Here is a 71,487-nt window from a genome sequence, read left to right on the forward strand (position 1 = left end):
GTACTGAAAATTTGTGAAAAAGTGCAGTACAGTCAGTCAAGACTGCATAACTGAATGATTGTTTTCATTTTCTCAGGAAAAAATTGAAGCTATAAACCAAGCATTAGTAAACGAGTATGAAGTGAGACGGAAAATGTTGTTGAAGCGTCTCGATGTGACAGTTCAGTCATTCGGTTGGTCTGACAGAGCAAAGGTAAGCAAGAACTTAGAATTTTGATCAAATCTGACAGTACACAAAAATAAAGCATTTTAAACAGGAAGATTTGCTGTTTACATAACTCTGTTTTTGCCCCTCAGAACAGAGAAGTTTGTTTAAAATGAAATGTGTTTCAATAGAACAGTGAAAACGACCAACCACTCATGAGGACAGTTTTTTCAGGGTTGAGGTTGAATTCAGCTTAGAGCGACTTCATGTCCAGGTGGTTATTTGCTGGTTCCAGTATAATCTCTAACTTTTTTTGCTAATTTATATTTCTGTTTAAAGTTAAGATTTTATTTTCTCCGTTTAACACTGTTTTGCTGCCTCAATGTTACAGAAACGGCACTTTTTAATATCTGGAAGCCCTATTGATAAAAATGCAAATTGTAAAATATTTCCTCAACTTACTGAAACACAGTGGACAATTTTTGATACGTTGATAGCACAGTTTTTAAATGATGACAACTAATGTTTGCCAGGAATGACTTGGTCACATTAGAAATCTGAAGAATACACGAAGAAAACAGTGGGCTAGTTTAATATTTTAAATAATTATAATAAAATAGCAATGTATTCTGATAAATTTGTTCACAAATCAAGTTACAGTCTACAATAGTACTGTTACCTTTTTAATCTCTGCACAGCAGTTTGATATCATAATAATCCTCATAGCTGATCTACATAATGGAGTGACTTGTTCACTGTGTTTATTGTCAGTCCAGCTGCCGGAAACACTAACTCAGCTGAAACAGATGTTCACAAATACCATCGCTGCAAAACTTTTATCTGTCCAAGCAATCTGTCAGGATTTACTGACACCTCTAAAATGTATTTGTACTCAGAGCAGTGTCACCAATTGTATTTGAATTTTATTGGCAGCATGTAACCAAACTTCTAATGCAAATTAAAGTTACTAGCAACTACAGCTGCTCTGTGCCAAGACACTTCACCTGGGGGTGTAATCAGGTACTACAGTTAATATAGCTACAGTAAATTTTCTGACATGTCTGTCATCACTAACGGTGAAAAATGATTACCACAGTCTAGAGCACAAAGTGTCTTAAAGAGATAGTCAAACCAGGGGGTATTTGGTTTGCCTATAAAGTCATGAAATGCATGAAAATCAAGATAGTTACAGATTGTTTTCTGTCAATTGACCAATCAACTTGGTATGAACTTGATCAAATTCTGATCTGAGTACAGCCTCACCAACACTTCCGTAGAGACACCGTGACTTAACCTTTATCAGACACTGCAACAAAACTTGAATCGCCTTTAAGCATCTGAGAACACTCATTCTTGTTCACATTAGCATATTAATCTTAATGTGAGATGAGATTAACTTTATTATCCCCGAGGGGAAATGAAGACGTTCCAGCAGCACAGTGCCATAGTGTAAATGGCAATAAAACATAAAAACTGAGCTAAAATCAACAAGGACACAAGAAACACAGTGGACATCACACAGAAGACCAGGGCCAAAACAAGGACAACATTGCACTTCAGGAGAGAGTTCTTAAGAGTTGTACAGTTTTATGGCGGTGGGTAAAAAGGAAAGTCTATAGTGCTCTGTTTTAATGTTTGGAAGGGTGAACCTCTGGCTGAAGGTGCTCACTCTATCCTGCAGGTCATCATAGAGTGGATGAGAGGGGTTGGCTAGAATAGAGTCAATCTTAACCCTCATCCTCCTATTCACCACCGACTGCAGCTCTTCCATTTTTAAGCCCACCACCGAGCTGGCCTTATTGATGGTCTTATTGAGCCTGCTGCACTCCCTGGCTTTAATGCCCCCACCCCTGCAAACCACTGCGTAGAACAGGATGCTGGCTACCACAGACTGATAAAACATCTGTAACAGCCCAGTGCAGACATTAAATGACCTAAGTCTCCGCAGAAGGTACAGTCTACTTTGAGCCCGCTTATAGACTGCCGCCGTGTTGTCTTTCCAGTCCAGGTCCTTGTTTAAGTGGACACCTAGAAATTTGTAGCTGTCTACCATCTCCACTGCTTCCCCACGGATATCGATGGGTACTGGGGTCCTCTTTCTGCCCTGCCTGGGATCAATCACAAGTTTTTTGACTTTTTGGGGTTCAGGAGCATATAGTTCTGCTCAGCCCAGCCGACGAATCTCTCCACTGCGCCCCTGTATTCCTCATCCCTGTCCCCGGTGATGCACCCCACAATGGAGTCATCCGAGAACTTCTGGAGATGACATGATCCAGATCTGAGGCTAAAGTCAGAGGTGTAAATAGGAACGGAGACAGCACGGTTCCCTGGGGTACTCCAGTGCTTCCCAACAGTACATCAGACTTACAGCCCTGCAGCCGCACATACTGAGGCCTCAGGGTGAGGTAGTCGATAATCCAGTCAACTGTGTTGTGGTCCACATGCATTGCTGAGAGCTTCTCAGCAAGCCGAGAGGGGCAGATGGTGTTAAATGCACTGGAGAAGTCAAAGAACATGATTCTCACTGTACTCCCCTTCTTCTCCAAGTGTGAGTAGGCCCTCTCCAACATGTAGATCAGTAATTGGCAATTGGCGGCCCGCGGGCCAAAAGATAGATAGATACTTTATTAATCTCCAAAGAGAAATTCACATTAACAGAAATTCACAAAAAAAACTGGTCCGTCAGGAATAATATCTGGCCCGCCAGATGATTTTGAATATTTGATTTATTTTTTCAACGTTTGAGATTATTAAAAATGAAGAATCGATCGCACCCATATACCGTGTTTCCGCCGGCCCCAGGAGCTAAAAACCAGTTTGCGTTTCCACTGGCTCGGAGCCAAGCCAGTCCGTCACTGCAACACGAAACTCTCGTGGTTGGCTACTGCCGGGCATTTCCGCGTTCACGCTACTGGTCGGACACGGTTGTACGGTACCAGCCAGATTTCACTGAGCAACAGTTTGTGCAAAAATGTGTGTTTCGGGAGTCATTTTTAATACATCTGTGATCAGAATTGAGACGTGTGTCCCAAGCAGCAGGGATTAGCTGTAGAAGCTCCGCTGCTCGCGGAAACGCCTGTTCTTATGATTAAGAAGACCTTTTAGTTGACTGGTGACCCAGGGCCTATTGTTCGAGAAGCAGCATATAGTCTTAGTGGGTACCACAGTATCTACACATAATTGTATGTAGTCTGTGATACAGTCTGTAAGTTCATCAATATCATCGCCATAGGAGTCGTAAAACACCTCCCAGTCAGTAGTCTCAAAACATCCCTTTAGAGCCTCATTGGCCTCTGACGTCCACTTTCTCACCTGCTTAGTGGTCACAGGCAGTTGCTTCACAAGGGGCTTATACAGGGATGTGAGGTGGACAAGGTTGTGATCAGACACCCCCCCCCCCCCCCCCCATCTGGGGCAGAGCAGTGCATTTATATGCATCCTTTACATTGACATACAGAAGGTCAAGTGTCTTGTTCTCTCTGGTACAGCAGCTCACACACTGCTGGAAAGTGGGCAGGGTCCTAGCGAGTGACCCGTGATTGAAGTCCCCAGACGCTGCCATGAACGCGTTGGGACTCTTTGTCTGGAGTCTCACAATCACGCAGTGGATGACATCACACGCAACTTCCGCATTCGCTGACGGTGGAATGTAAACAACAAACACTATTGCATGTGAGTATTCACGGGGAATATAATAGACCCTTTTCACTGACGTCACACTTCCGAGTCAGTAAGTAGCTCAGCGCCATTTTGAGTGGTGAGCTTTGTTGAGTCCGTGACTGGAGTTTATCTTTTAGCCTAATATTTGTTGGCTATGGCTGCCACTCAGCTGAAAAAGTATATCGACACACTTGATAGCACTTTGAAAGACCGATATCAGAGGAAGTCGGAGTTAATTGATGGAATCGATCCTTATGAAGTTACACAGACGGATTGGACTGGACAAGCACCCACAGCGGCCTGCCTGAAGTGACCTACCTCGTTTATACACAGAGTGCATACAGTATGGATCAGATGAAGGTATACAAATCCCTCGAGGCTTAGAACCAGTTAATTTGTGGTTGGGTGAGCGATGTTGTTCATCTCAAGGCTGGTGACCTGGTTGTTATCAGTGCTAAGGTAAGCCCCAGTTTCACCTACCACCCCACCTCCACAGTCCTCACTCTGCCCCCTCATTGATGTTTATGTTACTGACCTGGCTACTTCGATGTGAATGGAGACATTACTTTAAACTGAACGGGAGCTAAAAAAAAAAAAAACACGTACCCGTCATGAAGTGATCAGAGCAAATCCTTGTGTGAGGAGAAGGTATGAAGTCTTTCCTATTGATCCTGGCAAGCCAAGTGCGGTGCCTCTGCCGGCTGAGTTTCCTTGTCTGTTCACCCTCGGTAACCCTTATTTTGGGAATTCTAAAGAAGCTCCGTTTAACTGGGCCTTTTGCCTTGTTGTGGCAGCCGTGGACACAACAGAAGTGAACCATTGTTGTCCCCAGTCACACTGCAAACTATATTTATCTTGCTCAATACTTATCTTGCTCGCTGACTCCTGACCGCAACAATTTCCACACTGACCACACAATATGTTGGCCCCGGAAGTGTGACATCATGTGAAAATTATCTATAGGGACGCATACTAATAGCCATTAATTAAGATAAGATAACCCTTTATTGATCCCAGAGGGGAAATTCAGGTATTATCAGTTCTACGTCAGGGGACCAGAACCGTTCCTTCAGAGTGATGTGTCCGGTATTACACCACTTGTTGTTTATCATCACGGCGAGACCGCCGCTGGACTTCTTGCCGCATAACTTTGTGTTGCGGTCTGATCGAACCGTCAGGAAACCACTAAGAGACACAACAGAGTCTGGGACATGTTCATTCACGATACTCCCACTGAGATTTCGTGAGCTCCGCCAGCTCCTCCATTCTCTTCGGTGCTTTCAGCGACCTCACGTTGCCCATGATAATGGAAGGTAGACATGGTCTGTACCTCTGCCTGTTTGTGCGTCGCCTCACACCCGCTCTGCACCCCCGGAATCTCCGCCTGAGTTCGACCGGTAAGTCAAACTTCACTCGTTGGTGATGTGGGTGTCGATGAGCTTTCCTCAGGGCAACCAGGTGATCCTTTGTGTACGTAGTCCTTGACTTGGTCATTATGTGTGAAAAAGGTGTCCTCACTCACAAAAAACAACATAAAACACATGACTAAGACTGTGCTGTTGACATAGAAGCTAAAAACTAGACATAAAAACCAGTGAACAGGCTAAAAACTGCTAAGAACACTAAAACACTACAGAGCTCCTGCAACTAGCAGCTACTTCACGCAGCACCAACTTCCTCCTCGTGTTAAAAAAATCTGGCTTTTTTTCTTACCTCTAATAAAAACATGTATCTTTTATCATTGTTACTCAAAGCATTGTGTGCTGGCCATATTATATCTTAATAAATGAACAATGTACTCAATTTATTTTTTTCCTAAAGTGGATGACATTGTTTTTTTGTATCTTTTTTCAGACACATTCTGATAAGCTTAGCAAAGTTTACCAGCCACTGCGTTCTGCTCTCAGCACCAAAAGTAAAATCTCTGTTGCCCACCTTTTGGCTGCTCGGCAAGACTTTTCGAAGATTCTCCGCACAAGCAGTGGCAAGATAAGAGAGAAGACCGCTTGTGCCATTAATAAGGTGGGTTACTTGCAATTAGGGATGCACCAAACGACGCGTCGACGAGTCGTCTGAGCACGATACGTCATCAAAAGCGGAAGTGAGCGCGCAATGCAACAGAAATTCCCTTCCGACCGGAGCGCGGAGCATGGCGCGGCATCGTGCATGTATTATGTATGCACGCTGCAGCGCGAATGTCCGCGTTCTATCGTAAACATGGATGTCAGCGTTTACTATACAGCTGTATCTAAACGCGGACGTCCGCGCTGCAGCGTGTTTTTCTTCTGTGCAAAAGCCCATGTTCTCATCGCTGCATGGTCGGATGTTTGCAATATTTGATCTGTGCTGAAACAGATGGGCTAATAGTTTCGGTTTCTAGTGACCTGCATATTTTTTAGCAACAGAAGTAGTAATTGTGTCAGTTTTATTTAGAATTTCTTCACATTAAGAAAAAGCTGTAGATTTTGCATTTAAGCAGCAGTTCTTGTCAGAACACCAAAACCAGCAGTGTGTTATTGTGCCACTAAATGCATAACTTTTTTGTTCTATTTGCAGCCCTTTGCCCCAAATGCATGACATTGATTAATTAGGACAAATATTTGGTTTTATGTCAAACATATAATGGGTTCAGGACATACTGGCTTGTCATGTCATTTTTCTACGCATTTCTTCAGGAGTCTGAAGACAAGCCTGCTTCACTGAAGTCCTAAATATTTAAGGTTTCATAATTCATTTGAAGAAATATGTACCTTTATGACCCTTCCAGTAGCATTTGTTTATTTACACTGACAGCTGAATTTGACCTCAGTTTTGATGTAGCATGTCTGAGGAACATTCTCTAACAGGCTTCACTTGGAATGGTTTTATGTCAGTACTTTTCCCTTCCTCAGGTTCTAATGGGTCGGGTTCCAGACAGGGGAGGCCGGCCATGTGAGATCGAGCCTCCACCCCCAGAGATGCCCTCGTGGCAGAAGCGTCAGGATGCTCCTCAAGCTGGAGGACACTATGGTGGGGGTGGGTATGGAGGTGGCAGGGGGGGCTACGATCATTACTCCCAAGGTGGCCGTGGAGGATATGAGAGAGGAGGTGGTGGAGGACATGGAGACAGGGGAGGTAGAGGAGGTGGCAGAGGGGGGAAGGTACAGGGTGGCTGGGGCGATGGAGGAGGGAGAGGTAGTTACAACCAGGGCCATTATCAGGATGCAGGAGGTCATCAGGGAGGAGGAGGGAGAGGAGGTTATGGAGGAGGAGGAGGAAACCACCAAGGAGGTTTCCAGGACTCCAGCTACCACGGAGGAGGAGGTGGTTACCCTGAGAATTATCACCAAGATGGAGGTTGGCACCATGAGAGAGGCGGGGGCAGAGGGCGAGGAGGTAGGGGAAGAGGAGGCAGAGGAGGACAAGGAGGAGGCTGGGGAGGGAGAGGGGGTCAGAGTTTTAACCAAGGAGGACAGTTTGAACAGTTCTTCCAACATGGTGGGCAGCACTACAACCAAGCTGGCTTTAATCAAGGTAGACACTACACAAGTTGAAGACACTGTTTGGGGCATCGCAGCAGAGTCCAGATCGACGACTTCTCATTCACAAACTAATCTAATTGCCTTATCTAACTTTTAATTTTCAGCATGCTTGAAGTTAATGAGAATGTTTAATAAAGAAATCTGACATACACATATACAGATCCTGTATACATATACTGTAGACTGTTATGGAGTTCTAACATCCTTTGGCACTTTCTTTTAGTGTCTCATCAATTTTCTTTGTCCCGTCAATATAGGTTTTCAGCTCTGCTACAAACGGTTAGTTGATTACTTGGACTCTGCTGTTTTGACCTCATCTTGATGCATAATTTGCCTTATATTGGAAATTTGGGACAATTTTGGAAAATGAAACAGTTCCTAAAGTTTCAGTGTTACTGCACCGACTGTATTGGACATCAAAAATGCACATTATCATTACATGTGGGATTCTTGAAATTCTTATAGTTTCGTTGAATTTGATGACTACTTGAAAACAATTGAATTTTACCAGTCTTATTTTGTTTCACTTGATCTGACTGGAATCTCCTTTGTTACTTATTTACATGATACCATCTTGTACTGCTCGTAAAAGATTGTGTGGATGTTGAAAAGTTTGCCTGGATGTGTGACTGAGCAATAAAAGCCTAAATGAGAATAGTATCTCTTTTTCTTTCAGTGGTCTGATTATCCAATTCAGGGAGCTATTATGTCATAGGAGGCTAAGATGACTCTGAAGGTTCTCAGTCAGTGAATTTTTATAGACCGCTTAATTAGAATTTTAACCGCAGAAGAAAATGCATAGATCTGCATACTCGCACGAGGAAATCTAAATAGCAGTTGAGTGGCAATATACATTGTCACTCTCAACTCACATCGCTAATGGCTTATTAGTAACCCAACACTCACATGCCTTGAATTTTATATGGTTGTGAAACTGCCATGTCAGGGATGTTAATGGATCTGAAACTTTAGGATCTCAAGTCAGATTTATAAACTGTTTTATAAGTACCCGGCCATGGGGGACAGAGGCCACCTCCTCCTCTTTTTAGAGATGTCTGTTTTAGTTTCACATGAATGGCTTTCTTCACTTCTCTCCCAAACCATCTGTCTGTGGACATTGAGGTTCTCAAAGGAGCTACTTTTATAACTTGGATGCAGGTGTCCGGAGTAGCTAGCGCCAGTGCATGGCTCAGCACCTGCATCTAAAGAATAAATGATACTCCTTTGTGCACATTCTGGACAAAGACATCGCTGACTTCGCAGTTTCACAGCCAATCACACACCTCAAGACGTGAACCTTTGGTCCAAAAACAATGGGTTTGGGGGATGACATATCTGAGACTCCCCATCAGTCACTTAGAACTGAGAAAGCGTCTTGAATGATGTGAAAAGAGAAGTCCAAGTGCTTCTAACTAAAGCTCTTAGATACACAATTGGTAATTTATAATATGGGTATATGGACAGCAAATCGTACATAGTCAAGAAGGAGGAGCCGCAGCAGTCAATGTACCTACTAAATGAACTGGTGTGAAGCAGTCCACCACCGCCGAGAAAGGTGTGAAGTGAGCAATCGCTCGTATTTAGGGGAGCCTGTGTATACTTGACATTACGGTAATATAGAACTGCGGGAAAACTGCTAGGCTGAATCCCAAACCGCCCCCTACACACTTCCCCTCCACTACCGAGTGTCACTCCAAAAGAAGTCACACTCGCAGCTGTGGAGGGCACCTATTACTGAAGGGGGAGGGTATAAATACGATCGTCAGGAATGGGATGCCCTGTCGCCTCACCGGAGAACGGAAGACGTCATCGCCATGGTAACACAAAGATGCCTACTGTGCATGGCTGTAGCGCTGTGGCACAGGTTGCAACTAACAAGGATCGCTGCTGCTTCCAGAAGACGAAAGCATCCCACTTGTTTTTCACTCACATTTTTTCCAATCCTATTATCTGGCATTTCAAATCCAACAAATGAATGAATAAATGAATTCTGTCAGTTGTGTTCAAATTTTAAGGTGTCAGGGGGTGCACAATTAAATCAAACGTCAGCAGAGAAGAAGATTTGTTTCTTTTGATTTATGTTTTTACACCACTCTTTTTGTGATGTTCTGTCAGTGTGAAAAAAGGCGTGGGAGAAATAATGGACGCATGTGACCAGGTTAAGGTTGGGGCATAGTGCACTAAATAAAACACTGAAACTGATTGGGAAGCACCAGACTGGTTTATGTGAGGGTTGTCAGGAGGAGGAAGAGTCGGTGGAACATGTAGTTCTGAGGTGTAGAAGATATGAGGTGCAGAGAGGGGAGCTGATGGATAGGATAAAGGAGTTAGGGGTGCAGGAATTTACAGTGAAAGAGTTGCTAAGTATGGAAGAGAGGGCACAGGTTAGGGCACTGATGGATTTTTTAAAGGGGACCGGGGTTTATAATAGAATATGATGGTTAGGTAGGGATAATGATAGGAATAAGGGGTGGTAGTTGGCTTGGGTGTGGAGAGTGCAAGTTAGAGGGTTTTTTTTGTTTATTTGTTTGTTTGGGTTTTTGTTTGGTCTTTGTAGTGTGTGTTTGTAGATTTGATAGTTTGAACTTGGTCGGGTAAAGTCTGTAAGTCTACTGTCTGGTCCACACTCCGGAACAGAAGGTGGCGGTAATTCACCAAGAAGCTGGATGCCAACCGCCGTAAAACAAGAAGAAGAAGAAGAAGAAGAATGGACGCATGTGGAACTTACATCAATATGTTGTTTCCTCCTCCATTTCGACGTTGCACTTCCTGAAAAAGTTGTCCAGAGTGAGCATCGATGCAGACTCGCTATTTAAGGGCTGAACAGTCCACTCTCCCTCCGCACTACGCGGTTTGGGACGGCCCTTAATATGGAGGACCCTCCGCGGGAACGCACAAACGTAGGGGTAGTGTGTAGGGATAGTGTGTAGGGGGCGGTTTGGGATTCAGCCCTAGTTTCCACCAATGACGTACATATAGAGCTCTATCAATTTGGGGTCAATCTGATGTGGCATTTCAAAATAAAATGACTTTAAAATCTGCATATCTAGGAGTATATTATTGTCTAAAACGACACAGTGGAACTGATTCATATGCATTCATTATATATTCATAGCAAAACAGTTAATACATAATACACTTTTGTTTTGTGTTAGGGCCAAGGGTTGGTTCGAATACTACTGCCCAACTTTATCTGCGTTAACATCTAATATTGTGCATTATATTCAGAAAAAAAGCTCTTGCGTAAAGTCGTTTAAAATATTTTCACTAGAAGTAAACCTTTATTTTGAAGTTGTGACTCAGGATGTTTTCCATTATGGCTTATGTTTCCGGGTTCAGTTGTAGCTGATCAGACGTGCAGGCGATCAGAGCCGTGGAATTTAATATACAGTGTAATTTTTCCTTCCACTTGTTTCCTTCTTGGTATAGCTGGAGTTAGCGTTGACGTCTAAACACAAACATGTTCCACTCTGATAAACCGGCGCGCCGCCCGCCGCCATTCGGACCTCCAGCACCTCAGGGCCCTCCTTTCGCTTTCAGGGGACCTTGCTCTGTTCCTCCACCCGGACAGCTACCCCCCGGATCCCGCGGACCTTTTTCTACCTCAGCATCGGACAGCCGTTATCTCCACAACACGCCGCCAAGAGGGCATTTCATCAGAGTACGTACCCAAGGCTAGTGGAACTAGCTTAGCTGAGTTACCTGGTTCTGATGAGGTCGTCAGCTAGTCAGTTAGCATAGCACGTTCATAGACGGCATGTGAAGTGATGCAGAGCGGGACTCAAGCTAAACACAATATAGTCTTGACTAAATAAAAGTTAGGTGAATCATGTTTTTATACAAGCATCATACACACCTCTGCTCCACGTGAACACTGAGACCTTGTGTCTAGACCTAATATTGTTGTACATCGAGATTCAGCGTGGAAGAAATGAAATGTTACAACTTAACAAAGTACTACAGGTGAATGCTGTTTGTGGATATATATATATATATATATATATATATACACATATATATATATGAATTTAAATGAGTAGTAGTAGTAAATAAAAACTGGTAGTAATAAATGCAATATATTACATTGACAAGTTGTTTTTTGTCCGTCAGATAGACAACACACATGGAAATCATGTATTAAAAACAAATTTATGCTTCTGAAAAAATAACTTCAGTCTCTCTGTTGGTCTTCATGTCAGGTTTGTATTGTCTCCTTTTCCTCATCCCATAAGGTGAGATGGTAACAGAACTATTGGCACTATTGGTAATAGATGCCCTTTATGGGTATGCTGCTGGCCCACTTGGGTGCATAAACATGCTCTTCAATCCTGCTCGTCTTCGTCATTATGCAACTCAGCCTACTCAGTCTATTATAATTAGAGTAGCTGGAGGAAGCACTTCATAGGATTATTCTCCAGTGGCACAAAGCGAGACAGTGGTGTTCTCAGCCACAACACATCTTTGACTTATTTCATATACATGTGACTTCATCTGAGCATCCTGGCTACGATGGCGACGACGGACAGCGTGGATCGAACACTTGTATAGAATTTTCATACCAATTCTGTATCATCAATCGTAAGTTTGCAGAAGCAATTTTGTTTCTTTTATAGAAATGTAGCCTTGATTGTTCATAATTTGTGCTTTCCATGCTACATATTACGCAAGTTTTAATTGCAAAAATCAGTAGTTATTATTTGAAGTCTAAGCCGCATGTTCACTAGATGCGTTTTTTCCTCATGTAAAAGCGCCACACGTGAAAATTGTCTATATGATGGGTGGTCACTAGCAGGCCACTACTGGTCATATGACAGCGCTCTCAGCTTGGGTGTCCAGCAGATGCGCCAACTTTCTCTTTTATTTCAGAAACAGTTCAGCGAAAAGTATTTTACTATGCAGCATGTGGAGGTCCAATACATTGCACAACTTTCGTCAAATGTCTAAACTAGCCGTCATTGAAGTACAACAAGGACAGATTCAGCTACTGCACAGGTTATGTGTAGCCTCATATGCTTTTAGCTTAAGTGTTTTCGAAATAAAAGAGGAAGTTTGCGGCCGAGCCACCATGTTGGTCCGATGTATCTGGCGGACTCTCTAGCTCAGGGGTCGGCAACCTTTAACACTCAAAGAGCCATTTCGACCCGTTTCCCACAGAAAACACCGGGAGCCGCAAAATCCTTTTGGCATTTAAAATGAAGACAACACTGCATATATTGCTTTTTTACCTCTATGCCCTTGTTAATCAGATGTGATTAATTAATTACAAAGCCTCTAATTAGATAGATTCATTTTTTAAATTGTGTCCTACCGCTAATATTTGTCTTACTTGGTTAATGTCATTTTTGCTCCTAGACCTCATATGTTGCGTAATGTTAGCTGGAAATCAATAATTTGCGAATGTCTATTTAACTTGTAAAATCTATTTATCTTAGGCTAATAACTTTTCTCCAGTAAGTTGCTGCCCTGTTTTCCAAGACAACAATCCTCTGACTCGCTGACCTGCTGCCTGGATGCTGGACGTGACATCGAGCCGTTCTCTCGCGAGTAACGTCGTATTAACCTAACATATCAAAGAGTAGATACTGAGCAAGACAATTATCCGTAGTTTATCATATTACTGATGAGTACCCGACAATGCAGGACACCGCTGTGAAGGCGGAGACATGCGGCGGTGCTGTATTTGCGACAATAAAAAAGGAAAGAAATTTGAAGGAGCGACGGCTAGGATTTAGGAATGGTGGCCCGCCGCTGCTGAATGAATGTAGCGCAAACACTGGGATCCAAAGATCAACAGGACTCCAAATGAATACACGCAGGCCAGTGAGTGTCGGAAATTGACGGCTGGGACGCTTATTTTGACAGACAAAAATTAAGACTTTTTATTTTGATGTTACAAGATCACCATAATCTTCAAATTTAGAATTAAATTTTAAAAACTAACAAACTAAAATCAAAGAAATTTTAATTAGATAGCCTGCTGATTATTTTCCAAAGTTACAGGGAGCCGCAACAGAGGTATAAAAGAGCCACATGCTGCTCCGGAGCCGCGGGTTGCCGACCCCTGCTCTAGCTGAAAGCTGTCATTTGACCACGTTAGTGGCCCACTAGTGACCGCCCACCATGTGGACGATTTTCATATGCAGCGTATTTACATGTGGGAGAAACACATCTAGTGGACATGCGCTTCAGTTAAAAGACTAGTTTATGTCTCTGTTTTGTGTATCATTTTTTAAATCATACACTTTTTTATTGTAGATATTGTATTATATTGTATTATATTATTAAAATATGACCTCCACATTATTTCCCTTTATTTTGCAGGGTAAACTGTAAATGAACCAAGGATTGGCAGAACACTGGACAATGCTGAAGTGGTTTGAAAAATAATGGAAAAGGGGGAAGAATTTCACAGATGCACAAAAGAAAGCACATTGCTGATTTATTATGATTTGAATTTCACTTTATTTTTATGTGACTGAATAAAAATATCTGGCAACAGAATGCATAAAAATGTAAAGTCTACAAGTATTTATCCCTAAAATTACAGCTGTAAAGTAAGAATACTTAAATTACTGTGCATCATTTTGTTGCACATTCTGCAAACAGAATGCTAAATTAATCTTTTTTTATTTTAAGTGGTTTAATATGTTGCATATATCGTCCTTTCACATTTTACTAATACAAACTTTTTGTGCTTTTGGGTCTCAAGATGTGCATAATCAGAGTTTCATTTAATATGCATTGTTTTGTACATGGGCTGCATAGTGGAGTAGGGGTTAGCACTTTTGCCTTGCAGCAAGAAGATCCCTGGTTCGAGTCCCGGCCTGAGCCCGGGATCTTTCTGCATGGAGTTTGCAGGTTCTCCCTGTGCATGCGTGGGTTTTCTCTGGGCGCTCCGGCTTCCTCCCACAGTCCAAAAATACGCTGAGGTTAATTGATTACTCTAAATTGCCCGTAGGTGTGAATGTGAGTGTGCTTGTTTGTCTGTATATGTAGCCCTGTGACAGACTGGCGACCTGTCCAGGGTGTTCCCTGCCTTCGCCCGAGTCAGCTGGGATAGGCTCCAGCACCCCCTGCGACCCTAGTGAGGATAAAGCGGTGTGTAGAGAATGGATGGATGTTTTGTACATAGTGACCACCTCTAAACTTTTCTTGGAAACGATGCCATTCACAATTTTACATGTTCATCCTTTTAGACTTAATTTGTGTTAATGAGGACCCTTTACAATATTCAAGTCAAATGTTTTTAGAAGTAATTGTTGTTTTTTTGCCATAGCATCAGCATGACTCTGAAGGTGCACAGCCACACCAAAAAGTTGCACATTGAAATTTCCTTACCTCATCCACAAATGGTTCTGGAAATTTGATCACATCATGTCTCCTTACGGTGCTATTTAGTAAACTCCTGTAGCTAGCAAGCTAAAGCTAACATATTAGCCAGTTGATACCAGGTTACCACCGTCATACTACCCCTCCAAGCTTCTCTTTACTGAACTGTTTATTCCCCTTAGTTTTTTTTTATGCTCAGGAGTGTACATGTTACACTACAAATGGGGGGAAAGCTGTCTCATTGATCCCTCTTTTTTACCATCAGTATCTCACTTGATTCATAGTGAATATGTAGCTCTTGCAGTGCGTTCTGTGTTTCTGTAACTTCATTTTATTTCTTATGTGTTACGTCTGTTTAAAACAGACTGGACTTCTTTCTGTACTTAACAACAAAGATGCCCTCGTTACAATAAATGTTAAATTCCAGCAACTATACACTTGGAAAAAACAAGATGCATTTAAGCATCTGATGAATGTTTGATCAAATTGCCAAAGTAACTAAAGATGAAGTACGGGTTTTACTTTTCACATCCCTGTTACAGTTTCCAGTGTTTAATGCACATGGCCCACATCACACGTATTTTATTTTTACTATATCTTTTAATTTATGGCCATGTCTACTTTTGCAGTAATTTGCTTTATGTTATCAACGAAACACCCTCATGCATAAAATGTTTTAGAAAACAAACCTGTGTAGTGTCGTTTTTTTTAAGCGAGTCCATTTGCTTTTCCTCTGGACCCTTGTTTCAGCTAAAAATGCTTTTGCATGAGTAACATGAGTAGTCATAGAGTGCTAGCCTAGCTTAGCTAGACTGTATTCCCGTTATATTTGTAATACACAATATAAAGGCTGTCTGGTTCCCAGGCAAATAGAGTGCACACATAGACATATTAAAACATGAAATTGTCGGCACATTTGACATAGAACAAGTTAACATTGAATTCTCTTTGAAACAGTGCTTATTGAGTAAATAGGTAATTCAGGTAATGTACTCAATGTACACGCAATTGGTATTGTGAAGTAATTTCAGTCTCTTGGAAAATGTCATTGGTAAAATAAACACACACCTTCAGATCCAATAATTGGAATCAGCGGCTTCAGGTTAAGTAGCAGTGATTGGAACCTCCTTATGTGCTGACAGCTGGAACCTGTCTTATTTAAACCTTTAACATCTAGTATCAGCTGCTCCCTTTGTAATAGATGTGTGGTTTCATCTTGTCAGAGCAAAAGATGGCCCTTACAAAATAAAAACATGCCAATGAGTCTGGCAAGGAAGTTTTTGAAATAAATCATTCTACCATGAAGGAAGATCATCATACTGGTGGTGCAGATTCCAGACAACCACCAATTTGAATTGGTTGCCCCAGCAAGTCTCAAAGAACCCCCAGATTTCACCAGAAGGTCTACTCTGCTAACCATTGCCACGTTCTCTGGCACTGTGCAGGACTTGTGGCATGGGACTGAGGCAGTTTTGAAAATAGGTCACTATGTTTATGGAAATATTTATTTTTAAAATTTTATTGAGAATCATGTCCCTTAGCAAGAATAGTGTTGTATATGTATGTATACATTAGGGTTATAACTTTTTGAACTTTTTTCCAAAATCAAAGTCCTGCATCATGATTGGATGAACTTTTTGGTATAATTGAAGAAACCAAACTCCATTTTCAACACTCTTTTAAAAAAGTCCCCCCGAAACAAAAAAGTATTAAATACATATTACAGCCAATGATATAAAATGCGAAACCGTGCTAAGTTATCACAAGGGCCATTACAAGTCAATATGACTGATAATGGAGCGATGATAAGTTGTACTGTCATCATAATATACTGGAGTATCAGTTTCTGTTCTTGCTTTCACTTTATAAGCCATGTAAATTTGGGGAAATCTCTCTCTCTACTTTTTTGTTTGGGGGGGACTTTTTTAAAAGAGTGTTGAAAATGGAATTTGGTTTCTTCAGTTATAACAAAAAGTTCATCCAATCATGATGATGCAGGACTTTGATTTTGGGAAAAAAGTTCAAAAAATTATAACCCTATAGGTTGTACCTGTTTTATTCCATAGTAGCTGATGTGCTCCCCATCAGCAATGTAGCTACACATCAGGACAATGTTGTCTCTGCAGATACTGTGAGGAGACAACAGGAATTGTAGTTGTCACCTTGAGTTCCTTGTGTTCTCTCTTAAAATAGTGAAGATCAAATTAAGCAATTGTAGAAAGGCTTGGGTGACAGACTGGCGACCTGTCCAGGGTGTCCCTTGCCTTCGCCCGAGTCAGCTGGGATAGGCTCCAGCACCCCCCGAGACCATAGTGAGGATAAAGCGGTGTATAGAGAATGGATGGATGGATGGATAGAAAGGCTTGGACACAAGCCATCATAGTGTGACTGTACCTGAAGTGTGCTGAACACAGTGGGTGGACAAGCACAGGATTTTTGGAGAATTTATCATTTCCTGCTGTGTAGGTACCGTCAATTCAAAGAATACACTGATCAAAGTATGGCCAGCAGTAACTATTTTATAACAGCAGGTTTAATGATGAATTATTTAGGTATGGATAATGGGGGATGTTCTTCTGCAGGTTCTCCCCATATGTTTTTCTCATGCATGTGCAGTGTTGACAGTATAGTCCTAAATTTTGTCGAAGAGGCTCATGGACTTGGGTTTATGACAAAATTTACATCCTGCTTACCCTTGAAGATATGCAGACACAGAAAGCATGAATTGGCCTTACCTGTAGATTTAGCTTATTTATAAATTTATGTGATGTAATCTTTAAATATTAAGCAGTAATTTCTGGCAAGACATGGTAGGTCAGTCAAAGAATGCCACATGACATCTTGACAATTTGTGACATACTTTCCATTATGTTGCAGCCAGACCATTTAATCAGTTGCTATTTTGAACACTTTGGAAGTATCACATATTTTGTATGTGATCACTACTCAAAGATTTGAAAACAAAATCCCATCATTTTATACAACTGTCCTGTTGATCTTTGTTATTCATTATTTATAAATTAGTATTAGCATTGTGAAAATGTCTGTTTAATTTCCATAGAAATCTAATGACCTGTGAAGTGCAATAAATATACTGTTGCTGTACTGTCTTCTAAAGCACTATAACATAAATTCTAAACACTCTCAGCCCCACTGTAGCAGCTTCGCCATAGACCATAGTACAGTGATTGGTTTGGGCAGCAGCCAGCAGATCATCCTTCCTGCAGAACCACCACACCATCAGGTGCCACAATGGAATCCCTCTCCTGTGAAACATCACCATTCAGACAGCAGGTAGGTGTGTGTGTGTATGTGATAATTAAATGTTTTGTTTAAGATACAGCTGGAGCACTGAAGTATTTTTTATTTGTGCTGGTGTTTGAAACACGTTTGTTAATCTCCAGTGACCGAGCTGGTGAGGAATTCCTGAGGTGCATTGCAGATAACAAACCTCTTCCAGACTATCTCAAAGGGAACATGGCATACAACCTGGCTGATGCATTTAAGTCAGCTAATGTCCTGAAAGAAGCAGTCAGATCAGACCTTCAGTACCAGAAGCATGTGACCAAGAGGAAGAGCCGTAGTCGAAGTCGTGGCAGAAGCCGTGGCAAATCTCGAGGCAAAAGCCAAGTGCGCAGCCGAAGCAAAGGAAGGAGCAAAAGCCGTGTTCGTGGGACGAGTCGAGCTAGAAGCAAAAGCAGGGCTCGAAGTTGGAGTCACGGCAGAGGCAAGAAAACAAGCCATGTGCGGAGCAAGAGCCGAGCCCGAAGGTCCAAGTCACGCAGTGGCAGTAGTGAGAACGACGACCGTGGCAAAGGCAAAAAGAGAAAGAGGAGCCCTGTCCACAGCAGCAGTAATGTCCTCACAAGGAACAGTCTGTTGGAAGGACTGAAGATAGTCATGAACAGCAAGGAGATGGATGCTCGTTTGCCCACTCTTAAAGATGCCATCCTCACTATTAAGGTAGACCTCATCATTCATTTCATTCTTGTTTGTCTGTGTATGTTTTCACAAAAATCTTTGATACATTTCATGTAACTTGACCTTAAAGATGACAACTTTAGCTTTCAGTGGGTATATGATCATAACCAGCTACATTGTGGGGGATTCTACTTACTTGGGTGATGGAATGCAGCTATAATAACTGTTAGTTACAAGATTTAGGTTTCTTGAGTAAATGTCAGTAAGAAGAAGTAGTGTTGATTAAAATGCCTTTCAAATTCTCTACTTATCCCAGTTATGTGGTGCATTTCACCAGTGGAGGCTGCTAGAGTTGGATGTTGTCATACTCTACACATAGTGAACCCAAAGCAGTTTCAGAGCTGTACTTTTCCTTCTGTCACATTTTTTCTGACAAAAATTATAATGCAATGAATTAAAATTAATTTCGAAAAATATTCTTTCAGTATTGTATGAAAATTGAAGAAAACTGGAAACAACCTTTACATTTTTTTCCCAAATGCCAACAGGTGTTTGCACAACTGAAGAAAATGGTGACTACATACTATAAATAGTTTACTACTTTTAGTATGTTTCCATACTCTCCTTGCTGCTCTGCGGAAACACAGCCTGCAGTTCAGCTGAAAAACCCTGGAATTTTTGTCACGTGATTGTTGATCACAGTTCTTAAATGGTGTGTAGAATAAAGCAGTTTTCATGAAATATCACAATTTTAAGCCTAGATTTGGTTCAGCTTTTTAACACAATAGCGTGGCACAGATGACTAGTTTTTCAACTGTAAATCAGAAATAGGATAATTTGGGCTTTTTTTTCTTTTTCTTTCTTTTTTTTTAAATTACAGGCCTCTCAAGCCTGCCAGTGGGTTTTGAGGTTCAGAGGGGTTAAATGCAGCAATTACCACAATGCTCAGTGCAAACTTTTCACAGTTTATTTTCTGAAATATTAACAGGAAAGCAATGAATATCTGTACTAATAGAACATTTCTATAAACCAGTGCTCTTCCACCATCCATACTGGAAATCCCATGTATCGAAGTGACTACACACGTGGACAAAATTGTTGGTACCCCTCAGTTAAAGAAGGAAAAACCCACAATTCTCACTGAAATCACTTGAAACTCACAAAAGTAACAATAAATAAAAATTTATTGAAAATTAAATAATCAAAAACAGCCATTACTTTTGAATTGTTGATTAACATAATTATTTCAAAAAACAAACTAATGAAACAGGCCTGGACAAAAATGATGGTACCTCTATAAAAGATTGAAAACTATTTGACCAGAGTGACATGATTAACTCAGGTGTGTCATTTAATTGACATCACAGGTGTTTCCAAACTCATAATCAGTCAGTCTGCCTATTTAAAGGGAGACAAGTAGTCACCCTGCTGTTTGGTGAAAAGGTGTGTACCACACTGAACATGGACAACAGAAAGCGAAGGAGAGAATTGTCCCAGGACATCCGAAAAAAAATTATAGACAAACATCTTAAAGGTAAAGGCTATAAGACCATCTCTAAACAGCTTGAAGTTCCTGTGACAACAGTGGCTCATATTATTCAGAAGTTCAAGACCCACGGGACAGTAGCCAACCTCCCTGGACGTGGCCGCAAGAGGAAAATTGATGACAAATTGAAGAGACGGATCGTTCGAATTGTATCCAAAGCGCCCAGAGCAACCTTCAAAGAAATTAAAGGTGAACTCCAAGGCCAAGGTGTGTCAGTGTCAGATCGCACCATTCGTCGTTGTTTGAGCCAAAGTGGACTTCATGGGAGACGACCAAGGAGGACACCACTGCTGAAAAAAACTCATAAAAAAGCGAGAGTGGAATTTGCAAAAATGCATGTTGACAAGCCACAAAGCTTCTGGGAGAATGTCCTTTGGACAGATGAGACCAAACTGGAGCTTTTTGGTAAGGCACATCAACTCTATGTTCATAGACTCAAAAACCAAGCATACGAAGAAAAGAACACTGTCCCTACGGTGAAACATGGAGGAGGCTCAGTAATGTTTTGGGGCTGCTTTGCTGCATCTGGCACAGGGTGTCTTGAAAGTGTGCAAGGTACGATGAAATCTGAAGACTATCAAGGCATTCTGGACAGAAATGTGCTGCCTAGTGTCAGAAAGCTTGGTCTCAGTCGCAGGTCATGGGTCTTCCAACAGGGCAACGATCCAAAACACACAGCCAAAAACACCCAAGAATGGCTGAGAGAAAAGCGTTGGACTATTCTAAAGTGGCCTTCTATGAGCCCAGATCTGAATCCCATTGAACATATGTGGAAGGAGCTGAAACATGCCATTTGGAGAAGACACCCATCAAACCTGAGACAACTGGAGCTGTTTGCTCATGAGGAGTGGGCCAAAATACCTGTTGACAGCTGCAGAACGCTCATTGACAAATACAGAAATCGTTTAATTGCAGTGATTGCCTCAAAAGGTTGTGCAACAAAATATTAAGTTATGGATACCATCATTTTTGTCCAGCCCTATTTCATTAGTTTGTTTTTTTAAATAATTATGTTAATCAACAATTCAAAAGTGATGGCTGATTTTGATTATTTAATTTTCAATAAATTTTTATTTATTGTTACTTTTGTGAGTTTCAAGTGATTTCAGTGAGAATTGTGGGTTTTTCCTTCTTTAACTGAGGGGTACCAACAATTTTGTCCACGTGTGTATATGATGGGGCTATGACTTCCAGGGAGGAAAATTTCTAATATTTTAATGTAAATCCTCAAGATTAGAGCTCTGTAAAAAAAAAAATTAGAAAAAATAAATATAGCAAATAAAGCAATCGTAATTGTTCTTTATTAAAATGGTAAGGTTCTTAGAATTTCTGTACACTAAAACAGTATATTTTGGCAGTATGTGATGTCAGCTTAAGTTCCCACTTAAAATACATATTTCAGTAACATGGGACTTAATTCTGTTTTTCGTACATTATGCAGCACGAGATAAACACTTTGGGTTATTGTGTGGATTTCATGCCACATTTGAGATAAGACTTGCACAGACCTTAAGAGACTCTGGAAGTACATGACAACATCTCCCTCAACATCTCATTAGTAGCTAAGCAGCATAATAACGTAAGACAGCTTTGTGTTCAATGTATCTAATTGTTGAAATTTCTTCTTCACAGGCCTCAGATGAAAGCAAAAGCGTGAGTTGTCTGTCCAGTGCGCATGCATGTCAGCAATATGATATTAAGGAGAATTCCACATTGCTGGAAAACGACAGCATGCTGCTTCCCCATGACAGAGTAGTCAGTGACTTCTCTTGGCTCCAAGGGGAGAGTCAGGACTTCTCAGACCAGAAAGCAGATGAGCTTGAAGATGAAGAGTCATTCTTGTATGGGAATCAATCGTCGTCCCAGATTGGAGGACAGGACAATCTACAGGAAATGGCTGCTCTTGGCAGTCAGCAACTTCAACAGAGCCAGTCCTTATTGAGTAGCTTCGGGGATCTGCTTCATCTGAAGCAACCCCTTCAAATTGATTCGTCCACTTTAGCTTCCTCCAGTCTGGAAGGCATAGAATGTGAGAAAATCAAAAAAATATTAAAGAGTCTGGGAGCATCATCAGACATCAGTGAGACCGTGAAGAAGGAGGAGGAGTTTTCTCCTGCACTTTTCAGTTCAGACACAGCAGCAAGCTTGCCGTTGTCAGCAATGAGTAACCCGAATGTACGACAATCTCTGGAGTCCCTACAGTCTCTCATCAAAGGTGAGAATTCTCTGTTGAATGAAAGGTTCGACCTAATCACTATTTCCCTTTATATTCTACTAACCATGCCTTCACACTGTTACATCGATTTTATTGTTTTGCTATTTTGTGATTGATTGACTTTTGGTCGTGACAGCAACTGCACAGCACTATTTTTTTTATAAAACATGATGAATCACTAATTGCAAAAATACATAATACATATTCTCAATCTGCACCTTTAAAGGATAAGACTGGAGATATTCTATATTTGTTGACAGTAACAGAATATATACAAGCTATATAATGTGTTGAAACATGGCTAAATTCCATTTTTTCAAGAGAGGTAATAAAGGGTCATTGTAAATTAATTGCACTATTAGATAGTATTTTTACAACCTGCTAGTAACTGCTGCCAATAAAACATGATGTATTACCTATTTTCTGCTGTCATAACTTTTCATTATTATATGGGGGTGGCATGGCTCAGTGGGTAAATCAGTTCGATCCTTGGCCCAGAGAGCTCATGTTGAGGTCTCTGAGCAAGACACCGAACCTCTAATTGCTCCTGATGGGTCGTGGTTAGCGCTTTGCATGGCAGCTTCCGCCATCAGTGTGTGAATGGGTGAATGTGACATATAATGTAAAGTGCTTTGGGTATCTTTCAGGTATAGTAAAGTGTTATATAAATACAGACCATTTACCATTTATTTTACCAGTATTTCAAACACGTCGAAAGAAAGGCTTGAACTTCATCAGGTGACCCTTGCAGAGACCCTGAAAAGAAAAATCCAGAGCAATAGCAACTTTATAATTGTCTGAATGACAGCAGTCAACTGAAAAGTCTGCTGAGGTGTAAAATCAAGTGTGGAGGCATAGTTCATGTTTCAACGTATATAAAATTAGATCTTTGCATTATTTTGGTACATGTTTACTGACCTGTTGGCATGTTTTTAGACCTATCAGATGAAGATGCATCAGACTGATTTTGATCCTGTATTATCTCGAGTTGTCTAGGATAGGATTTTTGTGACAGCTGACAGTGCACCCTGTCAGTTGGACGCTGATTCCACCTGGTCTGATGATTTATCCTCTCTGTTTTTATTGTTGAATGCTTTCAATGGAGAATTCATAATATTCAGTTATTGTGGATTTTTCTTCCTTAAGCTACAAAGGAGAAACGGGCAAGAGGTGATGGCAGTCATACATCATGTGATAAACAGAAGGTATGCTATTTCCAATCAACATCATAGTGATAAAATTGTACAGAATGGTAAACCACTGAATGAACCAATTGTTAAATCATAATTTGTGTTTCTCAGCCAGGTAACACTGAGGAAAGGAAGAGAGAGAAACAAGCCATAATAAGTAAAATGGAATCCATGGCAAAACAGCTGGAGGAGTTGTTAAAACAGGATGGTAATATGTTTTTCTACTTAGTTTTTGTTCTTTTTATTGTTTGCCCTATTCTGAAATACTCTCTATGCTTCAGTGCTTTTCTTGTGTATTTGCAGAACTGGGTTTTCTTACTCCAGTGATAGGGTTTTACTGCCAAAATTGTGAGGAATTCCTTGGAGATTTGAATTCTGCAGAAAGGCATGCAGTCGTTCACCGAAACAGTAACTCTAGCAGTGTAAGTACATACCACTTTGTGACCTGGGCCAGTGATATTTCTTTTTTTTTCTTCTTGTAAACACATCTCTTAAAAGACCAAAGCAACAGTGACTTAACACTTCAAAATATTAGTAGTCTTATGCCTTGATTATACTGATGACTCAACACACACAGACTAAAGTTTATTTTTGACTCAATCAAAAACTTATCTTCTCGATGTCTCCTTTTTGTGTGACGCTTTTCAATAACTACATTGACCAACTGTTGAAGAAAAATCGTGTTTGGAAAAAGAATACATTTTTAAGAAGAGATTCATAGATTTATGTCTAGTAGAATCCAGACAGACAATTTAGATGAACTAATATATAACGGGATTTAGTCTTTTATTAGAGTTTATACAGTGCCTTGTGAAAGTATTCGGCCCCCTTGAACTTTTCAACCTTTCGCCACATTTCAGGCTTCAAACATAAAGATATAAAATTTCAATTTTTTGTCAAGAATCAACAACAAGTGGGACACAATCGTGAAATGGAACGAAATTTATTGGATATTTTAAACTTTTTTAACAAATAAAAAACTGAAAAGTGGGGCGTGCAATATTATTCGGCCCCCTTGCATTAATACTTTGTTGCGCCACCTTTTGCTGCAATTACAGCTGCAAGTCGCTTGGGGTATGTCTATCAGTTTTGCACATCGAGAGACTGAAATTCTTGCCCATTCTTCCTTGCAAAACGGCTCGAGCTCAGTGAGGTTGGATGGAGAGCGTTTGTGAACAGCAGTCTTCAGCTCTGCCCACAGATTCTCGATTGGATTCAGGTCTCTACTTTGACTTGGCCATTCTAACACCTGGATACGTTTATTTGTGAACCATTCCATTGTAGATTTGGCTTTATGTTTTGGATCATTGTCCTTTTGGAAGATAAATCTCCGTCCCAGTCTCAGGTCTTTTGCAGACTCCAACAGGTTTTCTTCCAGAATGGTCCTGTATTTGGCTCCATTCATCTTCCCATCAATTTTAACCATCTTCCCTGTCCCTGCTGAAGAAAAGCAGGCCCAAACCATGAGGCTGCCACCACCATGTTTGACAGTGGGGATGGTGTGTTCAGGGTGATGAGCTGTGTTGCTTTTACGCCAAACATATCGTTTTGCATTGTGGCCAAAAAGTTCGATTTTGGTTTCATCTGACCAGAGCACCTTCTTCCACGTTTGGTGTGTCTCCCAGGTGGCTTGTGGCAAACTTCAAACGAGACTTTTTATGGATATCTTTGAGAAATGGCTTTCTTCTTGCCACTCTTCCATAAAGGCCAGATTTGTGCAGTGTATGACTGATTGTTGTCCTATGGACAGACTGTCCCACCTCAGCTGTAGATCTCTGCAGTTCATCCAGAGTGATCATGGGCCTCTTGGCTGCATCTCTGATCAGTCTTCTCCTTGTTCGAGGTGAAAGTTTAGAGGGACGGCCGGGTCTTGGTAGATTTGCGGTGGTCTGATACTCCTTCCATTTCAATATGATTGCTTGCACAGTGCTCCTTGAGATGTTTAAAGCTTGGGAAATCTTTTTGTATCCAAATCCGGCTTTAAACTTCTCCACAACAGTATCTCGGACCTGCCTGGTGTGTTCCTTGGTCTTCATGATGCTCTCTGCACTTTAAACAGAACCCTGAGACTATCACAGAGCAGGTGCATTTATACAGAGACTTGATTACACACAGGTGGATTCTATTTATCATCATCAGTCATTTAGGACAACATTGGATCATTCAGAGATCCTCACTGAACTTCTGGAGTGAGTTTGCTGCACTGAAAGTAAAGGGGCCGAATAATATTGCACACCCCACTTTTCAGTTTATTTGTTAAAAAAGTATAAAATATCCAATAAATTTCATTCCACTTCACGATTGTGTCCCAATTGTTGTTGATTCTTGACAAAAAATTAAAATTTTATATCTTTATGTTTGAAGCCTGAAATGTGGCGAAAGGTTGATAAGTTCAAGGGGCCGAATACTTTCGCAAGGCACTGTAAACAAGCAATAATGTGGCAATATTCTGTGAAGCCTCAGTGTCGTCTGCCCATGTGTGTAATCAGTAAATTGTTCGTAATTTAACTGTGGCTGAAACGATTCCTCAAGTTATTTGAGTAATTCAAGTCATTTAATCCACTAAAGATTAGACCTGGGGTCACTAACTGGCAGACCATGGTCCAAGTCTGAACCCAGACCTATAATCAATAAATTATAAGGGGATTTTAAATTTAATGGGATGCTTCTATTTTAACCAGCGCAGCCTTTTTAGTGTTTATGCAGTTGGATTATCAGAGCAGAGGACTCAACTATGAAGGCAGTTTGACATAGACTTTCTTTGTGTGAGTTGTCTGGACAGAAACTAAAACCTCAGTTAACAGGTATGAAAGTGGTTTTCAACTTTCTTTAACTCAGTCTTTCTGCTTCAAACTCGTCCACAAAAGCAGGAGCGTTTAATGCTTCATTTGACTTGTTTTCCACACAAAATGGAACGATCAGACACTGCGTCTGAAAATTATTTAAGACAGGAATGCTGGTAGAACACTGTTAAACGTGCTAATGTATTTTTTTACCGATCAATGCAGCTGATTATTTCAGCAGACAGCCGCACAATAAAACTGTTAAACTTAACAAACAATATTGTATTGAAGTGCATGTAAGTCTGACACTATCTCACGATGAAGAAAATTAATTTGTGACCAAATCAAAATGAAACTATTGTTGCAGATTGAATATTCTCTGTAATAAATACTAATAAACTGATAAGTTTTCTTATTTGTGTTCTATCAGCTGCAGTGCCAGCAGTTTAAATGGAGCAAACAAAAAAATATTTATGTGAGTTCTGCATCACCATGACTTTAGTTTTAGTTGAATACCCCTGTACTATACCATCCATATATATATATATATATATATATATATATATATATAGAGAGAGAGAGAGAGAGAGAGAGAGAGAGAGAGAGACAGAGACAGACAGAGAGAGACAGACAGAGACACACACACACACACACACAAAAACAATATACTGCGGATGTCAACCTGTGTTGAACCAGGACCATTATTTCTGTTGCACAGTGCACTCAATTCTGCTTTTGATGTTGTAATGCACATGCTAAGCGCAAAATCCAATTACTCGATTAATCACCCGAATAGTCGATAGAATACTTGATTAGTAGAACAATCGATATCTGCAACACAAAATTTAACCAATTAAAACTGATCAGGCAGAAGACAAGGGAAATGCATGGCAGAGAATGTATTGCAAATTAGCAATTCAATTAAATTAGTACCTTATATTGTTTAATACAATTTAAGACTACAGCTCATTTTCTTTGTTGTATTACTTTAGTCACTTAAACTACAGGCAGTTCTATGTTTGCAAATGCAAAAACTCATGAGAACATTTATTTCTTTAATTTGCTGTTCAGCCTTTGCTTTTGTTATTTTTACACTACAATGCGTATTTGTGTGTTTCTAGCAAAGTGTGCAGATGGACAAGCATACTAAAGACCGCAAAGGACACACACATCATTGCAGCCCTACCAGAAACCAAAACCCGCAGCCATCAGACAGTAGAAATCACCGGGACTACAGTCACCATACAAACTCAGGAGACCACTGGAACAGCAGAGACTTCCAAAGAAACTATAAAGATGAGAGAGATTACAGAAGCCAACGCCCCAATGATGACCACTTAAGCAACAGGGCTGGACAGGACAATATCTCCTTGAAAGAGGAAATGAAAAGGGAGAGGATGCTTATCACAGTATCCCGTGGACTGACCCCTCCACCTTTAAACATCAGGGTCAAAGATGAGGCGAACAAGGAGGTAAACAAGGAGCAGGCCATTAAAAGACAAAGCAAAGACAAAGCAGAAGTTGCAGACAGCAAGGAAAAATCATCTAAGGACAGCCAAGACAAAGACAGAAAGGAAAAAGCTGAAAGCAGTGACAGTAGTGATACTGATCAAGGGAAATCTAAATCAAAGCAGCCTAAAAAAAAGAAGAAAAAGAAGAAGGAGAAAAAGAAGAAGAAGAAGGCAGATAAGTCCTAAGTGTTACTGATTCCTCCTTGTGTTTAAAGGAACACTCTGACATGTCAGGGAGTGCATTTGTTAGCTGTAAACTATACCAAAAGAGAATAGAATTGTCACTTTCATCTTTGTGCGTCTTGTACAGAAATAGATCTTAGCTAAAGTTAGAACCAAGATTTCAAATTTTGAGTTATTGGAGGTAATTTTCTTCTGCTGCCAGAGCTGCTCCTGTTGTTGGTGCCAAATCTAGGCATTTTGGTCTGGTCCCTGAAGTAGACACACAGCAATGACACCGATACCATTGTTCTCATTCAACTGCTAGTAACTAGACATACAGATGCATGGTCCATGATGTCCGTGTGCTCCTTCTGTGTGTCCATGGCTACCTACAGATTGTTACACAGAATTATGTCTGGCCTTTTCCCACACATTTCCACACATCCTGGCTTCATTTTTTTGTTAAATGTTTGAGAAAAGAAATCCTGAGTTGTTGGTAGGATTGCCACTATTTAAGTATTTCCAAAGGACAAACTGTATATTAGCATTAGGAATGTGTTATGTGTATTAGAAATTGTTAGTACTTGTCTACATTTTTATCTGAAATACAAGATGGCACACTCAACTTTCTCCTGTGACATGTAGATTGAAGGAAAAACATTTGTAAATTTAATAAAATATATTTAAAGGTCAACTGTTAGGTATAATTGAAGTGGTTTTGAGTTCTTTGTCTCTTTGCAGCACATTTGCCACACATTTAACATGAACAATGATGCATTATATCCAGGTGTCCCAGGCAGTGATGTCAGATTTTGATTTGTTGCAGCAGGAAAAGCAGAAATGTATAACATTCAAATGATGGCATTACATGGAGGCGACCTAGTTTCAGGAACCTGTTGTTGTGCATGCTGACTTCCCTTCTCTTATTTTTCTAAATCTTTTTTTTTTTTAAATCTAAATCTTTTTTAATCTAGGATCTTCATTAGCTGATGCCAATGGCACCAGCTGGTCTTCCTGGGGTCCGAAAAAGGAAAACAACCTAACATCAAAAAGATCATATTTCCAGATAACATCAATCAAAATAGATATCTTAATATACATCATGTTTTAGGGCTGGCCCAAATAGCAGCCCCAATTAATGACGAATATCCGAATATTCGAATCTCAAAATAAATATTCGCATGCCACTGTCACGACCGATCATGTTATTTCTGTTCCTAGTATGTTATTTCTGTTGTTAGTATTACCCTATGGTACATTGCTCATTAGTGCATATTTGCCTGCTCTGGGACTACAGGTGAAAATTAGCATTTGTGCATCTCTCCCTTCAGGGTTAATATTTATTTGTGCAATGTCCCATGGATCAAATAAATAAAAGAAAGAAAGTGCTGTGCAATCTAACATTTTATTACATTTAAACAAGTTATTAGTCTCCAGAGCAATCATTAAATCAACAAAAACAAACAGAACAAGAAACAACGCAGAAATAGGACCTTATACTTGTTGGACTGAATTGTTGCTCAACCGTTAAGTAATGCATTTTAAGATGGTATTTGAATGAGGCCTTGCTGTTAGATTGTTGTATGTGGAGGGGGCAGCTATTCCAAAGTGTGATGGCACAATAGATTAATCTGAACTTTATTCTTAGCTCAGTTGTGGAAAAAGTAAGATTTGAGGTTATTGAGGTTTCTTCAAGTTTAGCAGAGGGTTTTCAATTCTGACAGCAGTTTAATTTCTTACCCAAGCAGAATGCCATTGTACTTAAGCTGCATATTCTAGATAACAGACTAACGCACAGAAAAACACTCCCTACTGACCAATGGGTTCTCCTCCAGTAGAGCTCTGAGGGAACAGAGCTCCAGTCTGCCCTGCTTTCATTTCTTTTTTCCTGTTGAAAAGGAAAAAATTCAAAGCCATTTGTTCTATTGGCCTAACAACAATATATGCCTAAAGACAGACTGATAAAGGTAGTAAATCCTTTTACTTGTTTACCTTGCAGGTTTGAACTTCAAATCCAATTCATTGTTCTGTTTCCTTCTGTGGAGTGATATAGTCCTAAAACAGAAACTGAACAGAAAACACTGAAGCCTTATAGCCTGATTGTTGACCTTATAAGATTTGTAATATAACAGCCATAAGAAAGAGACGTAATGTGAGATTACTGAATTCATCCTCCACATCATAGAAATAGCTTGATATTTATTACTAGATTGTTTATTCCTTAAATGTTCTGTCTTTTTGTTAATAGTATTAGGGAACAACGTCTGTTGCTATACAATCTTGTGATGCATAGTAATAATTAAACTGAATCTTCAATCTTGAATAACATACCTTCATCTCGTCAACTTGTACACAAAGTGACAGTGATATTGAACAGCATTTAATTATGCTTTCACTCAGTCTAGGTTTGCAGTAGCTTTTCCTTAAACTCCTTATATTGGTTTAGGATTATATTTTTCTTTTTCTTTGTGAGAACTATATAAAGTTGTACACATTTACACGTAACCTTCTGTGCGATATGAGTGAGTCTACTTCACCCTTTGAATTGTTTTTTTTTCCGGCCTTTTTCGGCTTTTTATTGATAGGTGCAGTGGAGACGGACAGGAAAGGAGGGAGAAGACATGCAGTAAAGGGCCACAAGCGGGAATCGAACCTAGTCCGCTGCGTCAGGGACCAGCCCCTGTACGTGGGTCGGGCACTTGTTAAGCTATATGGGCAACCTGAATTATGTTTTAATGTTCATATTTTTACTCACTCTCAGATTGATTAAAACCACCAGGGTCACACTTGAACTAGTAAAACTCTGGTACACACCAGAAGAATACACCTAAGCAACATGTTCATTTAACAGAATATACAGTTTTAATTATAGGCAGATTTGCTTGTGCTCTGCTTGTGTCACACATTTGGCAGTTTTTTCAGCAGCTTTCCTTTCTGCTTTAGCTGTGTAACTTTCAGTCTGTATTATGAATTTTGTTGTGGAATTCGACAAAGTCAAAAGAGGATGAGGAGGCAGACACAGAGAGACACACTGGAGACTCAGATTACTTAAGTTGTGAGGTTTAGTGATATCAGGAAAAATGACACAAACAGAGCAGCAGTACATGCAAGCAATACCAACATCAATTCTGAAGATTCTCTCTGATCTTCATGTACAGTGGGTACGGAAAGTATTCAGACCCCTTGAAATTTTTCACTCTCTGTCATTGCATCCATTTGCCAAAATCAAAAAAGTTCATTTTATTTCTCATTAATGTACACTCAGCACCCCATCTTGACAGAAAAAAACAAAAATGTAGATTTTTTTGCAAATTTATTAAAAAAGAAAAACTGAAATATCACATGGTCATAAGTATTCAGACCCTGTGCTCAGTATTGAGTAGAAGCATCCTTTTCAGCTAGTACAGCCATGAGCCTTCTTGGGAATGACGCAACAAGTTTTTCACACCTGGATTTGGGGATCCTCTGCCATTCTTCCTTGCAGATCCTCTCCAGTTCTGTCAGGTTGGATGGTGAACGTTGGTGGACAGCCATTTTGAGGTCTCTCCAGAGATGCTCAATTGGGTTTAGGTCAGGGCTCTGGCTGGGCCCGTCAAGAACGGTCACAGAGTTGTTCTGAAGCCACTCCTTTGTCATTTTAGCTGTGTGTTTAGGGTCATTGTCCTGTTAAAAGGTGAACCTTCGGCCCAGTCTGAGGTCCTGAGCACTCTGGAAGAGGTTTTCCTCCAGGATATCTCTGTACTTAGCCTCATTCATGCTTCCTTCAATTGCAACCAGTCGTCCTGTCCCTGCAGCTGAAAAACACCCCCACAACATGATGCTCCCACCACCATGTTTCGCTGTAGGGACTGTATTGGGCAGGTGATGAGCAATGCCTGGTTTTCTCCACACATACCGCTTAGAATTAACACCAAAAAGGTTAATCCTGGTCTCATCAGACCAGAGAATCTTATTTCTCATAGTCTGGGAGTCCTTCATGTGTTTTTTGACAAACTCTATGTGTGCTTTCATGTGTCTTGCACTGAGGAGAGGCTTCCGTCGGGCCACTCTGCCATAAAGCCCCGACTGGTGGAGGGCTGCAGTGATAGTTGACTTTGTGGAACTTTCTCCTATCTCCCGACTGCATCTCTGGAGCTCAGCCACAGTGATCTTTGAGTTCTTCTTTACCTCTCTCACCAAGGCTCTTCTCCCACCATTTCTCAGTTTGGCTGGACGGCCAGGTCTCGGAAGAGTTGTGGTCGTCCCAAACTTCTTCCATTTGAGGATTATGGAGGCCACTGTCCTCTTACGAACCTTGAGTGCTGCAGAAATTCTTTTGTAACCTTGGCCAGATCTGTGCCTTGCCACAGTTCTGTCTCTGAGCTCCTTGGGCAGTTCCTTCGACCTCATGATTCTCATTTGCTCTGACATGCACTGTGAGCTGTAAGGTCTTCAGGTGTGTGCTTTTTCTAATCAAGTCCAATCAGTTTAATTAAACACGGCTGGACTCCAATAAAGAAGCAGAACCATCTCGAGGAGGATCAGAAGAAATGGACAGCGAGTGAGTTAAATATGAATGTCGCTGCAAAGGGTCTGGATACTTATGACCATGTGATATTTCAGTTTTTCTTTTTTAATAAATTTGCAAAAATTTCTACATTTCTGTTTTTTCTGTCAAGATGGGGTGCTGAGTGCACATTAATGAGAAATAAAATGAACTTTTTTGATTTTGGCAAATGGCTGCAATGACACAGAGAGTGAAAAATTTCAAGGGGTCTGAATACTTTCCGTACCCACTGTATATATTGTGGTTGGGAGAGGGATCAGATTTAGTTTACAGACTAATATGGAGACAACTCGTTTACTTAGTCACGTCAGAATAGGCAATATCTAACCTTGATGAGAGCAGAGAGTCCTGGAATATCTTCCTTCTACAGCCTCTGCCTGTTGGAAGATAGTTTGGGATGATGTCAACTAACAGCTGCAAGGAAGTACCTTAGAAAGGGGAAAGAGTAATTTTTCCTTCACAAGTTTAAAATCGTCACATTTCTCTAAGATTCTAGTTTGCTGTTCGTTTCTAAGTTATGCCACTGGTGTCAGTAGACCTGTCTGTGTTTGTGACTGGTTGTCTGCTGCCAATTTTGTCTCTTTCTTGTGAATGCACTTGCATCTAGGTTCAGAAACTCTGGGTTGGCTGTCATGGTTGCACCCTGTTACATGACTAGTCTTCCATGAAAAGGTGTGATGAGTTACAATCTGGTTTGTATTGGGATGTACATAAAGTATAAATGTGAAGTGACAAGTAAAGCACTGCAGTTTGGGGTATGATCATTGTATTCAGTGAGCAGTTGAAGTATGTAATGTAATCCAACACAAGCTAAGTAATCTATGAGATAAAGAGAAATATGCTACCATCAATGTAAAGAGAGGGTAACATGCAGTATTTAAACTAGTGAACTGACTGTACTTCAATGGTGAAGGAAGCCTTCTAAAACATGTTTCAACGCAATTGAATTAATAAACGTGCCAAAGACCTCCAGGGGCTACAAAGCCAAAGTTGGTATTTAAACTGAAAAATCACAGTCAAAAATATCAATGACGACATCACATTTATTGCTCCAGAACCTTAATGATATGGTATTTGATGATATTAAGTCTTGTCAATTGTTTATCTTTTTTCCACTTTCTCTTACATAACACAAGTTTCGGTACAGAAACATACAGTAAACCTGCATTTAAATGTGGGCTCTGGTGGTAGGGTGAGGGCCATGTTGTCTGTGCTTAGTGGTACAAAATGTTTCATTATCAGTGTTTGTGTGCCGGTCAGACCAATCAGGCTTGCGATTCGAATAGGTGTTTGTATTCAAAAATATTGTTTCATTTTGATTGTTGCCACATTGTAAACAAATATGCAGTAAATTCATGTCATTATGGGACAAAGAGTAATGATGTTGTGCAACTGGATGTACACATCATTTTTGAAATAGATATTTTTAACAGCTATTGCAAAATAATATAAAATAAATCTATTCCAGTTTGATAACATGTTCTGCACTTGAAGGCAGATGTCTGATTCCAACACAGCAGTTGACCTAGTGGGCTGGAAGGAGTATTGATTTCACTAACAAGGTGAGTGTCCTCCCATATGAAAATCAAGGTATGTAATTGAACAAAGGAGAGAAACAGTGGAAATCTCTGCTTTGCTGCTAACTAGAATTGATTGGTTGTCATCAGATGCATTTCTGTCCAGTGGAAGTTTACAGAAGTAGATTTTTGCCCTCTAGTTTTATGTGTATGCTGATAAGTTGACTTGTTTAATTAAAGTGACTGTGAGAGGGCACAATCCAGGGCAGCAACTGAAATAAAACCTTAAAAACTGCTTAATCGAACATCTATAATAATGTACATATACAGTATCTAGTAATAGAAAGAGTTGTGGGACCAGGAGATAAGTACTCACATGTCACAAGCTGTTTATGTTTGCAAACTGTTGTAATAAAATGAAATGAAGACAAACTTCAGTCTGGTCTGGTTCTGTATTTGATTGTGTGTTTAAAGTTTATAAAGAAGTCACAACAATATAGGTTGTATGTCTTGGTGGTGGAGATGTGTTGCTTAGTGCATTAGTATTATTAAAAAAAAATCCAGAATAGAAGTGTCTATTGCAGAAAAATTATGCCCATTTTAGTGTTGTTGGAATTGATATGTATTATCCTGTCCTTCTGTTTAATAAACTGTAGCGGACACGCTTTTTTCTTTGGAATTCCAGTGGAGAGGACAAATCAGATAAGGAACATTTTCTTTTAGGATGGGGGTCTAAAACCCACATCAAACTGTCAACTCGGACACTGGATAGGTCCAGAATTCTCTTCTCTCCCAACAGAAAAGCACCATTAATGCCATCAAAGTGAATTACAGCAGGACATCTGTGATTCTTGCCTCACAACCCCCAGTTTCTGTCTGAGAACCGGGTTACATGTATTTTGTGACACTAAGACCTCCTGTGGAGAGTTGGAGGTTCTTCCTGCAACACTTTAACACTTTGGGATAACCATTCGAAAGACAATGACTCTTACTTCTGCTGTGAATGTTTTCTTTAATCAACCTTTATCCAGACCTAACCTTCCTTCCCCCAGGAATGCCATGTTGCCTTCCTTTGGCAGGATCTGATAAGAACTGGTCGTAAAATTTTTATGACCCACATGGAAAGCCTGAGTTGAGAGTGTCACAGTTTTACTGTCATGGCCCCTCCCTCCTCTGTGCTGCGCTCTTGGCCAGCTGTCAGTTCTGGCTGATTGGGAGCGGCTGCGGAGAAGCACAGCCGCTCCGAATCGGCAATCAGCAGCACATAAAGCCTGGCTCTCCCAACCACTCGGCCAGTGTTGTTTTTGGCAGCCAATTTAGATTTAGTTTTAGTCTTTTGGACGAAATCCTTATTCTATTTAGTCACAATTTAGTCACTTCTATAAGTGATAGTTTTAGTCCAGTTTTACTTGACGAAAACTCAAAAGGTTTTAGTCTAGTTTTAGTCTAGACATATTAGCCTTTTAACAATTACGTATTATTAACCTCACTGACAAAATGACAGTGGATTCAATGTTCATTACTACAAAAATCCCAACAAAGATATTCCTTCTTCAGGACTTGCGGGTTTATTTTTTCTCAGTTTAGAGTAGTATGTTAAGGTTAAGGTTTTGTAGAATAAATATCCTCGTCTCTATTATTGTTCTATGTCGTTAGAAATAAAAAAAAATACCTTTAATTCTGTGTTCTATAAAATCAGTGCATTTAATTTACAATGCATTGATTCCATAGAATACAATTTTGATTAACTTACAATGCCCCAGTAAAATAAATAAATCCTGAATAACGGGGGAACAACTAGTTGAAGCATATCGACGTTCTGAAGGCTGAAATGTGAAATCTCTGGTTAGAATGTGGTCAGATGGTTTATATGATGTTATTGTTTTACTTAAAATCTGTTTAAAAGTAGAACAACTCAGGTCCAACTGGTTTATCGCAGTAAGCTTTGAAAACGGTATTAGAACTTCTCTTGCCGTTTCTGTCTGACCGTCGGACTGAGGCCACAGACTGTCACCAGTTAGTCTGATCGTCACACTCTGCCGCAGTGAAGCGATATTTCCACTCCGTTAGGTGGAAGTCCTCATTAAACCGAGAATTTTACTGGTAGACGGAACAGCCGTGAGTCCCAACAGAGCAATAATGACAACGTTAAAGATGACAAGAAGAACATTTCGGAACAGTTTATTGACGTCTGTGTGTTTTGAACAGGCATCGGTACAGTCACCTATGCTATGCATTGCCGTTGTAACAGCCTCGCTCACTGAATATCACCAGTTGATCGAAACCATCCATTAACATTTTCGTCCAGTCTCGTCTCTTGAACGAAAACTAGCACACGTCTCGTCATGTTTTGGTCATCAGAGAGCCGCGTTTGTTTCGTCATCGTTTCGTTTTCGTCATGAAAAAAAGGGGCGTCAACGAAATAATTTCATCATCGTCATCGTTAACGAAAACAACACTGCACTTGGCCCTGGGTCATTGCCTGAGATACATCTGTCTGGTTTACTCTGTTCGGTTACTTCTGCTGCCGCTCCATCGAGCCACTCTGTTCCTGTTTCCCCCCCAGCTCTGGATTCCCCTGCCTGCTCGGTTCCCGGTGCCTTCCCTACCCCTCTGTCCCTGCCACGACTCCGCCACCGATCCCCGTCAGTTCTGCCCCTGCCTCGGCATTACAGCCCTTTATACCCGCTGCATCCAAGCAGTCACCTGCCCGGTTCCCCTCTCTGTCCTGCCCGGCCTAGCTCCAGAACTCTGTCCCCGCCTCAGCTCCCAATCCCTGGACTCTCAGTTTGTGAGTTATATCAGTTCTTGTGTTTAGTTAGTCTTATCGTGTCCGGTTTTGGTTCATGCCCTTGTTTTGTTTTTTTCTGTTTACCTTTGTGCCTCCTGTATGGAGTTGATTTTTGTTGAATTTACTAATTAAATCATTAAGTATCCATCTGCCTCTGAGTGCCTGCTTTTGGGTTTGAAACATCGCATTCTAACATTTACCTTGAACATAAATGAACTAAAATTTTTGCTTCTGACATGTATTTTGTGTTCTCAGGTTTACCAAAGTAACAGTGAGCATTTCCTCTGTCACATACTCAAAATTCATATCTGTAGATGATATGCAGACAAAATGATGATTTGATTGAAATAATCAAACTTCTTGCATGAACCCACAGTGCCCCCTACCGATGGATATGATGATGTCGGAATGAATGTCATTATTAACCTCTCAATTTATTTCCCATTAAGAATGTAAAAGGTGAAACTTGTGCTATTCATTACCATACACATGAAGTGTAACACATATCTTCACTATGACATACATTTTTAGAATCTAGAACACATTTCACATAGACTTTGAATAAATTAGATAACTCACGTATTTGTTAGCCTGTGTAATCATGATTGTGCTCACTTTTGGTTGATGGGATTATGGTGAAGAATAAACAGATCGCGTTTGCGCGTTTAATACCATGCGTTATAGTTCGTTTTGATAAACATCATTTCCCCTTTCTCTTGAAGACAAAGGGGAGTAATCAGATTACTTAAAATCACGCCAATGTAACACATCTCTGCCCAGGCCCTCCTGACCTGATAAAAAGGCACAACACCCTTGTCCGTCCTCTCTTTTCCCCTTTTGATTTGCTCCGAGAACGTTGCTGGACATTTTTCCTCTCTATACGCGTCTTTTCTTTATCTTCTGAAGTTCCTTTGTTCCAGAGTTTGGTCTCTGTTGACTAGTTCGTTCTTGACATTTTTGTGATCGCAGATAGAAATTTTTGCTCACTTTCAATGCAAGCCCGAACTTAACGTTTTTCTTTTATCTATTTTTCTGACAAGAACTAATTGGAACCAGTTTTCCTTTTTCAAAATTTTTCGGCTCTCCAGTCAATATCCGTTCATTACTCGGCTAACACTGGCTAAACTAGAACGAGAGCCACCATTTTAATCAAGTGACTTTTTCATCAACCCTGGAAGAAGAGCTTGACACTGACTCTGCTCATCGCTCGTGGTATCCAACAACTCAGAGGTCTGCTGGTCCAGATCCACGGTACTAAAGGAGCTCCCAAGGCAGGACTTGAACCATTGCCATAGTGACGACGCAGCGCCTAGGAAACAAAGACGTCCCGTCGCGTCGTGAAGGCATCACCAAGCTGTGACTACGTCCCAGCCACACAGAGACTCACTGACAGCTGCTGAAAGTAAGATTTGCTGAGATTCTCTGTTCCTGATCTGGGTTTATGTCACTAACCACTTGATCCAGCCGCTTCGTTCCTCATTTGCGTATCGATTGTAGTCTAAATTACTATTTCATTGATTCAGGTCGTCCACTATCTGGCTTTCTGTCAGCACAATCCTCTTCTTTTAATATGCTGATTTGAATTTGATTCACACATACACACACAATCTCACATGCACATGTACACACACACATTCATGCACACACACTCTTTATATTTTTTCACTGTACATAGCTCACCTGTATTGTTTTGGTACAATAGTTAATGTTTTCATTTAGACCAACTCATGGTATTGTGTGTTTCTGTGTGTGAGAACTGAAGTCAATTTCAACCGAGAACTTTATCAGACTGATTAACTGTATTTCTACAGGAATCTCCTTGAGATTCTGCCTAAATTAATAATTTCCCCGGATAACCGGGGTGGTGCCCCTTTATTATAACGAGTGCAATATACAGGGATGGGAATTTTCCGCAGATCCGCAGATCTCCGCGTATTTCATTTCAAGTTTGAACACTTTATTGTCGCTAATACTCCCGCGAGATGGTAACGACGTTAACGATAGCTTGTTAACGACGTTAACAAGCTGTCGTTCGATTGTAAACGGCCCAGCGATTGGAAGTTGCTGTGCCGCCGCGCCGCACCCCCCCCCCCCCCCCCCCCCCAAACAACTTTCCGCTGGAATCAGAACTTGCTGATCCCATCCCTGAATATAATCACTTCAGTGGTTACACTACAGAACACAAAAGCAATATTTAAACACTGATTTTGCTTCATTCTATGCAGTTGAGTTCACTGTAAAGTGATGCATAATATTTTTCATGCTCATACAATACGTTTAGTATGTAGTCTTGTTTTGTCTGACTGTATTTATACTAAAAGTATACCCTGTAACAAGGGGGCATAAAATGAAAATACTCAAGTGAAGTTTTTCATTTGCACTGAAATTACTGTGTTTGCGAAATGCACTGAGTTAGATCACAGAGGTAAATGTTATTGTGAGGAGTGTTGCTCACACAGGTTTCAAAACAGGGAGTCTTTCATAACACATAAGCTCATGAAGAATTATTCAAATATTACTAGGATTCTTGATTGTTATTTCAGTTACCCGTTACATATTCAGTACAGTCTGCTGCCACCAGCCAGAGAAAGTACAGCACGATCCTGTTTACTACAAGCTTCAGGGCTTTGGGTTGGATTGTAACTGCCTTAATGGATGTCGTCATCTGGGGCAACAACTGCAATAACTGGTTTGTCAGAGCTGAAAGGGGAGTGGCTGTAGTAGTGGAGGCATGGCGAGGTCTCAGCTGTGACTGAATATTGAGTGTTAGGTGTAACAACTAGGAGCAAAACCCCAGGAGTCGACAGTTTGTTAAGGAACGCTAATTTGTTGAACCCAAGCAGAGAACACACAGAGAAGGCTGAGACAGGATTTAGCAGATTTAATGGAGAATTCAGGGGGAGAAAAGGGAGGGGAAATTTGGTCCTGGGGAATCAGCTGGCTTCTGGGCTTGAAGGCGAGAGCAGCGGAGCCAGGGGACGACGGCAGGCGGTCGCTGCGGAAGGGCGAGAGTGTGGCGGCTGGAAGCAGACGGCTGCTCGTCGGAGGCGAGCGGAGCGGCGGCCTGGAGACTCAGCTGAGGCGAGCGGGGTGGGAGCTCAGTTGCCGGAGAGAAGCCAACAGACAGTAGAGCTGGGAGGCAGGGAGTCCGGTCGGGCAGACAAAGGACGGAACCAGATATCCAAGGGAACACACCGAATAATCCAACAGAGGCAGAAGACGATCGACAGAACCAGGAGTCCAAGGTAAACACACAGAATAATCCAACAGAGGCACGAGACGATCCGAGCAGCTGGGTCAAACTGCATGGAAGGGAGGACAGGCAGGAATTAGTCACACGAAATTTAAGTTACAAAATACGTACGTGGCGAGAGGGAAACTAACTGCATGAGCAGAGATTACGATCTGGCAGGGTGTGGAAGCAGGAACCGGTATTTTATTGCAGGTGTGTAGATTGATTGATGACGCTCAGCTGCTTGTGATCTGGAGGGACACTGATTACTGAGTGGAGCCAGCCGTGGGCTGTCTCCACCCAGCCACAACTGGAGGGGGGGGGGTGAAGGAGAGAGCGAGAGAGAGAGAGGGAAAGAAACACAACACCACACAACAGCAGAGGAGCCCTTACATTGTCGACTCCACGGCTAGCCATCTTTCACTGTCAGAAGAGGAGGCAAGAGTTTAATACAGACAATTGGATGAGTCAGATTCAGCATTCAAATTAGTGTGTCACTCTACATAATCAAGCTACAATTAATTTTGGCTGAAGGCAGCTGAGATGTAGAAATTGTTACTGATGAGTAGCACAGAGTTCAATACTTTAAAAATAAAACACGGATGAAGAATACTCGATCTCTGTTTAATCTTTTCAGACAAAACAGTGGCCTACATCCAGAGACTACAGCTAGAAGTGAGCATTTCGTTATCTATACTACAGTAAACGTATTATGCATTGTCTCAGTTCAATAAACATCAAATACATGAATGAAATTATTTCACTTAGTTGTTTATTTTTGAAGGAACAGAACACAATTAAATGTAACTGCATCAGAGTTGGCTAGCAGACAAATACATTTGTTTTCCCTGGCCAACTGGACATAAGACAACTACTCTACTCCATCACTGTGAGATAAAAAAGTAGAGTCAGTGAAATGATTGAATAAAAGACAATCATTGATGGTGAAACTTTTGTGCTGGACAAGATTTAAACATTGTAAAGCTTCCCAAATCACTAATATTTGTGAGGATGAAAATCACTTCCCCACTGGTTAAATCGAGAAAGCAAATTCACCAAAGGCTTTCTGAATGACAGTACCCAGTCATCTCTAGTAGATGCTCTAGCCCTGCCCAGAGCCCTACAGATAGTAAGAGTTGCGACACTCATGCTCTCGCAGCGGGGCGGTCACGTGGTTCATGTAAGCCTGAATAGTTCCAAACAGGCAGCGCTGTCATTTCCTTCTATGGGACTGAGAGCGGCGATTTCACGGTAAAAAAGGAATAAAATCACACCTCCAAGTACTTGTTTGATTATTAATTCATTGGAGTATGTATGTAAATGTCAGTTTTACATTTTGAGCCGTAAGGTGACATATTAAAGACACTTTTGGGGTTTTGGAGGGAATGTTTCACATTCGTGTTAGCATGGAAAATCGACTTTTACACAGAAATGTAAGATGATTGAAGATGTTAATTTTTGCCCAGCTGGATTATTGTATTTCCAGACAATGTCTATATTTCTCTGATTCACTTACCCATAGTCTGGGAGTTATTGAAAAGCAGAGTAACAACAGTCCATTCAGCAGATAGTGTCCAGCCACTTCTGATGAGGCAGGAGTTGACTCACTATAACCATTTTAAGACATACACAAAATATATATTCAAGAATAACAACTCATTATGCTTTGATGAATGAAATAGTATGTTTTATTGACAATGTGAGAAACAATGAGGGTCTTCGTGTCTTCAGTGAGGGCTCTCGAGATACTGGTGGATAGATAGATACGATAGATATAAATAAAAATATTTGTTAAATACTTACAAGTATAAGTTTATGCATTATAAAGGGTCTCATATAAAGGACGTAGTCTTGACAATTAAAAAGAGGTAGCGATGTAGCTAGGTAGCTTTCAAAGAAGAGCTAACAAGCACATGGCAATGCCTGAAAGTCGGTCATCTGCTAATATTCACAAATACAGATAAATGTATGCACCACAAAGGGCTTCTGATATAATATAAAGATGTTAAAATTAAAAAGAGGTAGCGACTCATCAACAATTAATCAGTCAATATATCCCTGGAGATAACTTCACAGCTAACAGCAGAGTCGAGCTAAAAAAAGTAGCAGAAATTCGGTCGTCTACCAAGATAAAAAATATATATAATTACGCTGCGCAAATACAAATAAAGCTCAGCATATGCATCATAAAGAGCCTCTGATAAAATATAGGCAGTTGACAATTCAAAAGAGGTAGGCATTTCATCAACTTACCTCCACATATACTCAACAACCTGCAGTGCAAATGAACGGTGGCTATCACTGTCGAAGCGGTGTTTGGAACTAAACAAGCCTCCACAACCCGGAAGTAGACCAGAAGAAAGCGCACAACGGCACCCTATGGGAGTGTCGCAACTCTTACTATCTCTAGGGCTCTGGCCCTGCCTACAGTGGTCAAAGTTGTTTTTTTATTTTTGTTTTTTATTTGTAAGTGTGTGTGTGTGTGTGTGTGTGTGTGTGTGTGTGTGTGTGTGTGTGTGTGTAAAAGTATTTGAGGCCCAAAATAATAAATATATAAAACAAAAATAATAATAGTTCAGATCTTCCCTCGGTCGGTCACATGCTTCAAGTAGCCGTCCCTCACTGCCCTCACGTGCCCAGACATGCCCTTTAGCGCAGCGCTAGGGCTGCTCGTCTAGAAACGGGAGACCCGAGTGAGGACTTCAGCAACTGATGATCCGGTGAGGAGGTTTTGCAGCGAAATTTGTTTGTGCACGGAGTATTCTAGATGACTGATGAAGTGAAGTGAGCATTCTGTGTGTGCGTCTGACTCTACACACACCTCTCATAAGTTATAGCCAGTAGTTAACCACACACAGCATGCTGAGTGGATAAAATATACCAAGCTTCTTTTTATTTCTGTTTGTTTCATTTGTCATGGGCAAAGTGCATGAGAGAGATGTATTATATTTACTGTCAGTGAGTTGCAGTGTGTTAAATGCGTTTCTAGAGCAGTGGTTCTCAACCTGGGTTCGATCGAACCCTAGGGGTTCGGTGAGTCAGTCTCAGGGGTTTGGCGGAGGTCAAGACACACACCCGACTCGTATGATTTGTGATGACACTCCCCGCATGGCCATCACTGGCTGCAGGTGATCACGCTACATTGAAACTGCCAATCTGTGCTGCAGGGAATTTGGTGCACTCAGTAGTCGACTTGTGACTGTCGTGATGGTACGTTGTGTGATTTCTTTCTTAATATTTTTATCCATACTAACTATGTCGAGCATAAAAAGAAAGTGGTCGGACGAATATGTACAATATGGATTCACATGTATAATGGAACGTGATGGGAGTCAGCATCCTATCTGCATGATTTGCAATGCCAAGTTAAGCAATTCTAGTCTAGCACCGGCAAAACTAAAGGAACACTTCCTTAAGCTGCATGAAGATGGGGAATACAAGAACACAACGCTTGCTGAATTCAATGTGAAGAGAGCCAGATTTGATGAAAAGGCTACTCTGCCTGCTCTCGGCTTTGTACCCATCAACAAACCGATCCTCACAGCATCATACGAAGTTGCAAAGCAGGGAAAACAACACACCATCGGTGAAACACTCATAAAACCAGCTGTGTTGAATATGGCGAATCTGATGCTGGGAAAAGCGGATGAAGATAAATTATCCCAAATTCCTCTTTCAAATGACACCGTCAGCCACAGAATAGAAGACATGAGCAAAGACATCTTGGCTCAAATAGTTGCAGATCTGATTTCAAGCCTGGCAAAATTCAGCCTCCAACTCCACGAGACCACAGGCGTTTCTAATCTAAGCCAGCTTGCTGTATTTGTGCGCTATGTGAAAGACGACATGATAAAGGAAGATTTTTTATTTTGTAAGCCTCTTACAACAACAACTAAGGCAGCCAATGTGAAGAAACTTGGGGATGACTTCAGAGACAACAATCTTTCGTGGGATATGGTTGCTGCAGTTTGTACAGACGGAACTCCAGTCATTGCTGGGAAGAAAGTCTGGTTTTGGTGCGCTAGTGAAATCCGATGCACCACACATCATTGTTACACATTGTATTCTGCACAGGCATGCATTGGCAACAAAAACCTTGCCTCCAGAAATGGCAGATGTATTAAAAATTGTAGTGGAATATGTGAACTATGTGCAAAATAGTGCTCTGAGGCACCACATCTTCAGTGAGCTGTGTAAAGAAATGGACTCTGAATTCGAGGTACTTCTGTACCATTCTAACGTTCGGTGGTTATCCCCGGGACAGGTGCTGAATCGTGTTTTTGCCATGAGTGTCGAATTAGCCCTGTTTTTGCAAGAGCACCAACATCGTCATGCAGATTTCTTCAAAAATTCTAAGTTCATTCTCATTTTAGCATACATGGCTGATATATTCGCAGCTCTCAATCAGCAAATGCAGGGTGGTGGAGTCAACTAGGGATGGGTCGATACCACTTTTTTTGGATTCGATACGATATCGATACTTTTTGGTCAAAAAGTTCGATATCGATACTTTTCTAATATTTCAGAGATATGTTGTAATATTTACTGATGTTCCCTGAACGCCTCACAGCGCAAACTACGGTACATGCTGCTCAGTGGCTGGGTGATCAGACAAGTATGAGAGCAAAATTTACTTAAATTTACTTATTTAAAAGAGTAAAATAAAGTGTCCTCATTTCAGATTAGTCCAAACAGCAGAGAGAAAATAAAGAGAAAACAGCACACGTAAGTGCGCTATGTCTTTTAAGAGGGGAGCGCATTTTTAAATTGTAAAGGCCGTGGTCAGTTGTTCTCGTATAGTGGTTAGAAGCTAAAAATCATGATTGTGATGAATGATTATTTATTTTTTTTAGAGCATTAGTCTTTGTAATTGTCTCTGGTTTAGTATCTTCCTGCCTGCAGTCTGATCTGTCAGGGCCGCTGCAGGTGATCTGCATGAATGAGATGAGTTGCAGGACGTGGCCGCGCTGGCGCGTTCCCCCCTCTACTGCCGCCCCTCCAGGAGCCTGTCTCCCCCTGTCCCGATATTATCGATATTTGGGATCGATCCGCCCATCTCTAGAGTCAACATCATCGAAGTGGAAGAAAACCTGAAGACTTTTCAAAAAATTTACCGTTATGGAAACGACGAATAGAGAATGATAACTTCGCAAACTTTCCCCTGCTGGACGACTGTGTAAATAAGACCGAAAATGTGTCTGGAATCAGAGACATTTCTGTACCCATGGAGCTGAAGCAAGCAATTGCCACGCACTTAGATGAGCTTGCAAAGTCTCTCGACGGCTACTTCCCTACAAGAGAGTCATATCCAGCATGGGTGAGACAGCCGTTCACGTTTGATATTGAGACAGCAGATGTCAATGATGAATGCCTCGATGAAATCACTGAAATTCAGCAGAGCCAGGTTCAACAGCAACTCTTCAGAACAACAACGCTCTCAACGTTTTGGTGTCGACAAATGGTAATGTATCCTGTTATTGCTAAGAAAGCCCTTTAAATTTTTGTACCGTTTGTTACAACATATCTTTGTGAACAGTCCTTTTCGAGGATGCTGGACATAAAAAAGAAGAAAAGGACAGACTTTGCTGTGAAAATTACATGAGAATGGCACTTGCCAAGGTGAAGCCATGCATTTCTGAACTGGTCTCTCAAAGGCAACAGCAGAAGTCACACTGATTTGCAGTAAACATTCATTATTATTGTAGCCTGATGGAAATTAGGTGATGGGTGTGTGTTGAAATGTTAAAAATAATAAATAGCATAAATACAATAAGTTCATTATTGGAATACCTAAGGTTAAAAATTAAAACCATTTCAGCATGGTAGCATTAAAAAAGGTCATGTCTTTGTGAAAAGGTATGTAATTTGTTGTGAGGTCATGCATTGTATTGGTTTTGTTCTTTGAACACAGTTGATGTTAATGCATGGTTCATGTTGTGCACCAGTAAAGCATATACCTATGTCTTGGATTTTGTCAAAAAACATATTTTATTTTTCAATAAAGAAGGGTTCGGTGAATGCACATATGAAACTGGTGGGGTTCAGTACCTCCAACAAGTTTAAGAACCACTGTTCTAGAGGCAATTAGGCATAGGTTATGTTATTTCACTCAAATGTACATGCATTTGTACAGTATATGAAAAAAAAACTACTTTGACAACATAATTTTTCCCTGTTTATTTTGCCAAGTGTTGAGGACAAAAGTTGACATTACTTCGAAAGTAATGGTAGGACATTAGTTTTTTTTTTTTTTCATATACTGTATACCAAAATCCTGTTAGAGGGTTAGGGTTATTCTTTCTAATATAAAGGCTATTGTTTAAGAGTTTATGATTTTATGAACTACTAATCGAGTGAGACATTCAACATTACTTGAATATTTAAGCTCGTAATGATATTAAGCTAAAGGAATGAACACAAGCCAGAAAAATAGTAAGAATTTCAATTTGGCCTAGGCGAAATCAAAATTCTAATTCTGCCTAGGTGGATTTAAAATCTGCCTAGATTCTAATTTGGCCTGTGACATATATATATCCATCCATTCTCTATACACTGCTTTATCCTCACTAGGGTCGCAGGAGGTGCTGGAGCCTATCCCAGCTGACTTGGGTGAAGGCAGGGGACACCCTGGACAGGTCGCCAGTCTGTCGCAGGGCTACATATACAGACAATCACACACACATTCACACCTATGGGCAATTTAGAGTAATCAATTAACCTCAGTATATTTTTGGACTGTGGGAGGAAGCCGGAGTACCCCGGAGAAAACCCACGCATGCACAGGGAGAACATGCAAACTCCACGCAGAAAGATCCCAGGCCCAAGCCGGGATTTAAACCGGGGATCTTCTTGCTGCAAGGCGAAAGTGCTAACTGTGCAGCCCCTTAATTTCAAATGTAATCTATTCATTTATTAATATGTATATATATATATATATATATATATATATAGGCTGTTATATACAGATAACAGCAAACTAGTCTAGAACAGGATAGTTTATTTACATTCACAATAAACAACAGAATTATTAATATTAATATCAGTTATCTCTCTAGGCTGTTATATAGTTGCAGCAAACCCCTCTCTCCTCAGAGCTGTTTCCCCACTTCTTCCTCAACCCATATTCTTTGGGAGACCTACATGGAGTAAAGAAAAAAGCAGACAGAAGTCAATAAGTATGTACACAACAACATATTTAAAAAGAAATCATGCTAATAAATTAAGTACAAAGAACTGAATTAGCCAATGTACTGGAGACCAAAGCTATTTAATTTGATAAGTATAACATTGTTGGGGACTGCACAGTGTCCTAGTGGTTAGCACTTTCGCCTTGCAGCAAGAAGATCCCCAGTTCAAATCCCGGGGTGGGCCTGGGATCTTTCTGCATGGAGTTTGCATGTTCTCCCTGTGCATGTGTGGGTTTTCTCCGGGTACTCCGGCTTCCTCCCACAGTCCAAAAATATGTTGAGGTTAATTGATTATTCTACATTGCCCGTAGATGTGAATGTGAGAGTGATTGTCTATATATGTAACCAAGGGCGTAACTTTGGGTCTTCCATTGGGGGGGTTAAACTCTTTGCCTGTTTATTGGTATTTATTGAATCGTTTACTTTTGTAAAAGGAGTCGTGCTAATTTGGCATGTCTGTATTAGAAATACATTGGTGATTTACTTGAAGTTGTTGCAGCTGTGTACTTAAGTATTTATGCAACAATGACTAATTAATTCCTATTGTGTTGAAGTACTAGCTAGCAAGACCGTAGCAGCTTCCACTGAATTGATTTTGGGTTTATGTCAACTATCTATGAAAAGAAAAATCAAGAACTTTAAAGATTAATCAATTGCATCACTGTATTGACACAACTAAAGTACAAACAGAACATGTCTTATGCACAATTCATGGCTACACTCAATACATCACACAATACAGGGTGGCACACTGGAGTGCAGCTTGCACCTCTATTCTGGTGTGGAGCATGTATAGAGAAAGCTGACACAGTACAAGGGCTAAAGTATGTTACCTGGTCATTTGTGCCTCCTGTGCTGCCTTTCCCTGTGCTCTCTCTCCCTCTCTTTGGTCACCTGATGATCCTCCATCACCTGGACTTCCTCTGTCACCTCCTCCTCCTCTCTCTTGCTCAACTGTTGCACCGCCTCTGTCATCTCCTCTCTCTCTCCTCATCTGTGACTGTGCTTCTCCTACTCTGGTCACCTGCCTCTCTTTCATGGCCTGTTCGGCATCACCTGAGCTCATTTTTCGAGTTAAATCCTCAAATGGAGCAAGGACAGACAAAGTTTTCTCAAAAAGTGACCACTGGTGAGCGGTGACGATGAGGTTGTCAGGAAGGTCGTACTCTGACCCAAATATTCCAAGGGCTCTCTTCTGCTCAATGAGAGACTGAAGCATGCAATAAGTGCTGTTCCAGCCGGTCGGGACATCCTGTTGGATTCCTTTAACAGGCTAGTTGAGTTGCACTTGTATGTCCTCCAGTTGGGAGTAGGCTAAAGCGGAGTGTTTAAAATGTCCGACAATTTTTCGTCCCACTGCATCAGTTACACTTCTGAGCCAGCAGCTCCTCGTTTACAGCCAGCTGCAGTGTGTGTGCGACACACGGGAGGCTCGGCAGCTCCGCATCACGCATGGCTTTCACCATGTTCTTCACAATCTCATAGCACAACATGGACTGCACTTTTATTAATGCCCCACGTCTGAAGCATAACATCAAACTCATCTACTATGGCTTGGCTCGTGTGCGAAACTCTGAATTGTTTTGCATGCAGTATGGCCTTCTGCAGCTTAAAATCATTGTCGATCCACTATCCAGTCAGGCTGATGAGAGACACTAGGGTGACGCTGCTGCTCCAAATGTCCATGGTGAAGCTTAAAGTTTTAACATCATGCAACAGGTTGTGGATGTGTTTTCACGAAGTCATGCAGCTTCGGTAGCACCGTGTCTGTGATATGGGTACGGCTAGGAATCTCATACCTCGGCTGCAGTATGCAGAGAAGACGCCGGAATCCCAAATTTTTGACCACGGACAGTGGCTGCTCATCCAGGGCAATATACTCGGCAAGGGCATCTGTGATTTTGACCGCACGTGGGTTGTCTCTGGACATTTTCTCCCGCTTAGCCAGCGTCTGCTACAAAGTTGGTTGTCTCTCGTCGGTGTCACGAATGAACTCCTTATATTCTGCGTCGTGCTTGGATTTCAAATGTTTAATTAAGTTGCTTGTGTTGTAAGTGGTAGATTTTGTTCCTCCTCTGGACACTTTTGCTGGACATAATTTGCATTCTGCTTTGTTTTTGTCGCTCTCATTCACCTGAAAATACTAGCGGTGATTGATAAGTTCTGAGCCTGACCAAGAAAAGACACTTTGTTAATGAAAACCTTTTGTTCTCTGAGAGAGCAACATGTCAGAAGAGTTTGAGTTCAATTTTGAACTCAATGCGTGTATTCATGCATGTGTGATACCCAAGTAGAGTGAGGTAGGTCATTCAAGCAAAATGGACCGAATTGGTGACCGTGCTGTGATCCATCAATTGACCATCAATGGGCAATATTATGCTTCCCTGGTACACCAACTGAGGGAGAAAATTAAAGAAAAGCGCCGTGGAATGCTCAGACGTGGTGTCCTGTTCCACCAGGACAATGCTCCGGTTCACAAGTCAGTTGTCGCCATGGCTGCCATTCACGAATGTGGCTTTGAACTCATGCAGCATCTACCTTATTCAACGGATTTGGCTCCGTCTGACTTTCATCTTTCCCAAACATGAAACGGCACCTTGCTGGGACCCACTACGCCACAAACGATGACGTCATAGCTGCGGTAAATGACTTCCTACAGGAGCAGGATAAGACCTTCTATGAGAACGGGATCAAGGCACTACAGAGACGCTGGAAGAAATGTGTGGACTTGCAAGGGGATTATGTTGAGAAATAAAGCATTGTTCAAATTTACTTTTACTTTATTCTTGGTCAGGCTCGAAACTTATCAATCACCCCTCGTAGTTCCACACTGCTGATATGACTCATCTCTGCCCGCCTTGCAGCCAAGTGTGTCGGTGCCGGAAGTGTATCATTGTCGTGGTATCATTGGCCATTTTATGAGTACGATTACTCATGCCTGGTATCAGATCGATACCCGATATCGGTGCATCCCTAATAACTACCATTGGTAGTATTATAATAAAACACCTGAAAATAAGTGTGGCAGCACTGTGAGTGCTTGAAAACACAAAAAGGCAACAGCCTGGGGTCTAACATAGTTCAGGTCAAAATTTCACAGCAATACTACAAGAAATGAGTGTTTCACACATGTATTTGTACTGCTATGGCCAGGGGTTGTCAATTTTGGACACCCTCTGTACACCCTGGGCACAATGGTATATGTTCGTTTTTCAGCCCGTTTTCACATTATTTTCACTCCAAAAACTCATAAAGAATTAAAAACAAATCACTTCAGATAAGCTTCAGTGTGGATCAGTATCACAGACAGAGAGGGACAAAGAGAGGCTGCAGCTGCAGCAGAGGTGTGAAAAGTCACACAACCCTGCTCGCAGAGGCTCTATTTATATCCTGCTATTCAGCAGGCTCATTGGCTACAAGCCCTGTCAGTCAGAAGTTTCCTCCAACGTGATTTGCTCTGAATTTACTGATGAAATGAGGTCAGTCCAGATCTGTCTGTCTCAGCAACGGTTGGCTGTTTAGGCCTGGGAGGCAGGCTAGAGTCACTTGATTGGTTGAAATGCGGTGTAAACCAAAAGGATAGAGTTCAGCCGCCATTTTGACTGCAAAACAGCAGCGATATCTGTATGCTTCATAAAAATATGGACAGAAATACAGCGAATATGAAACGCGCAGCTCCACCATGCGCTGTGTGCACGGAGCCGAGCTATTTGTGGATTATTTACTTATTTCAAGACATGTTTTGGACAAAATATTATACTTGCTAGTTTTGTCTGGATGCCTAAGCTTCGATTCTGGCCGGTTTTTGTGGATTATTTTCATTTTTGACCAGTAAAGAGCGTCCAAAGGTGAGTTGTGCACGTTTACATGATTTGTTGTTTGTTGGACAAATGTGTTTATGTTACCCGCTGTGGTAATCACATCTGAAAGTGGTTTATACTGGCAGATTCATGAGAATCTAAGCTTTCCATGGGTGTATAGTGTTCGCGTTTGCAGCTTCAGACATTTAGTAAAATGCTTATGCAGATCTCAAAGTGTCTGAAGCGCAACGGGAATACTAGTACACATGCTGATACTTCTACAACTCTAATTTTGTAGTAGCTTCTACAACAGCTACTTATACTACTACTGCTGCTGCTTGTACTTTTCGTATTACTACTACTGCTGCTTGTACAGCTATACTACAGCTGCTATTAACCATCTGGTATTTGGTTGTCTAGCTGTTAGCTCGTGTTAGTGTTTTGCGAGTGGCTAACTAGTTAGCTCTCATAGACTCTCAACAAGATTTAATAATGAAAAACGAGCCAAAAATTATTCTTACCTGTGAAAAGTTATTCCAAGTTTCCTTGTCTTGATCATCCAACGTAGTGTGCAACTGTATGCAGCACAATGAGTCGGAATTCTTCTTATTTTAGTTTCCGTGCCATTGACATCAATGGAAAATACTGAAACTTTTCCCCCACTAGCTCAGTAGGCACGCCGCTCTGAGGGGTGTGTCGTATCTACTCTTTATATCTATGCTTTCCTCTCTCTCTCTCTCTTTTTTTTTTTTGCATCTTTCCAACAGTATTTTTTTAATCAATTTTATTTGCAATTTTACACAAAAATACAACAAAGAGGAAAATGCCAAGCATATTCTACTTTACATCACACAAGAGGGGGAGATAAAGTGAACAATTAAATGACACTCAAAGAAACAAAACAATTAGGAGGAGCCAGGTTTAAGTTTGAATTTTTTAAGGTTGTTAATGGATCTTTCAGCTTTTTTGTTTTTAGTTAAATTTATAGTAGAAATGTATAAGTTAATGTCTACAATAAATTCATTAAAGTTTGTTTTTTTATTAGCCCATTTCATTTTGTGGATGTGATACTTTCCTAATAAGAAGAATACAATAGATAAGAAGTGATATAAATCATAGATGGAGTATCAACATCATTCACATATATATAGAATAGATAAAAGTTATATATCAGAGAAAATTATTATATAAATCACATATAGACTATCAATATAATTCATACATATATATTAAAAAAGATATGTCAGAAAATGATAATATATATATATATATATTGTTTTGTATAGAAATATGTGTTCATTAGTCAGTATTTTGTTTATATATGTATATATAGCGTAATAATATATTGTCTCTTCAAATTATTAAAATAATTGACTTTACTGCTATTATCTGCTTCTCTAACATATATAAGTGTGTGTGAGTGTTTACAGTGTTTGCAAAATACCTGCCTACAGTCGAGCTTAATTTCAGAATATTCTATTACCTATTATTATTATTATCTATTATTCCCGCTATGTTCAGCACCCCATTGATTTACACCTGCATTTTGTGCTTCATGGCGCTAGGTGTGCTGTTTGCATGTTTGACATTGTTTTACACAGACACCACCGAAGAAGAAAGGTGCCGAAGTGAGACGGGTATGTCTGCAGGCTGCAAGAGAGAGGCGTGTTGCAAAGTAGGCGTTTCGCAAAGCTTCGCGTCACTTCCAGGCGTAAACTAACCGTGACGTCACCCGTTGGTTTCAACGCCGAGAAAATGAAGCCCGGATTTTGCTACTTCCTGGTCGCCGTTTTGGATTTTTTGGAGCCAGTGACGTAAAAAGCGTCATCAAACAGACTGGACCGGAGAGCAACTAGGGGCAGGATTGGCTGAGGACCCGCCCACGTTTTACCGCAGAGGCTTCTGTTGCTGTCCATCAAGTATAGCCACACCCCCTGGCTCCGCCAACTTTAACGATTTATTTAAAATTCAGTATTGATTTATTTTAAGATCGGCCACCTGATCTCTCATTTTGACCGTGAAAACTAACGGGAAAAAAATCCTGAGCTGTAGAAAATCAGTCTATCAAATTTTATTTTCTCCAAAAATGAATTGAGCTCTATGGAGAAAAAGCTTCTTGGAGCCAATCCTAGCGGACGGCGTGATATTGCAAGTTTTTGACACTTCTGGGTTGCCTTCAATTCTGGAGCCAGATGCTACGTCCACTATATATACAGTCTATGGTCACTTCGCGACACGCCTACTTTGCGACACGCCTCTCACCGGCAGTCACGGAGAAACACGCGAGATGTGAGATTTGAATCTTCAACCATGGCGGGTCGTGTCCACACTGTAAGTTTTAGCATATTTCATGTAATAAATGTAAACGACTTGCTGCATGTTGTTGTTTCATAGCTATGGTGATAGGCGATATTATAGTATGTAATATTATTTCATTGAAGAAACAGAAGTACACCAGCCTGTTGCTGTGTAAACGTCACAAAAAGAATGACTGAACGTTGCAATGTGTGTTGTAATAGGGTGACCAAACGTCCTCTTTTGTCTGGATATGTGTACTATGTGTACCGAGGGTGTTTTATAAATTCGTGTAAATTCTCTACTGTGCTCAGTCCGTATGTTTCGGTGTTTGATATATGTTTTTTACATTATTTCATATTACGTATTTATGTATTTGTCAAGTAAGACTTGAAAAGAGAGCTATTATTTTGTTTTAAGTTGATATGCTAATACAGAAGAGGCATTATGTAACCGTATTTTCTTTAAATAACAGTGATCTCGCAAAGCAGCTGGTTCCAGGTCCCTGGATTGAAAAAACAGGCAAAGACATAGAGGTAACAGTCTTCAAGATTGCATTACTTCATCAGAAGATACAACTGCATTTATGGGAATCAAGTGTCCTCTGTTGCTGTGTCCCCAAAAGAGGGTGGCCTGCAGTGAATATTGTAACTATTTTGCTCAAAACGTTTTTAGTATTAATATACACCCCCATATAAACTGACTTGGCCCATCAAAGCAATATCATGATACCATGCTTTTTAAAATAAATTGTACTAGATACATTTTGATATTTGTTCTACTATCGTGGCGCAGGGGCTTCCGAGACAGACACATGCAAATGACTGTGGCATTTTTATGATAATGGTAAGCTTTCAAACATGGAACTTTCAAATTAGCTGAACATAGTTTCAGTACCTTAACCTGTTTAATGTTTCTGACACAGTACGCCTGGTACCTCATTCTTGGTGCTCTATTTGACTTCACTGTTGTAAGTTGAACCGATAATTTGATCGTTACAGTTCCTGTAAGTTTGACAAACTAGTTTGGATATTTAAAGTAACAGCAACATACATGTACATGAAGTTAATCATTGTGGATTTGTGGAATGTGCTCTTCCTATAAGGACGACATGCCAGTTCTGAGGAGATGGTGGTGTTCCGTTACTATGAAAAACCTAATCCTGGAAGGGTATGATTGATTGAACCTTTGTTAGATCAAAGAGATCTAACAAAGGAGATTAGATTTCTTTGTTAGATAAAAATATTGTTATATTGTATCCCTAGCTGGCCCTTTAAAGCTGCAGTCCGGAGTTTGAATCGCAGCGTCTCCCAGAACACTGTTGGTCCCACCCTCCCTCCCTCTGATTTCGCCCCTTTATTTGTGCACGCGCGCAGTACATGAGAGGAGTGCCCGGAGTGCTGCAGCATCTCGCCTGTTTTGCTGTTTTCCCCTCTTCTACATTTAGTACATTTAGTAAATAATAAAGGAATTACGTTAGAATGCTGTATTGAGTTTAACTTGTCCTAATACCAAAATAACATGAATCTGCTAGGACGAACTAGTAAAGTTTCAATATGTGATTACACTCGTGTATCCCTCTCAATGACGTTGTTTATCAAACTTAGTGCATTTACGCGTGTATATATGTTACATTGTTTATTTATTTCTATCTAGAGTTCAGAATTGCATGACTCCTCTGACGAAGAGTATGTCCCAGATGCCCCAACATCTTCCTCCAGAGGTCGGGCATCTAAACGAAGCCGTCAGGCGGGCTATGGAGGGCCGTGGTCGGGGAGCGAGGCGAGCACCCCGACCACGGCATCTAAACGAAGCCGTCAGGCGGGCTATGGAGGGCCGTGGTCGGGGAGCGAGGCGAGCACCCCGAGCCAAAAAACGTCCTGCAGTCTCTTGGCCTGACAAGCCGTGGGATTGGTAACTTTTCTGGAAGTTGCTGAGCCCTGATGCTCTCTCCTCCACAAGCAAAACAAATGTGCGCGCGGTTGCGTAGTGCGTAGCTCGCCCACCTCTGCATGGGCTTGCTTGCTGTGCACGTAACCGTTGATTGACAGCATGACAAAGCTGAAACTCGAACTTGATTGGTTGGCAGCAACCGGCGCTTTTTGAAATAACATGGGGGTCTATGAGAGGAAGGCGGAGCTCAGGAATAAATTTTCATATCGCGTTATTCTAACTTTATATTATAGTATCGAACTAGACTAACACATTTAAGCTTTGTTAAAAAATGATACATAGATTGAAAACAAACGGAAACTCCGGACAGCAGCTTTAAGTATTATGACTATTTTTCTTAGTTTATTTTTTGTTTCTTCAGGCATGGGAGAAGGTTTGCCCATTTCACTAAGGAGGGAAAGGACATGATTTCTGGCCGTCTTTCACCTGTTTTCCGACTGAAGCGGAAAAGAACAGATGATGAAGACACAGATATAAGAATATGTGACAACAACAGAATGAGTGATATAATATGGCGACTTTACATGTATGTGTAATTAAGACCTTCTTCAAAGGACAGTGTTGTTACCAATAACAATAACAGGCAGCCTTGGTTTAAGGCCCACTGAATGGTCTCACTAGGAAGCACACCATAGTATTTGTCATGTTTGTCCTTTGTTTCATTTTATTAGTAAGTTTGAACCACCGGTCATGAGCCTGACACACAATAATAAACAGTTACACTAATATTATAAATCGTACATCGGCATTGCCGATCAGAGACCAAGGGCTATCTGGAAATAATATCAGAACTAACTGAGATCTAGACTATAATTTAAAAAAAATCCCCACAGTTGAACAGAGACAGAGATGCATATTATAATAGATGATATTTGAAGCCATATTAAGTGGGTTTTTTTTTCAAATTTCACTTATTGTCACCATGAACTTGTGAAACTCTTGCTGCTTGCATCAGCAGCATCCTTTACAAACTGACAAAAAATGGACATTTGGAAGACCACCAACTAGTATAGTTTTGATATGTTTATCTTGGAATGTTCCATCTATTTAGAATCATGACTGGGAAGACAATGAGGGGCTGATGGTTGGTGAAAAAGTTTGCTTGTTTATTTGTCTTTTGGTTGATAGATTTCATTTTTAAATTAGAATGTTGACAGGAGCATGTGCCAGTGGATGCAATGAGCTCTTAATCAACTTTGTTTCTCAGCAGAGCAACACATATTAAAAAGGTGATGAATGTAATTAACTTCAATTGTCACAGTTTTAAAGCTCTGGCTGACTATCATTCTTCATCAGTAAATGAATGTAGTTACCTGACTATGAAATTCAAAAGCAGTCTTGTGTATGTTGTTGACTGTTCTCATCATCCAACCAAATAAAGTCTGACACAAAATGTTACACTTGTGATATAAATTATTTATTTACATTTACAGAAAAATGACCCCATCAAGACAATGTAGTAATAACTATTAGAAATAGAACCCAAGATACAGAAGCTGACCTCTCTGAGGCATTCCTCCAGAGACTTTAGATTTTTCATCCCACACACACTCATACCTCACCACTTTGTTGTGCTTTGAAGAGATCTGTATTTGGTATTATTTGTTATTTAAAAGATGCTATTTCACTGATGTCTGACTGGGGAGTAATACAGACATTATTAATGAAGCTTCGTTTAAGGGAGTGACATTTTTCTAGATGTTCATGTGGCAATCATTGTACATATATATTAAGTGTGGCATTCATTGTACATAATTTAATTTACATTTCATTTAGGATACTTTAGTATTGTGTGTGATTGGATTTTTACGGATATTTTATGTTAAATTTAGAGATTGTGTGTGTATTATTGTATTATCCAGCTTCAGTGGCTAACTCTGACCAGCAGAGGGCATGTTCGCTACACAGTAAAGTGGTGATAACAAAATCTCGCGTGTTTTCTGACGTGAACGAGATCACGAAATCAGCTGTTGCTAAAGTGGGCGTGTCGCAAAGTAGGCATGTCGCAAAGTGACACGAAGCTTTGCGACATGCCTACTTCGCGACACGCCTCTCTCTTGCAGCCTGCAGACAGATACTGTTGGCAGAAGTGCTGCACGTTTTGTTTTTGTTTTTTAATTGAAACAGGAGTCTGTCCGCATGAATGTCCAATGGGTTAGGGGTTGTCCATGAGTTTGATATCTTCAATCATGTTAAAAAGTTTTACAGCAGTCCGTTTTTTCATGTTTCAGTGATGAGAAGAATAGACACATTTCTTTATGAAACATATTAAAAATAGGTTTACATTTTAGAAATCTGCATTTGTGTATGAAAAATTTCCCTAATATTATAATACAGCAGGCCGGAATCGAATCCGCGTCAGAGACCAGCTCCTGTACATGAGTCGCTTGCTTAACCTGCTGAGCTACATGGGCATCGGATACCCACTAAACAAAATTATTTAATAAATACCAGCGCACCGGCCCTTCTGTCAAATGGCCGAATGATGTTTACACAAATTTTGGCCCGAAGCCACATCTAATTGCCGACCCCTGCATTACATTATAAATATGGGACGATGTAATGCAAAATATAGTGTTGGATTAGCAACGTTTTTACATTAAAAATATAATTACCCATTCAAAATGCCCTAACTCGCTTAAATCTAACCGAGGAGAAATATGACACACGAGGAATATTTGATTAATTAAACGTTCTATTCAGGTGTGATTAAGATTCAGATATGAAAATAAAATCAAACCCGTAGTTGCAGTAGTTTTAAATATGTTCTGAGTGGCACGAAATATCCTCCATTTGAAATACATTGGTTTGAGAAAATCGTGTTGGTGCACACGAAACCATAGATTGATTTACGTGACAGTTTCACGAATCCTTGTGAGACCGGGTTGGTATTGAAGAAAATTGCAGAGTTTTGTTGTTTGTTGTTGCTGGCATAAATATTAATTAGAATGAGATGTTTATCTGCTATTTCTACAACCAAAAGTATCCATCTACCTTCATCAACTTTTTCAAAATTAACAATTTGGCCTTTGAACTCACCAAGTAGAATAGCTACTCTTGCAGACTTAATATTTCCGTGTGAGAACCAAATGTCTTTACCCCACTGGCTCCTCCAAAACATGACATCTTCAACATTTGAGTGTGTTTCCCGAACAAAGTAAAAATCATGGCGTTTGCTTGTACAATACAAAAATACTGACTTCAACATATTACGTAGACCCCTGGCATTAAAAGACAACAATGAAATAGACATGGATTATTGAATTCTAATCCAAAATGGACTTCTCACTTAGAATTAATTTGAGTTGCTTTCTACACTCTTAGAACAAAACAATGAAAAAAGTGCATAAATCACGAGCGTATCTCTGATACAAAAGTTTGAAACTTTCCTCATAAGAAACTTGAGTCATACTTGAAAGATATTACTAACCAACTGACCAGTTGAATAATTACCAGTTTATTCAGTCAGGAAAAATTTCTTTCCCATCCACGAAAGCACGAGCTCCCACGAAGTAGGCGACTTTGTTCTCCTTCCTTGCCTTGTCCACTTTTGGCCACAGAAGCTCTCTCCTCTCCTTGACAGCAGCTGTCAGATCCAGCTTGAACCACAGGTGGTTCCACAGGTAGGCATTTTTCTTGGTTTTCTTGGCATTCCAGATTGCATCCTTTGTATCCTGTTTGGAGAATCTTATTATGACAGGCCTTGGTCTTGCAGTATTCCCGCCATTCACATCACTGTGTCTTCCAAGTCGGTGAACCACGTCCACTGCAGCTTCAACTCTGTTTTTGTCTGGCAGGACAGCGAGGAGGACATTCATGACTTCGGAGCAAATGTCTTCCCCTGGACCTTCAGGAATGCCATATATCTTCAAATTCATTCTTCTGCTGTATGAGTCAGCGTCATTTACTTTCTTTTCCAATTCCTCCACTTTCTTTTCCAGAGTTTGGCATTTGTTCTTCAGCATAGCATTTTCTGTTTTCAAACCATCAACTTCCAGAGAGCCATGCTCAACAGACCTCTTTAAGTCCTCAATGTCCATGGTGTTTTTATTCACCAGTTTCTTGATCTCGTTCATGGTGCCGTTTATTTTATGTGTCTTTATGGTGAGAGCGCGAATGTTGTCCTGCACTTCACTTAGCGACAGCGGAGCTTCGTTCTCCATGTTATACTTAGCTTTCTTCTTGGATGCTCCAGTCTTAATTGGTGTTTCTGGACCAGAGTCACACTCACCGTTGTCTTTTGAGGTACAAGCATATGAATGAGTAGCGTTCCGGTGTCCTTTTTCTCTCACATTTTCAGTCTCAATGTCCGTGGATACAACGGTCTCCTCAGTGGCTGAAAGCGGGGCTAGCATCCTGGCTAAAATTAGCTTCTGGCTCGGTCTTGCTGCTGGCAAAGTTTTAAGTCGCCCGGTATAGTCTGAAGGGGTTGTCTTGTTCTGTATACATTTAAATATCCATTTAGCAACTCTACTGGAATTTAGCTGTCATTTGTGAGGTTTGTCCAGAGTTTTTTCCTCAGCCCTGAAAACTCCGACTGTTCACAGCAGCGCCATCTTGCGTGCCCCGCTTTCCTCTCTCTCAGTCGGACTCTGGGAACCAAGGATGACGACAGGGAGTGGAACACGAGGCAGGAACAGGTGGGTCTGGTTCTGGAACAAAGGAGGGTAGCACAGGTTAGCAGGTTGTTGGGCTACGGCTAAAACTGGCAGATGGTACAAGCTGTGAACCATTGCTGGCGGTGTAACAATCCAGCACTGAGAGGCAGCAGGCATTTGGTTATATTGCTGCATGAATGGGGCTTGATTGGATGAGTTCCACCTGTTCCTGAGCCGGCTGATTATTGGAGATAGGGAACAACTGGCGCTGCTACTGTGCTGCTGGATTGCCCTGAAGGCAAAAGGAGGTGGCGAGAGAGAGGGGGAGAGCACAATCTCGGCCTGGCAGCTGCCATCCTGACAAAGCCACTGTGCAGGCCCACATTCAATACAACTGCTGCCAAACCCAGAGCTTTATTCAATATAAATGTCACAAAATAGGACTGTACTTGCCCTTTTTTGTCAAATAAATTACATTGTTCACTTTACAATCTTTCAAACCTGGGAAACCTTACCTTTGTGTTCCTGACTTAGCCTGTTTCTGCTCCCTCTTGTATTTTATAACTGTGCCTGTGAGTTCTCACTAGCTTCTCCGGCTTCCTCTCAGTCTAAAAACATGGTGAGGTTAATTGGTAATTCTAAATTGTCTGTAGATGTGTGTGTGTGATTGTTTTTTGTTGTTGTTGTTGTTGTTGTTGTTGTTTTGCACCCATTCACACACACACAATCACAACATTCACACACACAGTCACACACTGGTGGCAGAAGCTGCCCTGCAAGGCTAACCACGACCCACCAGGAGCAATTAGGGGTCAGGTGTCTTGCTCAGGGACTGTGAGTGTGATTGTTTGTCTCTATATGTACCCCTGTGATGACCTGTCCAGGGTGTCCCCAGCCTTCACCATAAGTCAGATGGGATAGACTCCAGCCACCCATACGGCCCTACAGAGAACTAAGCCGTGTTTAGATATTAGATGCATGGTGATGTCATTTAAGATAAGATGAACTTAATAGATTCCTAATTTATATGTTACAGCAGCTGGATACAGATAAGACATGACAGAAGCAGAACAAGCAGCATCATTTCTGAGCATTTCCTCCTGCAGTGTAATAACAGTCTCAAAAAGATGGATTTACAAAGCCAATGTTTCATACATAACAATAAGAAGCCACTTCTCTCTGGAATGGCTTTCCATCAGTCTAGTATCAACTAGACAGGCAGGAAGGAATCATTTTTGTGGAAAACAAAAAACTAAATATGTAATTCTTATGCACAAATATGAGTTTTTAGAGATTCGATCCATGACCAGAGAGGGACTTTATAAACAAGCTAACTCATTGCTTTAACTTAAAATACTGTGTATAATATGTATGATAACATTCACGTATAGTCTAAGTGAGGAGAGTGTGCCACATAGAACATTTACCATACTGTTGTATCTAGAACTGCCCAGCAGAAGGAGACAAATACTCATGAATCTGTAAGCCCATACACACAGCACTGTGTATAACACATCTGACAGGGAAATAAAGTGAAACTGTGCTTCAAAGGTTTGGCATGACACATCCAATCAGTGACATGGAGTTTCACAACACTGGGCAATTGGATATTTCATGTTTTGTAACATTCCCAGCACTGGGTCCATTGCAAGCCTCAGCCTGCCCCTGGGAAACGCCCTGTTCTTTAAAGAAGGTGAAGTTCACTCTACTGCCTCTGTTGTGTTGTTGTAGACCCAAATGTATGCTCACTGAATCCTGAACAAGGATTCAGTCAGCTCCCTGACACAAATCATGTGTCAGCATTAGTGTGGTATTTTTCATTCCACTGAAAAAATTAAGATAAGGAAAGATTAAGATTAATGATTTTTTTTTTTTTTACATGATTTACAATCTTGCACCACAACCGCCTAAACAGTTTGTAAAAACTCCTGCTGCTGGTTCAAAATTTAATTTCACCCTATCACCAATTAAGTCAAAACTCATCTTCACTGAAGGTAGCTGAGAAGTGAAACTTGTTGCCACTAAGTATTAGAGACATCAGGGCTTTAAAAACAAAACACAACTGAAGGACCGTCAGATCTAAAGTGACTGAGCTGAGATACATTGATTGTGCATTAAAACAACATGGAAAACATCATATAAACTGTCAGTTTGTTATAATGTTGACATGATTGATTGCATCATCTCCAGTCAGGAACTGTTTACTTTTTCTTCAGATAATTATATTGGTATTACAGCATGTTGTTTTTTGCAAAGTGTGATATCTTCACCATAAAGAACTGAGAAGGTTCTTTTTTGAAGTGATCCTCTAACGTTCAAACATGCAGAACACCAATCAGTTTAAACCTGCATGAAGCAATACAGTGAACCCTCGTTTATCGCGGGGTTACGTTCCAAAAAGAACCCGCGATAGGCGAAATCCGTGAAGTAGTCAGCTTTATTTTTTACAGTTATTATACAATACTGCACTTGAGGGAGTGCTGCAGCTGCAGCCAGGTGGACGCGGTACTCTTGCCTCAGAGAGCGGCCGACTGAATCGGGAGCAGTCGGGGGTGGGGAAGGCTCGCGCCTGCGCTCTTCTCCTGGGGAACGCGGCTGCGGTGGCCAGAGACGGCTGGGGACCATGTCCACTGTCCGGTTGACGGCGGGGGAAAAGAATAAGGCTGCTCCGTCGGTTCCGTCTTTCAGGGTGTCTCACTACATGGAGACCAAGGAGAGAAATGATCCAGCGCTCCACAGCAGGCAGCGCTGGCCTGTATGGCAGAGGAGACGAGGCGCGGAGACTGTTCACGTTGGTCAGTCCCTTAGCCAATCAGGATGCAGAACACAATGCACTGTTTAAAAAAAGCATAAAAAAAACTGCACTAAAAAAATCCGTGAAACAGTGAAGCCGTGAAAGGTGAACTGCGTTATAGACCTTTTCGCAGTGACGTCAGAGTCTGGGACACGTGACCATACCTTCCTTAGCAACGCACGCCGCCATTTTAAGAGGGGGCATCAAAGTCATTAGCAACCGTGATTTGACCGCCGAAACCACGCGGTTTTGACCCAGAGAAAAACGTCTGGTGATTATTTCGGAAATCTTGAGCCAAAAGCCAAGCTATGGTATAAAGAAAAAATAGAACTGGTTGGTTTGCAGTCATGTCCGTACCAAATTGCACTGGGATCATGGGAAAACGACCCTACTACGTGTCCAGATCTTCATTGGCACTCCATTTACGAGTACCTTATCAACAGCCCAGGCATCCACACAATGGAGAAGATGAAGACTTATAAAAGCCTGGACTCATACGTTTTCTTTGAGGTATGCTTATATTTATACGTTTTTGTGCATACAGGTCAATGTCAGAATTATAAATGCCTTGTAAGATACAGCTACACCAGCTCTGCTATGCTAAGCTAATGTTAAGCTAACGGGGTGAGCCATTACACCTTTTAATTTCAAGTGGAAGTAGTGTATGTATATTAGTTAGATGTGCATTATCAAAACTAAGAGTCAGATACCTGTAAATGAGCTCTACACACCCTAGGCCCAAGGGTATGAGGTGCTAACAATAATGAGGACAATGCTGCTGATTACAGCATAGTAGTTAGCAGAACGAAAGGGAGGAGAGAAGGTTTAAAAATAGCAGTGTGAGTAGAAAGACCCCTGACATTTTGTGGGAAGCACAGCTAGCACTAGCCTAAGCTAAGTAGCTAGCCCTCAACATTTCAGATATTTATAGACATCATAAGCTGCAGTCAATTCCAGCCACTTTCAGTACAAAAAAATCGCTAATATTCTATTTGTAAATAAAAATATGACGAGAAATACAGGGAATATTGGACGCGCATCGCGAGGTGCATTTCCTTGAAAACGACCTATTCGTGGATTATATACCGACTTCAAGATATGTTTTGGACAAAATATGTTACTGGCTTGTTTCGTCTGGATGTCCAAGGTTGGATTATGGCCGTTTTTTGTGGAATATTTTCATCTGTGTGTAATAATGAATCCGGAAATGTGAGTCGCGCTGTGTGCGTTGAAGCCGTGTATAGAGAACGGATGGATGGATATTCGTTGTTTGTCGGACAAATGTGTTTATATTACCCGCTGTGGTAATCACATCTGAAAGTGGCGGATTCATGAGAATCTAAGCTTTCCATCGGCGTATAGTGTTTGTATAATCGCGTTTGCAGTTTCAGACATTTAGCAAATTCCTTATGCAGATTTCAAAGTGTACCGCGGGCGGGACACTGAAGCGCAACTGGTTAAGCTTATTAATTAATAATTTCAGAAAATCAGTTAAGGGGTAATAATTTCATGAAACACAACATACCACTGACGAAATGCTGACTGCAAACATAGGACCATTTTGACTGTGGGCTCCATGTGGTTCCATTATTGTTTATCCGCCTCAATGCTGTGAGCCATAAACTCCTTTTCTGGCCCTTTTCAGTCGGAATCCTGTAAAAGGAAATGTTCTTGTTGCTCCATGACTGAGAACTACAGCCAAAAACAGCGCAGGTTTTGGGCATATCTGCTTTTGGTCGTTCAAATCGGGAGGGAAACGTGGGAAAGTAATGGTCGTCAAGGCAAAGCATACCCCTCTTAAAATGGCGGAATCGCGTTGCTCGGGCCGGTGACCGGCGGTGACGTTCGATGATGACGTTTCGGAAAAAGGTCTATAGCGAGGGTTCACTGTATGTTAAATATTAATATTCAGTCAAATGAGCTACAATGGGAAAGATAATTGTCAGCCAATCCTGCAGTTCTATGGAGCTTTTTACTTCCTTTCATTTGTTCTCTGTTGTTTATGTTATTCCAGCTCCCATACACAAAGTATAGTTAAGTGTTATGAACCTCATTAACACCTCAATCGAACACCAAAACTGAAAGCAGTGCTTCCAACAAGCACAAGTACTTGACAAAGGGATTGTCTGCAATCTGCCATGCATGTGCTCTTGGAACTTCAGTCAACCTTGCAGTTTCTCTGTCTGCTGGATTTTTGGTTCAGCAGCAGGTTATTAGACACATATAAGCCAATTGTGAGCCAGAGCTGTTTGTTTAGGAGCCTTTCATCCTGCTAGTGACTTATTCAGTACCATGAGACGTGCAGTGTAGACAGAAATAAGCTACTGATACCTGGGATAGCTAATTTTTAGTTATTTGGGAGAAATCTTTAAACACAAAATTGATATATTCACTAAAAATTGTGACTATGGCTAACATGTTAGAAAATACTTTCTTATTTACAGATTCAGCTGACACAGAGCAGCATGATAATTCATCTGTAGCTGTATTTCTGGTCAAATGATGGATTTACTTGAGAAAAATTCTCTCACTTTAGCCCTGCTTTTTAGTTTTCCACCAGCTCCTGAGAAAATATGGTCCGGAAAAGTAACTGAATGACCTATTTCCTTACTTATAAAAATGCATGATACAGATAACACTTTTAATTTATAAACATTATTTTGATGGGTTGAGCTTACACAATAATGTTTATATTTTTTTTACTTATTAAAAACTCAAATTTCTGCATTGTCTGATTTAAAACTAAAGTCAGGTTGAGGTAATTTAATGAAACTGGCTTGATAACTTATTATTACTTGGGTTCAGGATTTCAAGTCCCCTCCTCTATTTTAACATGTCTGAACCATTTATTATGGTTAAGACTGGTCTTTAAAAATACCTTTGATTTTAATGCAGTGTAGTTTGTTGGTTGAACATCATTTCATAAGAAGTTGTCCTAACTCAAAAAAAGTGATGCTGACATTGATTTATTGAACCAGCACAGTGAATCTGTAAAAGAAATACCTGAAAGAAGCTAACATGCAGTGTTGAGTGGAAATACAGAGTTGGAGATAATTCCCTGTGGGTGCATTCACACTACACATACTGAATGGTCCATTTTAATATAAGATATTCATCAGGGGACCTTTAAATATTTACATCTAAAGAATAAATAAGTGCATGTAATTTATTTGGTCTCCACACAGATGTGACCTCTTTTATGAAATACAGTTATATGTGAGGTCATTTTCTACTTTACGTTTCCATATCTATAATGAACCATTAGTTCCTGTAAAGCAGGTCTCAGCTGTGCTGCTGTCTGCCTAACTGTCTGTTGAAGCCTGAGTGACGCTGTTTTATGAGTGGACATGATAAGACATCTTCCCACTTCAGTGTGCTCAAATACTTTTGTTTGCACTGGTACAGATGTCACCTTTACTCTTTACTGGCAGGGAGAGGTGTGTCTGAGCCTGACAGAAACTCTGGCAAAAGCCTTGAGGCAAACAAGGCCAGATCCTGAACACAGTTTTAGTCTTGTATTCAGAATCAGTGTGGGCCGTTAAAGTTTAATGGCAGCTTTTTCTGCCTTGCTCTCTCTGCTCCTAAGTTAGATTTGCTCCCTGTGTTTACTAAAGTCAATGACTGTAATTGTAAAGACGAACCACACCTACACTTGCAAAGCCGTGACAATAGACTGGTTGTTAAACACACAACAAGGCAAACCAAAGGTTAAGGTGTGGGGTGTGGTCAGGAGCTTTCTCAGAGATAAACAGCCGACAGGCCTTGTCCTCGAGCAGTCTTAGCAGGGTTAGGGTTAGCCTTAGCATGAATTAGGGCTGGGTTTCTGAAATGGTCCGGTGCGCTGAACTATTTTGTGGGAGTCGTAGGGGCATGACCATAGATATGTATAGAAGAGTAGATACGCAGCGACGTGCCGACGTGGCAGCCATCTTAGAGGGGGCAAAGTTCCCAAACATTTAGTTGTAAATTTATTCTATTTATTTATTTCCACAGCAGGTAACACCTGGGCAGGGACAAGAAAATTTAAGTGAGCTGAGAGATCCAGGTGGCCAGTAACGGACTGTGCTCAAGCAGGCGGCAGTCCAGACTGGGAGAGACACAAACACAAGTTACAGAAATACTCACAACTAACATAGGCTGGCCCAGAGTTTGAATGAGGAGCGTAGCTGTCACGAGTGGGGTACAGAAGGCTGTGGCAGGGGAGTGGTGGCAGGTGCTGTGGATGGAACTCAATCAGTGGGGAAAGGGAAACCAGGCAGATGGAAGAGGAAGGCACAGGTGGAGCCTAGGTCCTGACGGAGAGGTTGGGGAAACTGGGTGAGTTTTACAGTGACTGCTGACAAATCAGTTGTGAGTAAGAAAGGAGGACAGCAGTTAGGAGGTGTGATGTAATGTAATGCAAAGGGATTATTGTGAAACAATGTAAAAGTATTTTGAAAAAAGAGCCCTTGCTCACTTTTCACTAGGCTCGTCCAAATGAACAATGATTGGAACAGTTACTCGGGAGGAGGCAGACCAGCTTTTACTCTTTCACATGTTCTGATCGGTCATTTTACAGGGATGGCAGCTATAGTCAGACATACTGGTCAAGATCTTACATTTTATTTAATGACTGAATTACCTACAGTACCAGTCAAAAGTCTGGACACATCTCATGTAATGGTTTTTATTATTTTAAATTAATACTGAAGCTGTCTTCAGCTATGACAGAACTTACTTTTCCAGGTGAAACCACAGAACCAAACACATTCCAGGAAAAGTATAACTGGACCTGTCACACACACACACACACACACACACACACACACACACACACACACACACACACACACACACACACACACACACACACACACAAATATAATATGGTCTGCAGTTGTCTGACATGCTTTGACTTGTAACACTTTTCTAGAAAGCTGTGAGTAAGTGCAAGGGTTGTGGTCATGTGACTGTTTGTATGAAGCTCTAATCAGAAAGCAAAAAGGATTCACTGCCATGAAGCTCTGATGGGAACTAAAAGCTCATGAGTGGCCTAATTATGGGCTTTTAACAGGAAGTCCATTGTTACTGGATGATGATAGTGCTTTTATGCTTTTGTCAGCTGCAGACATACAGAGAAGTTCGCCATCTTATATACAGACCTCCCTGTGGAGCTTCTGTGGAGTAAATCACTGTATGAAGTGAGAGCTTCACACTGTCCCTGCTCACAAACATAGAAGTAGAATCTACCTGATTTAACGGTGTAATTGTATAATGTGTGCATTTTCTATCACATGTTCTTAGCAAGAAAGTTGCAGTAATAAGGTATTATTAATTGACATGGAAGGACTGATAAACAGGCCTGCTGTGCACAGTTACAGCGGTCCTCATGATCATATTACTGTCCATATTACTGTCTGCCACATTACACTTAAACCTGTTGAGTTGTAAAATAGAGACATGAAATCAATCATAAAAGAACTAATGTGCAGTACATAAGGTGCCATTTATTTATGACTCAGCTTATTCTTTTCAAAGTCAAATCTGTACAGTTTTGAACTTCCTTCATGATGTTGATTTGTATCGACCAGTTTCTGTTTCCCTGCCGTGGTCAGCAGAAGTACAGTCTTTAAACATTGACCTGACAGTTAATAATTGACATGATGTCCCTTTAGCAGCCATCATTAATGGTCTTGACAGAGAGAGACAATTTGGAAGGCAGTAAAACAGACAAAGGAGTTACGTCTATTTCTGACTGACATTCTGCGCTCATGCTTGATGTGAAGCTATTTATGAAATACTAAATTATGTATTTTTTCAGTGAATAGTTTTAGGGCAGAAGACAATAATGAAGAACCAGAGTATTTACTAATGCTATACCTAACAAAAATGGCACATGAAAATGATTTCTATTTGCAACTGAGACGAATGAACATGAAAAATTAAGACATGATTTTTTTCTTGTAGTTGTTCAGGTCAAAAATGAAAGAAAATCAAAGCTTCCTCAGCTCTTCTATTATCTGATTGCAGCATCATTACTGATTGATTAGGATCAGTTGGCTTACTATACAGGACTGACAGCTAACTGTTGGACTAGCAGCTCAGTGAGGCAGATCTATACACCATCTCAGCTTAGCATAATAGCAGGCTCATACTGGACAATTAGCACTACAGTACAAAGTACATCTGAAGCTGTTGGTTATCCATCCAATACTACAAGTATTAGTGTCATGATGGCACTAGAAGTATAGTTAGGGGGTCAATAAAGTCACCAGTATTTGCATCATGCAAACCGTGTGTCTCTGTCACATTTAATTTTATATCATCCTGTAATTTGCTGAGGTATATTAGATAAATGAACAAGTCACACTCACATGCAGCAACCATTCGGCCAACATGAGGTGGCCACGTGTTTTCTTTGTCATTTTTGATTTTTTTTTAACTTGATACTTCTTTGTTTGCATGCTTAGAGTAACTTTCTTAGTTTTTTTCAGTTCCTCTTCCTCTTCCTTTATAGAGCTCTAACATTGTGTAACTTCTGATTGGAAAAACAGCTTTTAAACATCAATAGTCTCTATTTGCTACTTCTCTGGCACCAGCTCTCTCACTCCCACCAGTTTGCTTTCTCTACTAATTAACCAAATTCAAGTTCATCTGGAGCCTAGGAGCCTGGTAAACATTCCACAGTGATAGTGGAAGGACACAGTGCTCTGTGTGTACGTGTATGTGTGTGTGAAAGAGAGAAACAGAGAGAGAGTATTTCACTGTTAGAAATTCCACAGGCGTTAAGACGTCTGGTTTAGGTAAACTTTATCTCTTAGCTGAGACACAGAAGCACAGTGAAGGTCAGGGGGTATTTGTTCAGTTTCCCCAGGTTTTCTTTTTATTCTGTTATTACTGAGCTGTGAAAGTTTCAATATGTTATAATGGGAGCTGTAAAACTGCATAAATACCATTACATAGTAGGTTGTATCAGTTCAAAAGGCCTTTACCATGATTGTTTGCTTTTTATGCAGCAGGTGAAAACAAACTAGTGAGGCTGTATAGATATTTTGAAATTTTCATTTGAAACTTTTTGCATACTACTATAGATATAACTTGTTTCCTATCATGCTCATATCACCATCATGTCTTCTAGTGGACGTTTGGAATCTGCCTACATTTAGAAGTGCATTTAAGTCAGCAGTTTTGAGCCTGAGTCTGCAGCTGAGCACAGAAACCCTTAATTGACCTACAGCATGCAGACATTTACCAACATTTTCATCTGAATTTCACAAGAAAGAATTTCTGAAAATGCCGAGCTTGTCACTCCGTGTGTACAATGTATTTCATTAAGAGACTTGGGTGCTCATTCAGACATGAGACCAAGTTATTAAACTGGTATCATATTCATGAAACAAGGTACACATCTGAACGGACTTCTGTTGAAATCACGGTCAGAACAGCTATAAGAAAGTAACAGTGATAAGAAAGATCAAATATTTAAAGAACTGCCCGAATTTAAATCCGGGCAGTGTGCTTCACACTTTAAGGACCATGGATGCTTTTTTTTTAATAGTTTTATGGCAATCCATCAAATGGTTCTGTTGAGATATTCTGGTCTGGACCAAAGTTGTGAACCTTCTATCATTTCAAGAACCCAGATTTTTTTTTCTGTTTGAAGATTCAAAAAAACAAATAAATGGCAAGTCTGTGGTTTAATTATAAACAAATGAAAGCTTGTTGCTGGCATGATATTAAATGAATGGCTATATAGATACGTAGGTGCATGCACAAAGAATGGCATGCAAATGTCCATGTTTTCCTTCATCAGAATGAAAGAAATCTCTTCGTAAGAAATGAAAAATTGGGCCTTAAAACCATAAACACAAATGTGACAAAGAATCAACCTATGCACATTGACATACTGGCGTCATTACACCCACAGACACACATAAGGAAGTGAATCACTCACTCTTCAAACTCAAGAAACTAACAACGTAATCTGACACTGCTCGCTGGCTTCCTCTCTCTCTGCCGCCTTCCTTTGCTGCCCCCTCATTCCAGTCTTCCTCCTTTCTTCTCTCCTACCTCCTTTTCCATCCCGCACTGAACTTTCTGCTAAGTGGTGGCTGCTGTAAACTGACCAGTCTTACTTCTGCCCCATACCCTTGTGTCTTTCTGTGGGAAGGATGGATGACTGATGGAAGGGAGGAGCGAATGATAACATCTCGTAATTGCTTTAAGAAAAATTCCCCATCCTCACTCTCAAGCTGTCAGAGTGTGAGACTCCAGATTGTATTAAAACAATTGATGGGAAGGATGTCTGAATTAACTGTTTAACACTATGCCATTTCTGCCTTGTTGAATTTGAACAGTTCTTGTTTATTATTTTTTCCAATGATATAGAAGAATCTGAGACAACTGCTTAAGGGATATGTTGGCTGTTTAGATGCTAACTTAATGCTAGCATGGTGCTGTGTTTAGCATATTGCTGAGACGGAGTTGTAAACTAACAACACCACTAAAAACAGTAGGGTGGGGGGTCTGCAGTTTCAGCAATGATAGCAGATAAATAGAATATTGAAAAAACAAATGTACAAAGCTATAAGATCTCTTGCCACACCAATATGCATTTTTGTCCAGAGAATTATCCCCCCCTCTACTAAAACAAATAGATCAAAAATCTGCTCCATGAGCTTTGTTTTACAAATGATCTTAGTACACGCACACAGTATGCAAAATCAACAACAAACACTCGAGTAGGCATTCCAGGACATGTAGTGAGGCATCAAGTACCAGAGATGAATATTGTGCCATTTCAGTATTTCTG

General features: G+C 40.7%; 2 protein-coding genes and 1 long non-coding RNA gene across 4 annotated transcripts in view; all 3 read left to right on the plus strand.

Moving 5' to 3' along the window:
- Window positions 1-7,981, plus strand: part of fam98a (family with sequence similarity 98 member A) — a 15,329-nt gene extending 7,348 nt beyond the window's left edge. For both annotated transcript variants that reach the window (XM_022220937.2, XM_051959647.1), the window contains 3 exons: window positions 77-193; window positions 5,660-5,827; window positions 6,697-7,981. In XM_022220937.2, the coding sequence (XP_022076629.1) occupies window positions 77-193; window positions 5,660-5,827; window positions 6,697-7,338 (927 nt within the window). In that variant the 3' untranslated portion in view covers window positions 7,339-7,981. The remainder of the gene's footprint in view (window positions 1-76; window positions 194-5,659; window positions 5,828-6,696) is intronic.
- A 2,658-nt stretch (window positions 7,982-10,639) lies between these two features.
- Window positions 10,640-28,677, plus strand: si:ch211-195b21.5 (uncharacterized). The gene is made up of 8 exons (XM_022220938.2): window positions 10,640-10,987; window positions 17,804-17,949; window positions 18,060-18,618; window positions 21,755-22,337; window positions 23,484-23,542; window positions 23,639-23,735; window positions 23,831-23,949; window positions 27,432-28,677. The coding sequence occupies exons 1-8, from the start codon at window positions 10,787-10,789 to the stop codon at window positions 28,005-28,007; spliced, it is 2,340 nt and encodes a 779-aa protein (XP_022076630.2). The 5' UTR covers window positions 10,640-10,786; the 3' UTR covers window positions 28,008-28,677.
- A 23,679-nt stretch (window positions 28,678-52,356) lies between these two features.
- LOC127537442 (uncharacterized) lies at window positions 52,357-56,702 on the plus strand. Its single transcript, XR_007947067.1, has 2 exons — window positions 52,357-53,387; window positions 53,827-56,702. It is a non-coding gene; the product is annotated as an uncharacterized LOC127537442 (long non-coding RNA).
- Window positions 56,703-71,487: the final 14,785 nt, after the last annotated feature.

The sequence above is a fragment of the Acanthochromis polyacanthus genome, chromosome 15 (assembly GCF_021347895.1).
Source record: "Acanthochromis polyacanthus isolate Apoly-LR-REF ecotype Palm Island chromosome 15, KAUST_Apoly_ChrSc, whole genome shotgun sequence".
NCBI classification, from domain to species: Eukaryota; Metazoa; Chordata; class Actinopteri; family Pomacentridae; genus Acanthochromis; species Acanthochromis polyacanthus.

Excerpts from the sequence above, each read along its gene's own strand:
- si:ch211-195b21.5 (XM_022220938.2), top strand. The coding sequence starts at position 10,787 with ATGTTCCACTCTGATAAACCGGCGCGCCGCCCGCCGCCATTCGGACCT. Across the intron at positions 22,338-23,483 it reads CCTACAGTCTCTCATCAAAG|CTACAAAGGAGAAACGGGCA; the intron begins GTGAGAATTCTC and ends TTCTTCCTTAAG. Across the intron at positions 23,950-27,431 it reads GAAACAGTAACTCTAGCAGT|CAAAGTGTGCAGATGGACAA; the intron begins GTAAGTACATAC and ends GTGTGTTTCTAG.